We start from the raw sequence: 72,089 nt of genomic DNA on the forward strand, positions 1-72,089 counted from the left end.
GAAATCTGTAGGATGTTAAAATTTCGAACTGTAATTCATTTACATACTAGTTCTCAAAAATGTGTAACCCATACAAATTATGAAAATGGATGTACATATAAAGGGCTCATTTCAAAAGTGGTACAAGTCCATTTTTGTTCATTGTGAGGTACAGATTCCTAAAGTTAAATGTGCACTGAAAAATCTGCAGTTGAGATATCTGAAATATTCGAACATATGGCTACTTGCTAGAGATGAATCTTTCTGTTTCTTTAGATCATTAATTGCAGGAGCATTATAGGCAGAAAAGTGGAGGTAAAGGACTTGTACCACTTTTGAAATAAGCCCTTCATATGTATGTATTCTCCACATGTCCTCCTAAACCACTGGACTGAGATCAACCAAACTTGGTACACTTATCACTTACTTCATGGAAAGAATCACTGTGGGGTAAGAACCATCCTCCTACAAAAGGGTGGAGTGAGATTGAGAAAGCGGTGTAGCTCATGACGCGAAACTATCCTACTTAAGTTATCCAATATTTGAGAATGAGAGCATTTAGACTTAAAGATTCGTAACATAATTTACAAATAATTTCAGACCTGTATGAAACTTTTTCTCGTTGACAGCCTCTAAAAAATTAAGAAAGGAGAAAATGTTGTCGCTTACTAGATTTTCGCTGTTCACGCAGTAAATGGCTACATGAAGCATGACTATGTCATTGATTAATTCTTTATAGTAAGTGTATTCGTGACGCTTTTGCAGACAGTATTCACGTATATCACTGAATGTACCAGAAAATTACATCAATGTATGACACTTAGTTCAGGAGATACAACGTCATAAACACTGAATGTGTGAAAACTATGCATCACTCAAGACGTTTATACTTACTACTTTGTTCCTACTAATTCTATTCATAACACGTTTGGTAGGCGGCAGACACATATACTACTGGATGTACCCGCAACATTATATCATTGTGCTACAAGTAATTTAGGAGACAGGACGTCATAAACATAAAGCTGCGCCAATGTCAAACTGCAGGGAGAATTCCGCGAGACATACAGATGAAATACGTGTACAAATACGAGTGAAATATGTTAAATATATGAGAAATGTATTAGAAATATGATTGTGGCAGGAAAGCCACGAGTAAAAAGCTCCTCCTAAACGTCTGGAACAAATTCAGTCAAATTTGGTACACATATTAGTTACAATCTCGAAACAAATACCGTAGAGGTAAAAACTACCAGCCTCATATTGGGGTGAGTATGATAACGTGGAGAGAGAAATGATAACGAGGAGATGGATAGCGTGGGGGAAGGAGGAGATAGGCACAGATAGAAGGAGGACGAGGCGCACAGAGAGGGGAGGTAAAATGCACATAGAGAGGGGAAAAGAGATGGAAAGAGTAGGGAAAGAGGAAAAGATGCATGGAAACAGGGAGAAGAATAGGAAGGTGGAGAGATGGGGGAGAAGAAGATGAAGAGTCAGAGAGAGAGAAGAAAATTGACAGAGAAAGTGAAGAGGACGAGATGAGCAGAGAGAGGAGGAGGGGGAGGAGGAGGAGTAGGAAGAGGTGGACACAGAAAGGAAAGGGGAGGAAATGAACAGGGAGTGGTGGAGAAGGAGATGGTCAGAGGGGGGGGAGGAGGAGGAGGAGGAGGAGGAGGAGGAGAAGATGGACAGAGAGAGGGGAGAGGAGGAGACTGAAAAAGGTAGGGGGTGGAGAAGACGTAATTAGAGGGGGAGGAGGAGATAGACAGAGACAGTGACAGAAGGAGATGGACGGAGAGTGGGGGATGGAGAAAATGTACAGAGAAAGGGAATGGTGGAGACGGACAGAGAGACAAAGTAGTGGAGGGGATGGACAGGGACAAGTGGAATGAATAGAGAGAGAAGGAGAGGTGAGTAACAAGGGAGGGGATGAGACAGAGGGAGGAGGAGGAGGAGGAGGAGGAGGAGGGTGGATAGAGAAAGGGAGAAGGAGTAGATGGACTAATAGAAGTTTGGAATAAATAAATACCTGAGCAACGCTGGATTTCTCAGCAAGTAATGTCATAAACAAATTTGGAAATACAGCTTTCTTTTATAAGGACCATGAATTTCGTACTGTACGATCGAAATCAGAAAAACGTTGTCAAAAACGAGACGGAACAGCCAGTTTCGCTTAATTCTGGATGGAATCGACAATTTCGATTGATTCAGAAACCCCGTAATCTTGCTTTCTTATTACAGATAAAGGACTGAACGTCAAAGACACCTAACCACTTACTCTAGAAGGCACAGAGTCATTTGTATGAAAAACGTGGAGTCTAATAGCTTTCTCTGACAGTCATTATCACGCTCGTGAAGCGCAGTAAGCGGACAGTGCAGCGTTGTGCGGTCCCACGGCGACATGCCGACGTGACCTGCTGTTGCCCGGTCGGCGGCACAGGCGCGACGGGTGGCTGTGCGGCTAAAGACATGCGTGCAACGCGAGCCGAGCGCCGGGAGTCAAGTGGTGGCCACAAAGCGGCGCCCGGCGTCGCGTCTTGTGACAGCGGCCGCAGCCACTGCAGCGCCAGCGCGCCACTGCCAATAATACAATTATCGGGTGCCGCGCTCTGACCAACCCGAGTGTCGGGCTGATTACAAGGGGCACAAAGCGGCCCGCACTCGTTACCCGGAGACCCGCACGGCCAGCCGAGCACCCGGTCACCGAACACGCCAAAGCCCCGGTCTGCCGGCAGCTCCAGCCAGTCGCGGCTGCGGTGGGGCCGCCACGTGCCCCTCTGGCGCACAGTGTTGCAAAGGGCAACCACTTTCTCTGCACTGGTCCACGTTCGGAGCACGCAATTACTAAAATACCTCTTGTACTGTGTATCGTAAGTAATGGCGAAAGCTGACACGTGTCAAAGTATTAACAGCATTCAAGCTGAAATCTCCCTGTTTGGCTTTCAAACTGACCTTCTCCACCTTTCCTACTTATTTGGAAATTTGTTGCTCTACTCGGTCCTTTAATCAAGGCATTGTGGCCCTTCGTCTTCAGCTCCAGTGGAGCTGCAAACCGTAAACCGTTAGGTATTATCACGAAAAAGGCTAAAGAGTGTTACAGATGCACACTGAGGCGACGAAAGCCATATGATAGAAAAAAAAGGAACAAAAAAATGGAAATTTGTGGTAAGGTCTTATGGGACCAAACTGCTGAGGGCACGATTCCTAAGCTTACGCACTACTTAATCGAACTTAAACTCACTTACGGTAAGGACAACACACGCTCCCATGCCCGAGGGAGGACTCGAACCTTCAACGGGGGGAGCCACGCGGACCGTTACAAGACGCCCCAGACAGAACGGTTACCCCACGCGGTGTGGAGCAGACACGACGGACGGGGGGATTATCCTGGCGAAGATATAGGCTGCAAATGGAAAAATCCATTGAAGTAAGCGACCTAGACTAAGGTTCAAATGGTTCTGAGCACTATGGAACTTAACATCTGAGGTCATCAGTCCCCTAGAACTTAGAACTACTTAAACCTAACTAACCTAAGAACATCACACACATCCATGGCCGAGGCAGGATTCGAACCTGCAACCATAGCAGTCACGCGGTTCCGAACTGAAGCGCCTAGAACCGCTCGGCCACCGCGGCCGGCTTCGACTAAGGGCAGATCATTATTAAGCAGAGCCAGTGAACGAGTACCTCGAAAACAGCGTAGCTGGTCGAATGTTCACGGACTACTGTCGTGAGCATTTACGGTAAGAGGTAGAAGGACAGTGAAACTACCACTAGGCGCTAAATGGTGAAACGTACCCTCAGAAAAAATTTATGATTGACTGTGCTGATAAACCTCTTACGTTATTAGCTTATCAAACAGCTGAGCAAAACTGAACGTACTCAGACATTACTCTCTTTACTTATTTTGATCAACACTAAACTGACACACAATATTTTTAGCGCAACGCAATCTGACTTTTAATAATCCCTACAAAAGAATGGCCCTGACTAACAATAACCTATACCTTTCATTAATCACTTACCTCACAAAAATCTTCGTTACTCAAACTACTGCAATACAGCGAGCGCCAATACTGCCAGCTAAATAAAAGAGTCTAACTACTGAATTGACTAACTACCGATAGGCATAGTTATCAAATGAAAGATTTTAATAGAGAACAAACAATGTATTTACCAAATAGTGTTCAAAATTCGTAATATATATATATGTATCAGTTCATGACATCCAGTCTTACAAATTTACTGTCCCTGATGGATACACGTCCAGATCATCCGCTCTCAAAACTCCATCTCTCTCTCCACATCCACCACTGTTTGCGGCTCACCTCCAACTGCGCAACGCTACGCGCTGTTAACATCCAACTGCCAAACACTACAATAGCAAACAACAATGCAAACCAACCACAGCCTTCACACAGCACTGTGATTTTCATATAGAGTGCTACGTGGCGTTACCAACATAAAAACCTAAACAACCTACTTACAATGGTTGCACGTCCACGCCTCACAGAACGTGGGTTTCGGAGGCTTCTCTGCCTTGTAAAGTAGGATAAATGGTGATCTGTAGCATTTCTGCAGAAAGAGCACACTGCTGGTGCACGCACAGTAGTTTCGGATCACACCGTTCATCGGACATTGTTGAAAATGGAGCTTCGCAGCAGACCACCCCGAAGTGTTCACGTGTTGACCCAACGATATCGCCAATTACGATTGCAGTGGGCACGGGATCATCGGGATTCGATCGTCAATTAATGGAAACTTGTCGGCTCTTCGGGTGAATTGCTTTTCTGTTACACTAGGTCGATGGTCGTCTCCACAAATGGCGTCATCGAGATAAACGGCGCCTCGCCAGGGACTCAGGCTGGTGAGAACAGTATCATGCTATGGGGAACATTTCTCTGCCCTTTCATGAGACTTACGGTTGTAATCGAAGACATACTGGCAGCTGCGAACGAGCGAACCACCTGCGTCCCTTCGTGCATGATGTGTTCTCCAACGACGATGTCATCTGTTATAATTGTCCGTGTCTCGCAGCCAGAACTATGTACGGTGGTTTGAGGAGCGTTATAGTGAACTCACATTGATGTCTGGGCAACCAAATTTACCTGATATTGAACCTATGGAACCCATATGGCGGCTATCGGACGCCATCACCGAGTACGCAAATCACCGAGTCCTTTATTTACGCGAAATACATGACCTGTGAATAGACATCTAATGCCACATACCTTCACAAACCTACCAACAAACTGTCGGATCCCCGACACACAGAAGCAGTTATGTATTTCGTACCAAAGACGGGCAAAGATACCGAGCGAGGTGGCGCAGTGGTTAGCAGACTGGCCTTGCATTCGGGAGGACGACGGCTCAATCCCGCCTCAGGCCATCATGATTTAGATTTTCCGTAATTTCCCTAAAACGCTTAAGGCAAATGCTGGGATGGTTCCTTTGAAAGGGCACGGCCGACTTTCTTCCCCACCCTTCCCTAAAGCGACGAGACCGATGACCTCGCTGTTTGGTCTCTTCCACCAAATCAACCCAACGCACAAAGAGGCTATTAAGGAGGTGCCCATAATGTTTCGGCTCATTAGTGTGTGTTGAACGTTTCGCAATCTGCGGACAGTTTTGCCATGAGAAAAGGAAGGGGATAAAATGGCATAGCATTACATGAATTGAAAGATCTCTACGTGAGTAGTTTCATAATGTTTTACTCAATTTAACTCCTCACACTTTAGGTGCGTTTTGTAAATTACGCAGAGATCAAGAATGAGCAGCTGAGTGTGTCCATAGTAGCCACACTTTCACACATTTTCTGCAGCTTTATGTGTTTTATAACTGGTTTACACGTATATGCGTAGATTCATTACGTATCTGTGTTTCCGTTGCCTTCCACAACCCTGTTTATGATGTTTTAATGTTGTATTCTTATGTTTCTTTACCATTCCTCCCCTGTTTGAATGACAGAATGAATGGATGTGTCCGTATATTGCGTTTTTAGAGTGTTTAGTTGTGGGTGTAGTTTCCGCCTGCTGTTGTGACACTTTTAAACAACACTTTGTAGATTTAGGGTGAGGCAAAGAGCTTTGACCCCATATGATCAAAGTATTATTGTGTTTAAGTTGGCACGGAGCGAAACGGGCTTCTATGGCCACTTTCGCTATCCGTGTAGAGCCCGATTTTGTTAGGATGCTACGCACTCGTCCCTATGATCTTAGCGAGTTACGAGCTGAAGTATTAATCTATTTTTTTACACTCTTATATCTTTGTAATCATGTGGTGGAGTTTATTCAACATAGGGAGTGTCAGGAATTTTACTTTAATTCGATTTAAATGCTTCGTTCAGCCAACTTAGGAATGTGGAACCGTGGCTGACGAACTGTGCTAGGTTGTGACTAGTACTCTTGTTTTCTCAATGTGGAAGTGAATTTGTTTATGTTTCTCGCATATAATTTTTCCTTTTTTCAATTGTTTCATTAGATTCTGCAATTTCTGTTTGTTGCTTATGTGCGCCTTTGTTGCAAATTCCAAGAGTTCGTGTGTGGTTTAGAGAATTATTGTAGAATTACGTGAGACATAGGTTAGTTCGAAAAGTTTCGGTCCCTTACAAGACTATATTTTCGTAAGGTACAGGTAAGAGTGTTTTGGGTAGCTAATTTATTTCGTAGCAAACCTGCATTTGTGGTTCATAATTCTGCCAAAGAATAAATCACTCCTGAACTTGATTTATATCAGTTCAAATAAACGTCGGTTTTCGAGAATTTTCGGAAGTTCCCATGGTCCTATGCATAATATACGAACAATTTGTACCAAATTGAAGTCTGTGATTTAGTTACTCTAGCAGATTTTATAACTAACGCATTGTGTTGCACCTAGTTTCCCTGTAAAGGAGAGTAGCCTTAAATATTATCTGCATTCATCGTAAATTAACTCAGTTCTCGAGGTTGCTAACATCTATAATTAAAATCAAAACCTTTTGGGAAAGCAGTAATTTTTTTAAAAAGTTTTTGTGTTGCCTTAATAGATATCTCGTTTTTTGTATTTGCTTCAATTCTTATAAGAAATTAGCAACATTTTAGGTTAATAAATTAAAGGATGATCGGCGCGTTCAGTTTAAAACTACACTACTGGCCATTAAAATTGCTACACCAAGAAGACGACGTGCAACATTCGCGAAATGTAACCGACAGGAAGAAGATGCTGTGATATGCAAATGATTAGCTTTTCAGAACATTCACACAAGGTTGGAGCCGGTGGCGACACCTACAAAGTGCTCACATGAGGAAAGTTTCCAACCGATTTCTCATACACAGACAGCAGTTGACCGGCGCTGCCCGGTGAAGCGTTGTTGTGATGCCTCATATAAGGAAGAGAAATGGGTACCATCACGTTTCCGACTTTGATAAAGGTCGGATTGTAGCCCATCGCGATTGCGGTTTATCGTAACGCGACGTTACTGCTCGCGTTGGTCGACATCCAGTGACTGTTAGCAGAATATGGAATCGGTGGGTTCAGGAGGGTAATACAGAATGCCGTGCTGGATCCCAACGGCCTCGTATCACTAGCAGTCGAGATGACAGGCATCTTATCCGCATGGCTGTAACAGATTGTGCAGCCACGTCTCGATCCCTGAGTCAACAGATGGGGACGTTTGTAAGACAACAACCATCTGCACGAACAGTTCGACGACGTTTGCAGCAGCATGGACTATCAGCTCGGAGACCATGGCTGCGGTTTCACTTGACGCTGCATCACAGACAGGAGTGCCTGCGATGGTGTACTCAACGACGAACCTGGGTGCACGAATGGCAAAACGTCATTTTTTCGGATGAATCCAGGTTCTGTTTACAGCATCATGATGGTCGCATCCGTGTTTGGCGACATCGCGGTGGATACACATTGGAAGCGTGTATTCGTCATCGCCATACTGGCGTATCACTCGGCGTGATGGTATGGCGTGCCATTGGTTACACGTCTCGGCCACCTCTTGTTCGCACTGACGGCACTTTGAACAGTGGACGTTACATTTCAGACGTGTTACGACCCGTGGCTCTGCCCTTCATTCGATCCCTGCGAAACCCTTCATTTCAGCAGGACAATGCACGACCGCATGTTGCAGGTCCTGTACGGGCCTTTCTGGATACAGAAAATGTTCGACTGCTGCCCTGGCCAGCACATTCTCCAGTTCTCTGACCAATTGAAAACGTCTGGTCAATGGTGGCCGAGCAACTGGCTCGTCACAATACGTCAGTCACTATTCTTGATGAACCTTGGTATCGTGTTGAAGCTGCATGGGCAGCTGAATCCTGTACACGCCATCCAAGTTCTGTTCGACTCAATGCCCAGACGTAACAAGGCCGTTATTACGGCCAGAGATGGTTGTTCTGGGTACTGATTTCTCAGGATCTGTGCATCCAAATTGCGTGAATATGTAATCACATGTCAGTTCTAGTATAATATATTTGTCCAATGAATACCCGTTTATCATTTGCATTTCTTCTTTGTGTAGCAATTTTAATGACCAGTAGTGTATTTATTCACTGCCTTGTAACACATTGCACCAGCCAACATGCGGCCCCATTGTGAATGCTGTTGTCGAACACGGGGTCAGTTGGTGGCGTTCGTAAGCAGCTGGAAATCGCCCTGACTGCTGCCAAACGATTGGCAGCTGCTGCGATTCGGAGTGCCGGAAGAGCTCCCGAGTGTCGCGTACCTGTCATACCTGTACCAGAGGTACCTCAACAACTATCCTATCGTGTGAATCCTGTCTCCTCTGGAGAAAGTACAGGAACTGTCATTACTCCTCATTACTCGTCCACTTGACTGCGAATGGCGTGTCTGTGGTAGATCTATGTGTCCTGCAAAAAATCAAGTGATCGTGTTGCAATGACTGTCGGGAGGCTCCAACGATTTGTGCAGAGCATAATATCGCGACGAATTTGTATCTTAACTACAGATTAGTCCGTATTATATACATATTTTTTCCTACAGTAAGTCGTACAGAGCTGCGAAAAATCCTCTATATCTCACTGTGACTGTTCAGACATTAGTCCATCTCCAGCTGAATCTTCTAGATGAGAACTCGAATATAGTAGATTTTCACAGTGAGGAAATCATAGCACATCTTCATCTGATGCAAAACTATGGGTATTAAGTGCAAATACGGCTTACCGAACCACCAGAAGAGCACGCTACAGCGCAAGCAGGACGTGATAACACACAAGAATTACGAGTATCTTAAATCCATTGGATTGAAGCCTCGCAGTGAGGCCACTCGAAGTAAGGACTCCATTTCAACACGGTGACCAGATCATTAGCCAGGAATATAATTCCCACAAACCATTTGCTTCAGCAATGTTTAATGATAACGATGAAGTATGAATTATTATTCAACATCAAGAAACTCTAGATCATCCTCCGTACAGCCCCAATCTTGCGCCCAGTGACTGCACTTGAAGAAACACCTGGGCGGTCAGCGTCTTCAAGACGATGACGAAATCAAAACAGTGGTGATGCGGTGGTTAACAAGTCAGGCGGCATGCTTCTGTGAAGAGGGTATTCAAAAACTGGTACAACGTTATGACAAGTGCCTCAATATTGACGGAAATTATGTAGAAAAGTAGATTAAGGTACAGGCTTTCATGTAAAAATAAAATTATTGAGATACCTTAGCACGTCTTTCTTAATTTACTTAAAAAACACGCCTCGTAGATTCCTGCAGGACATGAAACGATTTTGTCCATTCGCAATGAAGGTGGTAGATTCATTGCCCAGCGAAACGAATCAGTTATGTGAATGCGTGGTGGGAGTTCTTTCGGACAAGTCTTTCGCTGCAACTTGCCTGAATAAAATCGTCTTGCTTTTCAAGCCGCGCCATTTCGAATAAAATCCTCCAGATTTCGATAGCTGTATCTCTCTCCGTCGGTTCCCCCATCCCCTTTCGTTTTTCCTCTCCCCCTACCTTCACCCTCCCCCCTCCCCCCCCCCCCCCCCCCCCAGCAGTATTTCCAGTGATTGTTAAGTATTGTGCGTCTTTTCCGAAGTGTTGCGAACGGACATCAAACTGTCGCTGGGTGTGATTTTTATATCTCTTACGAACAGAAACCAGACTGTCGCCGTGTTTTTTAATTGTCTGTCTACTATTTTACCTGTCTGCTCCGGCCGGTGTGGCCGTGCGGTTCTAGGCGCTTCAGTCTGGAACCGAGCGATCGCTACGGTCGCAGGTTCGAATCCTGCCTCGGGCATGGATGTGTCTGATGTCCTTAGGTTAGTTAGGTTTAAGTACTTCTACGTTCTAGGGGACTGATGACCTCAGATGTTAAGTCCCATAGAGCTCAGAGCCATTTGAACCATTTGAACCTGTCTGCTTCCTGTGTATTATATTAGCATCACCGACCCTTTGTTTTATGTTTTAACTTTCCACAATATTCCGCCGTTTTACAATTTACGTCACCGTTTCATCGCGTGCTTTTATTGTTTCTTATCTTCTTAAGCTTTAAAAATTCTGTAGGCTGAAGAGCAGCGTACTAAGTTGCTGCCAGCCCGCCCCCTTTGGGGGGAATCGAAATTTAATAAATGAAAAAAAAGATAACTGTATTCTCAACATCATCAGGAGTGACACTACCACAGCAGTACCACGCGATTTCGACTAAAATCCTCGAGCTTTTATCTGCCGTCTTCGCCAACAAGATAGACTGACACGTTCAAGCAAGAAATTCCTGTATTTTGAGGGGGTATTTACACCTAAGAATGCTGTGGCACAATCACTGTCTCATTTTGTGATGGTACCTAATGATAACTTCAGAGTGTAGCTGCTCTTCCAAACCGCATCCATAAGTGAGCAAACCAGGTGTGGTCTTCAAAAAAATGGTTCAAATGGCTCTGAGCACTATGGGACTTAACACCTGTGGTCATCAGTCTCCTAGAACTGAGAACTACTTAAACCTAACCAACCTAAGGACATCACACACATCCATGCCCGAGGCAGGATTCGAACCTGCGACCGTAGGGTGTGGTCTTCGCCTGCGGTTTCTTGTACTGAAGTACTTGGGCTGTGCATAGCTATGTTTAAAAAGAGTAACTCGACTTAGTCATAGGGTCGAGCAGCACACGTCCGCTTCCATGCCCCGCAGCTAATTAGCTGCAAATAATAACCCATAGCTGTGTTCGAGAAAGAACATCTCAAATTAAGAGGAAGTGGTCCTACGATATTCAGTTAAAAGTACAGCCAGAAAAGATCCTTTATCAAATGCAATAAAGTTACGTTGAAAGCGTTACGACAATGATGGCAAAATCCTCAAACTAAGTATCAAAGATACGCGAGAACTAAGTCTAGTTCGTGAACAGAAAACAGGCAATGTTCATCGGCCCCAAACAGTTCAGAGCTCAACCCGACGACTTATAAATTATCACACATGATGCAAACAATAGTAACTCATACTCTGTCTATCCTCAGTTATGCGATACGAGCGGATAAGTTAGTGTCCTGTTCTGGAGCACACCCAGTCCTCTCGAAATAAAAACTCTCTTCAGAAGTTAAGATATAGCAGTGGCCGTTGACCGCCCAGGCTCGGACACCTATACGACAAAATGAACAAAATGACGCACATTACCTCAGACAGGTCTGCCTTCTTCAGGAACTCGACATAAAGTGCCCAGAATCGTATGATTTGACTCAAGTTGACCATCTCCAGGAATAAACAAATGTGTTACAACAATATTTATATTAAGAAATGTCATAAATAGTTACATTCAGATCATTTACAATAAATGTAAGTAATAGTTAGTTCATAAATTAATTCTTGCACAAGTGTGCTCACGATAAATGACAATAGAATGTCCTTAAGTATTGTTTAAACTATTATTTGTGCCATCTTATCACAAGTGTTGTTTGGTTCTTTTTTTAGTTATGGCTCCCGGTAATACATGCGACTGATCAGTTCTAAATTAGCGCACTTTTTTAATAGCACTTGCAATCACCATCTAAATAAAGTTACTAGCAAAATAGCAAAACAGTAAGCTGCTCATTAAATAAATACACAAGAGCGATAAAATATGAGGCATTCATGCTGTATTCATTGGCTGTGTAATTGTGATGGATACGAGGTTCTGACAAACAAAAAGCGTATTTAAAGAAGATATAAATCAAGAAATCAAATAGATACAGATGAAGATATGTAGCTTTCACAGGTGGCAACTATCGTGCAATGCTGTGTTCTGAGACATCATTTGATAAAATCCCATAACGCAATTAAAAGTTGTTAATTCAGAGGTTCATCGTGAAATTCTTTATCGCTGTGAAATACACTACTGGCCATTAAAATTGCTACACCAACAAGAAATGCAGATGATAAACAGATATTCATTGGACAAATATATTATACTAGAACTGACATGTGATTACATTTTCACGCAATTTGGGTGCATAGATCCTGAGAAATCAGTACCCAGAATAACCACTTCTGGCCGTAATAACGGCCTTGATACGCCTGGGCATTGAGTCAAACAGAGCTCGGATGGCGTGTACAGGTACAGCTGCCCACGCAGCTTCAACACGATACCACAGTTCATCAAGAGTAGTGACTGGCGTATTGTGACGAGCCAGTTGCTCGGCCACCATTGACCAGACGTTTTCAGTTGGTGAGAGATCTGCACGATGTGCTGACCAGGGCACCAGTCGAACAATTCCTGTATCCAGAAAGGCCCGTACAGGACCTGCAACATGCGGTCGTGCATTGTCCTGCTGAAATGAAGGGTTTCGCAGGGATCGAATGAGGGGTTGAGCCACGGGTCGTAACACATCTGAAATGTAACATCCACTGTTCAAAGTGCCGTCAATGCGAACAAGAGGTGGCCGAGACGTGTAACCAATGGCACCCCATACCATCACGCAGGGTGATACGCCAGTATGGCGATGATGAATACACACTTCCAATGTTCGTTCACTGCGATGTCGCCAAACACGGATGCGACCATCATGATGCAGTAAACAGAACCTGGATTCATCCGAAAAAATGACGTTTTGCCATTCGTGCACCCAGGTTCGTCGTTGAGTACACCGTCGCAGGCGCTCCTGTCTGTGATGCAGCGTCATGGGTAACCGCAGCCATGGTCTCCGAGCTGATAGTCCATGCTGCTGCAAACGTCGTCGAACTGTTCGGGAAGATGGTTGTTGTCTTGCAAACGTCCCCATCTGTTGACTCAGGGATCGAGACGTGGCTGCACGATCCGTTACAGCCGTGCGGACAAGATGCCCGTCATCTCGACTGCTAGTGATACGAGGCCGTTGGGATCCAGCACGGCATTCTGTATTACCCTCCTGAACCCACCGATTCCATATTCTGCTAACAGTCACTGGATGTCGACCAACGCGAGCTGCAATGTTGCGATAGGATAAACCGCAATCGCGATGGGCTACAATCCGACCTTTATCAAAGTCGGAAACGTGATGGTACCCATTTCTCCTCCTTACACGAGGCATCACAACAACGTTTCACTAGGCAACGCCGGTCAAGTGCTGTTTGTGTATGACAAATCGGTTGGAAACTTTCCTCTGGTCAGCACGTTGTAGGTGTCACCACAGGCGCCAACCTTGTGTGAATGCTCTTAAAAACTAATCATTTGCATATCGCAGCATCTTCATCCTGACGGTTAAATTTCGCGTCTGTAGCGCGTCATCTTCGTGGTGTAGCAATTTTAATGTCTAGTAGTGTATTAATTTCTGTAGTTTTAAAGATATTAAAATATTATTGTGTCACTGGATGTACTTCATTTATCTGAGATCGCTGATGTATTCAGATTTGATTTAGTACTTGATGTGAATTATTATAGACCCGCACAGAGCTATAAGAAGCTACCTTTCAGCTTGTATAACTTTCTTCCATGTCTTGGAATACTATTTCCTGCCCAAAGGCCATATGAGCAACAGCCGTCAAAATTCTCCATACTGGGATTTTCCATATTTCCGGCGGCACAGCTTGCCTTTGTAACTGGATCCACTTGAACAAACACCTAGCCAGAAGCCAGAATTGCCGCGGCGCGCCCTGAGACCTGGACTCGCTAGCGTTCCGCCCTACAACGAATTCATTTTACCTCGTAGCAATTCTAGACTGACAATTAATTCTCTTACATACTCAATACTTTTATGTCTTCACGTAATGCACTCACCTTCTTGTTTCAAGAAGTAAGATACGAAGTGAACGGAGTTGAAATCGAACAAACCAGAAACGTTGGACTCATATCTACAATCAAGACACACTGAAGAGCCAATGAAACTGGTACACCTGCGTAATATCGTGTAGGGCCCCCGCGAGCATGCAGAAGTGCCGCAACACGATGTGACAAGGACCCGATTAATATCTGAAGTAGTGCTGGAGGGAATTGACACGAAGAATCCTGTAGAGCAGTCCATATATCCGTAAGAGTACGACGGGTTGGAGAACTCTTCTGAACAGCACGTTGCTAGGCACCCCTCAATAATTTTCATGTCTGGCGAGTTTGGTGCCCAGCGCAAGCTTTTAAACTAAGTAGAGTGTTCCTGCAGCCACTCTGCAGAAATTCTGGACGTGTGGGATGTCGCATTGTCCTGCTGGTATTGCTCAAGTCTGTCGGAATGCATAATGGACATGAATGGATGCAGGTGATCAGACAGGAGGCTTATGTACGTGTCACCCTTCAGAGTCGTATCTAGACGTATCAGAAGTGAAAAAAACGTTCAAATGTGCGTGAAATCTTATGGGACTTAACTGTTAAGCTTACACACTACTTAGCCTAAATTATCCTAAGGACAAACACAAACACCCATGCCCGAGGGAGGACTCGAACCTCCGGCGGGACCAGCCGCACAGTCAATGACTACAGCGCCTGACACCGCTCGGCTAATCCCGCGCGGCTATCAGGAGTCCCATATCACCCCAATTGCAAACGCCTCACACCATAATAGAGCCTCCACCGCCTTGAACATTCCCCTGTTGACATGCAGGATCCATGGATTCATCAGGTTTTCTCTATACCCGTACCCTTCAGTCCAATGTCGGTGTTCACGGGCCCAGGAGAGGAATAAAGCTTTGTGTCGTGCAATCATCATGGATACACCAGTGGACTTTTGGTTCCGAAGCCCATATCGATGATGTTTCGTTGAATGGTTCGCACGCTGACACTTGTTGATGGCTCAGCATTGGAATCTGCCGCAATCTGCGGAAGGGTTAAACTTCTGTCACGTTAAACGATTCGCTTCAGTCGTCATTGGTCCCGTTCTAGCAGGGTCTTTTTCCGGCAGCAGCGATGTCGGAGATATGATGTTTCACTAATTCCTGATATTCACGCTACACTCGTGAAAAGGTTGTACGAAAGAATCCCCACTTCATCGCTACCTCGGAGATGCTGTGTCCCATCGGTCGTGTGCCGAGTATAAAACCACGTTCAAACTCAGTTAAATCTTGATAATCTGTCATTGTAGCAGCAGTAACCGATCTAACAACTGCACCGGACACTTGTCTTATATAGGCGTTGCCGACGGCAGTGCCGTATTCTGTTTGTTTACGTGTCTCTGTATTTGAATACGTATGCCAACAACAGTATCTCTGGCGCTTCAGAGTGTGTCTCTGAATGAGCATCGGATCTGAATGTCTACAGAGTGCAAACAGATCTGCAGATACCTCCTTCAGTGCATGGATTCCACTCAGAATGTTAAAGGGCTTATTTGAAGATAGTAATCATATTGTGCTGAATGCTAAGGAGGAGCTAATTATAGTTCATAGTGGTACAGATAACAACTACTACATTCAAGGACAAGAAGAAGGTTAGCATAAAATTGTGCTGGATAAATTGGTATGGAAAGTACCACACCTGTCGCAGTCTGACGAAGAAAATCAGAAACTTTTACGTGTTCTGAAGTCAGGGGAGCAACTGCCCTTAACTTTCCGTTAATGCGAGATGTTTGAATATACGATCCTTCCAAAGTCATCTTGCAAAGTGTGGACTCTTGAGACTTCTTTCCAGCTAGAAACGCCTCGCTTTGTTATTCTCGCTCTACAAGCAGCCGACATGGGAGTCTTGAAAAGGATTCAACTGTATTTGTCAACTGTAATCTAACCAGTATAAGAGTTTGCCTAATCTCCCTGTTTCTTTCGTGCAATAATTTACAGTTCGACTGGAACAGGAAAACATATGGACTACTGTATGACATGTATGCAAGATCGTACGCGTCATATTACGAGACTGGTGGTTTTGGATGCATACATGGGCCACACAAATTTAAGGGATTATAACCCGTAGTGGTGACAGACTATGCAAAGTGACATGAGATGGTGAAGACTGGAACTCTCAACGAACATATTGTATCCGAATCACTGAAACACTTCCCTGTGGGCACTGCAACATATGCATTAATACTACATAACTGTCTTGTAAACTACTCCTCAGTGAGAGGGATCCTACATCATGTGGTATAAATGTAGAGGCATTACGCAATATACGATGCATTATACAAAGATGCCCCAAAGAGCAAAGATAGTAGCAAAAATACAGGGCTTTTACAAGTGTGGACGATTTATGTTTAGAGATGTGGCATTCGTTGCATCCTCCAACTTCGGAATAAGATCGAACGAGGTATTAAACAATTGTTGGTTCACCCAAACCATTTAACTCAGTGAAGTGTGCTAAAACTCTAAAGATTGCGGCTTGGTTGACTCGATTTTACCACACAAATTGCTGCGATGATGAAAGTATGGCGTCTGGAAAGACGGTGTCATCGCTGCAAGCATATGATCTTAGAGACAGCATAGTTTACATTAAATTCTGTGAGAAGATTTCATGGTTTAAGGAAATTTGTAGATGCGCGTCTATCTAGAATCTGGAAACAGAAAGATGCGCCGCGCGGTCTGGGGCGTCTTGACACGGTCCGCTTGGCTCCCCCCGTCGGAGGTTCGAGTCGACCCTCGGGCCTGGGTGTCTGTGTAGTCCTTAGCGTAAGTTGGTATAAGTTAGATTAAATTGTGTGTAAGCTTAGGAACCGATGACCTCAACAGTTTTGTCCCATAAGACCTTACCACCAGAAAGATGTCCTGCCCTCAAGCAGTTAAAAAGAGATATGGATAATATGGGTTTATGAACGCTTCAGAAAAAGTACAACTACTACTCAAATGGCTTACTAGTAAATAAATTGTTCCTTTACAAAAATCTTCGTACTTTTTTTCACTTCTCATTTTGGATCTCCCCACGTACAGGTTTTAGGAGAATATTCCACTTATGCTTTCCACCACACTTTTCGTCAAGAAGAAGTGCCAGGGGCCCTTGTGAACAGATGCATCATTAAGCAGCCGACGTCATAGTGGCAGGAGGCAGGTCAAATGGCGACGGTAGTTAGATTACACCGACTCGCCTGGGACATTATCGCGGTACCACGTATGTGCCACATGCAGAAGCATAGGATTCCAATTAGCGCCATTACCCGTATGCATATAGTACCAGTCAGCAGTGTCGGCTTTCACTGAATCACTTACATAGGTGTGTGAACTACAGCTACCTCCCGCTCTCAGAAAAAGCCCGAACGTAGTGGAATGTGTAGATGAGAGCTATAAGAGCAGATTTTTCTACTGTAAGTGAAAAGATCGATTTTGATGTACCACGACTAACACCTATAGCGTCACTTTTCTCCCAGAGCTCACGGAGTGGCGATCTGATTGTGGATGATCTACCACAAACAACATCACCATTTTTTTCTAGTCAGAACTCATGGTGGATGACACCAGTTATTGTGAGGCAAATACGAGCGTATTAGTATTACTACTTCTTTTATCAACAGTAATAATTTTCACAGTTATATACAGTTTTTTTTCTAGACACACTTGACGATAGAATTGCAAAGGAGTGGAAACGAATTAAACAAAAAAATATTAGAATATAGCACACCTAATACCATGATTCATAATGAGGATGATGACTGGCTGAAAGCTCGTATTGTCGGTTAACCTTGGGGTAAGCATCGGAATTTAACTACACTACTGGCCATTAACATTGCTACACCACGAACATGACGTGCTACAGACGCGAAATTTAACCGACAGGAAGAAGATGCTGTGATATCCAAATGATTAGCTTTTCAGAACATTCATACACGTTTGGCGCCAGTGGCGACACCTACAACGTGCTGACATGAGGAACGTTTCCAACCGATTTCTCATTCACAAACAGCAGTTGACCGGCGTTGCCTGATGAAACGTTGTTGTGATGCCTCGTGTAAGGAGGAGAAATGCGTACCATCACGTTTCTGACTTTGATAAAGGACGGATTGTAGCTTATCGCGATTGTGGTTTATCGTATCGCGACATTGCTGCTCGCTCTGGTCGAGGTCCAATGACTGTTAGCTGAATATGGCATCGGTGGGTTCAGGTGGGTAATACGGAACGCCGTGCTGGATCCCAACGGCCTCGTATCACTAGCACTCGAGATGACAGGCATCTTATCCGTAAGGCTATAACAGATCGTGCAGCCACGTCTCGATCCCTAAGCCAACAGATGGGGACGTTTGCAAGACAACAACCATCTGCACGAACAGTTCGACGACGTTTGCAGCAGCATGGACCATCAGCTCGGAGACCATGGCTGCGGTTACCCTTGACGCTGCATCACAGACAGGAGCGCCTGCGGTGGTGTACTCAACGACGAACCTTGGTCCACGAATGGCAAAACATCATTTTTTCGAAAGAATCCAGGTTCTGTTTACAGCATCATGATGGTCGCATCCGTGTTTGGCGACTTCGCTGTGAATACACATTGGAAGCGTGTATTCGTCATCTCCATACTGGGTATCACCCGGCTTGTTGGTATGGGGTGCCATTGGTTACACGTCTCGGCCACCTCTTGTTCGCACTGACGGCACTTTGAACAGTGGACGTTACATTTCAGACGTGTTACGACCCGTGGCTCTACCCTTCATTCGACCATGCAAAACCCTACATTTCAGCAGCATAATGCACGAACGTATGTTGCAGGCCCTGTACGGGCCTTTCTGGATACAGAAAATGTTCGACTGCTGCCCTGGCCAGCACACTCCCCAGATCTCTCACGAACTGAAAACGTCTGGTCAATGGTGGCCGAGCAACTGGCTCATCACAATATGCCAGTCACTACTCTTGATGAACTGTGGTATCACGTTGAAGCTGCATGGGGAGCTGTACCTGTACACGCCTTCCAAGCTCTGTTTGACTCAATGTTCAGGCGTATCAAGGCCGTTATTACGACTAGAGGTGGTTGTTCTGGGTACTGATTTCTCAGGATCTGTCCACCCAAACTGCGTGAAAATGTAATCACATGTCAGTTCTAGTACAATGAATACCCGTTTGTCAGCTGCATTTCTTCTTGGTGTAGAAATTTTAATGGCCAGTAGTGTATTATCGGTGGATGCACATGTCTACTGCCTGTGATACTGTGTGATACTAATCGATTTCGCTTCTTCTGTTACAGAATGAGTGTTGGAAGATTCCGCCATTAGAGTTTTCATTGATGTGGCCGCCGGCGTCTGCGTCACCTCAGCCTAGCAGTACCAGAGCAGTGCCGTCTACATCTGCGTCAACTCGACTAGGACCTTCAGGTTACTACTCCCGTCCTAGCAATAGCAGGGCTGTGTCTTCGACGTCTGTGTCACTTTGGCCTAGTGGTAGAAGAGCGGTGCCGTCGTCTTTGACTGGGACCATCAGGTTACCAGCATCGGTCTAGCAGTAGCAGGGAGATGCTAGCAATGTCTGTGTCCCTTTAGTCCAGCTGCAGTTTGGCGGTACCATCACCATCTGAATAATCTCATATGGGACCATCAGGCTACTGCCCCCAGCCCAACAGTAGCAGGACGGTACCATGAACGTCATAGCTGTCACCCTGTTGGATCTAGCAATAGCAGCCTCACAGCCCATCTTGTTCACCAACAACAGATAAACCACAGAGTCACATTAGACTACATTGTGGTGCTTTCAGGAGTAGGATATTTCTGCCTCGCACTGGTAATGTCAGTGCTGGATTTGTAGGTCCGGCTACCTTCCTTCGTGCATTTCAAACAGTGCTGGAAAGGGAGCTAACTGAAATCATATATTCCCATGTTATCCTGCCATCAGATGTAAGGAAGTTCTCTATGGTGAGCTGTTGCACCACCAGACACTTTTACCACAGATGCATCAACTCCACATGCAACAGTCACAACAAATTTTCGTTGCACGTTAAGGCTAAAACTGTGAGATGGTTGCTCTCTGAGCTTGAAAAACTTGTGGGGGATGTTGATGGCCTTCATAGCGAAACCATAACGACCATCACGCAGGAAAACAATGCCTTGTACAAGCAGGCAGTTAAATGTCATGTTTGTGACCTGTCTTAGGATAGGAAAGTGGTAATTCCACACAGAGATCACTGTCATCTCACTGTGTTTTTCTGTGATGCAGCTCACAGTGCATGCAACCTAAAGTACAAACCGCCACAATACATACAAATCTTTACTAATAATTTGTGGCGGCAATATGAACATTTTCTTGTTGAGCACGTGGGTTTTTTCGGGTTGGATAATGATAAGTTCAATATCATACCTGACAATGAAGAAAATGAAAAATACATTTCATTCTCCAAACGAGTGACGCCAAGAATGTTGCTCCAGTTCCTGGACTCATTGCAATTCATGCAGGCTTCTCTTCAGAAACTTGCTGAGACAGTGTGTCAAGAGGACATGCCTGTATCTCGATCTGTGTATCCTGACAATGCCAAGTTCCAGCTGGCAACGAAGAAAGGGATCTTGCCATATGAACACTTGGATTTGATGGAGAGACTCTGTGGAACAACATTGCACAGTATAACCGCATTCACCACTAAATTCACTGGCTCTGCCGTAGTGGTTGGCAGGAATTCAACATCTTTGATTTAATGGCTTATGCTAAATTGTGCATGGGGACAGATGTGCACTTGTTTTCAGACTTTTTTTGGAAATTCCGTCACGTGTGCCTGAGCACGTACATTTTGGATCCTGCCTTTTATTGCACTGTGTCAGGGCTCTCGTAGGACGCCATGTTAAAAAAGAACCGTCTCAACATCAAACCGTTGACTGATCTTGACATGTTGCTGTTTCTCGAATTTGGGGTTCATGGGAGACTTTGCCAGTGGGCCCACTGGTATTCCAATGCAAATAACCTGCGACAGGGTGACTGGAATACAGGCCATCTGACGATAGGTTACATGCTTTACTTGGATGTAGATAATCGCCGCGAGGGGAAGCCGCGCAGTCTTGGCCGCGTTGCCACGGTTCGCGCGGCTCCCCCTCAGAAGTTCAGTCGTCCCTCGGGCATGGGTGTATGTGTTGTCCTTAGCGTAAGTTAGTTAAAGTTCGATTAAGTAGTGTGTAAGCCTAGGGACTGATGTCCTCAGCAGTTTGGTCCCATAGGAACTTACCACAAATTTCCAAAAAATTGTAAATAATCTCTATGGACAGGTCATGTAACGAACCCTGTCATTTGGAGTGTTCTGATGGCTGTCCATAGATGGAGGGCAAGATCCTCAGTGTCACTATTGATGCTGGTGGGGGATATGTCCTGGAGGCAGACTTGGAATATCTCGACAATTTGCACAATACGCACAGTGACCTACCATTGTGTCTGAAGCCACTAGCCGTGCGAAATTGTTCCATCCCCAAGCCGATGACAACATAAGCAGAGATACATTCCACACTATAGAAACCTCCAGCAACGTCTCACGTTGCAGATGCGACGTTTGGGAATCACCTGCAACATATCCTTCAATCAGCATTCCTGGTTGAAGGAGTATATTGATTTAAACACCGAATAAAGGGTCTTCGCGATGTATGAGTTTGAAAAAGATTTTTATAAATTAATGAATAATTCACTTTTCATCAAAACTATGGAGAATGCTAGAAACCGTTGTGATATTCATTTAATTCATCATTGAGATGGGTGTTGTGGTGCAAGAGATTACGTCACCAGGCAAAATTAAGTAGGTCACAATGTTCAATAAAGGACTAGGCGCTCTGGAGATGAGACCTGTCTATATTGGTTGTGAGTTCTTGATCTCTCCATACTCCACATGTACCGTTTCCATCACAAATTTGCCAAACCAGAAGTTTACAACTTCGTTGATGTCAAGTTTCTTTCTATGAATACAGACAGATTCACTTATTTGGGCGAAAGCCTGTGATCCATATGAAGTAATTAGATGCAATCCCAACTAATTCGGCACCTCTGGACTTGCTGTTCATAGTCCTTATGGCAGAGCACCTGAGAACAAGGTTCTCGACCTAATAAAAGACGAGACGAATTTCTCGCAGACTGTGGATTTTCTGGGGCTCGGAACTAAGATGCATGCATATATATGTGTGTGTGTGTGTGTGTGTGTATGTGTACTCATGTGAATTTATATATTATTTTGTGTACCATGTGCACAACTACACAATGTGTGTGCTTGTAGAAACAAAGAAATGCATGCATATATTTTGTGAGTTTGTCTCTATGTGTGTGGTTCTTCACCTGCTGCTGCTTGTCCCTATACAGTGTAAATATTGTAAATAATTTAAAAAATCATTCTTCTTCTCTCTTTGTATGATGTCTCGGTTACTCTGAATATTATATAGTCGATTGGTTGCTGTTATGTAAATAAACTCATTCTGTATCTATGCTACCGCTTTTCTTCTTTGAAAAAATGTATTGTTTCTAAGAATAAACTGTAAGTAAATTTGCCACACTTGTGTTACTGTTATTATTTGATGCTTTCACCATTAAGGTTTTTATACGGTGGAAATAAATAAGAACTTGTTTTTATATGCTTTTAATTCAGTCTCAATCGTATTCAGGGCTGTAGGTGCAATTACATACATGGACACTCCTTCACTAAATTCAGTATTCCATATTTCAGTTAGTCATTATATTGTAATTGTTTTATGCGCAATAGAATTTCATCGCGTTTGCCACAATGGATAACAATACCAAAACAAGACAACAGAGAGTCTTGCAAAATGATGATTCATTACAGGATGAAACGAAACAATCTGAACAATTAGCACCAGCCAGTAGTTTACACGTGATCAGCAACAAAAGCGTAATATGAACACCGTGCATGAACAGCTATAACTCATATAAAGAAAGCTTTACAACAACGACGAAAATGACGAATTTGACCGTTCATGTCCACACTCCCACCAGAAAATTTCGAAGACAATACAAATTTATGGCGTTGAGGTTATTGTCGGCGACAAAAGTACCACACAGCCAGATATGGTAATGAACTGCCGACGTGAGACAATAGAGAACAGTCCGGCTCACATAAAAAATAGTAACTTAGAGTAGAAACACTTTTTCATAGCACGAAAATTTACAGCCAAATTGGCAATTAGAACACAAATTGGAATTTGTCTGCCGATGTTTAGAATGATCCTGCGGCAAGAGTACTCTCGATCGCGAGAGATTACCAAAGCCTAAGTGATTTTTATCGAGCATTTTTGTCTGCTAACTGGCCAAAAGCCACACAGGATCGCATAAAACACAGAATTGTCATCTTGAGAAACTTCGAACTACCAGAATTTTCAGTCCAGCAAAATATTTTGAGGACATGGTACGCAAAAATCAGTATTTAACAAACCTAAACAATCCGTCAGAGCCTAATCGTATTTGTTTAACAAAATCATCTACACGTTAGCGATACATACAACTGGTCCGCAAATGCAAACTTGAGTTAGAATCATTACAGACATTGCTTCAAGAACTGGAATTAGACACTGACGGCAGCTTAACAATGAAATACCACAACAGTTACAACAGAAATAATGATAGACGAAAGTGTTTTGCATCTCATGAAAAGAAAAACTGAATTCGCAAAACAAATATAATAACAGAACCACTTAAAGACGTGACTACCGACATCATCATACAAATACTTGCAGGTGAATAATGATTATCACGATAGAAGTAATTTCCGTAGCAATGACTATGTGTACGATTTAAGACATTATAGGAATCTCGTATCAAGGACAGACTACATTTAAACTTTAACTTAAAGAACGGAGATTGAAATGGTTGTTATTTCATTGCAACGGGCACAATTCAGATCGAGTCCGCAAAATACACGCCATGACAATAATAATGCAAAACAGGAATCAAAACCATCACACTCATAATAATCAAAATCCACTTTCACACTGGAAATGGTGTGTAAAGGCTAGCTCACAACAGCAGATACAAGTAATTGAAGTCGCATCATCAAATCCACGATATAATAACCTATAAGGAATGACTCGCAACTTCGAAAGCAAATAACATTGTAGATCATACGAAACATGCCGCTGCATAAAACTTAAAACATCTTATGTTTTGAAGAGATCGGAGACATTCTACTGGGAGAGACTGACGATATAAAAGTTCCATAATACATCCAATAATAATTAACACTGTTCTTTCCACTGTTCTTGATTCTGGTAGCTCTGCATCTGTGGTCAGCAATCGGAAAATGTATAAAAACAACAGCTTGCACGACTTTACCATCGCGAAAGGTCAAAATACAAGTTCCGATTTCTGGAAAATGTGTAGAAGCGAAGTAGCAGACCTAAGGCTGAAAGTTTTGCATGAATTTCTTGATCGTTCCTCTCTTATCCATAGAAATAGTATTAGGTGCTTTTTCTTTAAATGAAGCTATTTTGAATTGTAATGGCGCTGAAGTTTAATGGCGCTGAAGTAGGACTGGGAATTGAAGGCCAGTCTGTTTCTTTAATATTTCAAGACTGGATTTCGAGACAGGAAGAGGAAGTAAATTGTTAATGCTTTTTGACAGATCACGCATCGTATTTTTCATCAGAGTACTTTCGTAATGACACATCTTGTCCACATGTCTTTTACGATGATATTGATGAGGAAACTGACATATAAAGTTTGATTCACACAGACAAACAGAAAGGTTCTTTTCTGACATTGCTCACACATGCAGCCGTTTTTACACATCGTGCAGGGACTATAAAGACTTTCCAATACAAATTTCAGTTTAAATAGACCTATAAATTTTGTGTTAAACCGTACATCATTCCAGCTCGTTACAGAGAAAAAGTAAAATCAGAAATTCAGTCCATCATAGAACCTGCAGTCAGGTCGTGCAACAGCCCATTGCACATTGTGAAGAAAAAAGATGGTTCGATTAGATTAGTGCTGTCAATTTTCTACGAGACGTTGGTCACATTGATAAAGTCATTTCCAAGAACGGTCCACAATTTCGCTCAAATATTTGGTTATGCACATTACGACGTCCCAAAATGAAATTTGTGTTCATTTCACTTCATTGCCCACAATCAGATCCTTCGGAACACATTGATTGGTTGATTGATTGATTGATTTTAACAGGAGAGCTAAAACAGCTTAGGTCTAACCCGCCACTGCCCGCACCGAAACTAAGTTTATAGTGCGGTATCGCTCCCTGTATATCTAGTAAAGCCAACCAGTGCCCTTAAATAGTGCAAGGAGTCCCTCTACCAGTTTTTTGTTAGACACAATTTCTTCAGGTCTAGTTGTCCCGAAGATTCTGTATCTTTTACTCTCCAATTTCATGCATTTAAAGATTGGGTGTGATACAGTTTCTTCACCCTCATCACAGATCCTACATTTAGGGTCCTCTTCCATTATACCCATTGTGTGTAGGTGTTTTTTGAAGTTCCCATGGCCGGTCGTCAGTCCAGTAATGAGTTTGATCTCTTTCCTGTTCAATCCCAGGATTACAGAGCTTCTTTTAAAACAAGGCTTGGGCATCATCATCTTGCCATGTTTTTGTTTATGGACCTTGGTCCAATATCCTACGTGCTGTTTCCTAAGCCAGCTCCGTAGTTCTAATTTGATCATAGCCTTGGTGATTGTCAAGACAGGTTCCGGTCCAATAAATGGAGTTGTTGCCCCCATCCCAGCCAATCTACCGGCTTGTTCATTGTCACAGATCCCTGACTGGCCAGGGACCCACACCAGGTACACCCTATTGCTTCCCCCTAGCTCCACTAGAGCCCTGTGGCAATCTGCAACAATCTTGGATCTTGTTGCAGGAGCTGCCAATGATTTCAGGGCTGCCTGGCTGTCTGAATGGATGTAGATGCTACGGTCATTGTAGCACCTACTCATATTCTCCTCCACACATGCCCTGATTGCAGTAATTTCGGCTTGGAATACAGAGGCCAGTTTCCCTCCCCAGTCTTGGCTGAACCCCGTATAATACTGCCCCAACGCCTTGATCTGTTTTCGACCCAGCGGTGAACCAAACGATGTCCCCTGTACGGTGTCGAACTGTTTTTTCCCACTGCTCTCTACTTCCAATTATTATGTTGTAAGGCTTGTCGAAGCAGTTCAGAGTTATTATATAGTCAGCGGGCATTTCCCCAGCCATACCTATATTTACCTCACTCACTATGTTAGTGTGTGATTCTGGATATCCGAATGAGACCCAGTTTTGGCCAGTTTTAAGTTTGTATGCCCCAGCTGCTGCCTCCATCTTAATCCAAAGGTGAAGTGGAGGAAATCCAGCATGGCTTCCATTCCAGCGGTTGGTGTGCTGCTAATTCCGCCCGTTATGGCTAAGCAGGCCAATCTCTGCACCTTAGCAAGCTCTTTAGCAGCAGCCCGCTGTTCTACCTTTTTCCACCACACTACGGCCCCATAGGAAATCCTAGGTCTAACCACTGTGGTGTATATCCAGTGCATACCCCTGAGGCTTAGGCCTCTGTTTTTGTCACAAGCCCTCATAGTACTCACTAAAGTGCTTTTAGCCTTGGAGCAGATACTCTTAATATGAGGGGTCCTAGTTAGCTTCTCATCCAAGGTTAACCCTAGGTATTTCACTGTCCCCTTCACACGTAGGGTTTCATCGAAGAGCTTTAGATTCCAACTTTCATGCTGAATATGTCTCTTCGTAAATGGCACGTCAACAATCTTCTTAGGATTAACTTTCAGATCCTGTTTAATGTACCAGTTTTTCACAATGTCTAACCATCTTTGTGCCTTATTCCTGACTGTGTAAGTGAATTTGCCAAGTATTACTATGACAAGGTCATCTGCGTATCCTTGGCAGAAGCATTGTCTGGAATTTAGTTCCTCAATGAGTTCGTTCACCATTAGATTCCACAATAGAGGAGACAATACTCCTCCTTGTGGGCAGCCTCTAGTGGTCTTAATTACATCTTTTGATTCATCATAGTAGCCTCTAGCTTCCTTCCATAAAGCATGGCTCTGGTCCACCTACATATAGTGGTCCCCAGGTCATGTACCTCTGCTGCCCTTACCATGGAATCGAAGGTCGTGTTACTAAAGGCCCCATCGATATCCAGGAAGATGCAGAGGGCTATTTCTTGGAAGTGAAGTGCTTTATCCACCTTCCAGACGAGATGGTGGAGAGCTGTCTCACATGATTTACCTGGCTGGTATGCGTGTTGGTTCAGGTGTAGAGGGACCCTGCATAGTCTCCTCTCCCCAACGTATACATTAACCAGTTTTCCCAATGTTTTGAGATTGAAAGAGGACAGTCTGATTGGTCTCATATCCTTGGCCTTGGTATGATCAATTTCGGAACGCATACTGCAACAAATCAACAAGCTTTGCAGATCACATTGTCATAGTAAACACCAGACTGGGAACAAACATACTCAAATCTTTCAAGAGATTCTCAATGAGTTAGCACACGATTATACATCGGTATCTCCGTTACTAGTACTCAAGAAATAAAAACCACCTGATCGTATCAAAGACTTAATACCATATCCAGCTTCGCAAAAGTTACATCGTATCAAACTAGTAGAATTAGCACTAAATAACATCAAGAAAGGTGCAGGAAAAAAATAAATCCCAACGTGAAAAAATAAACACTAAAATGCGACATGACATACAGAAAATAGTAATAATATATCATCCATTATCTCGAGAAAACAACCATCTCAGTCCCAAATTCCTACTTGTGCGTATGTAATGGACCTTACAGAATTTGCACAATTCCTCACGACAATGCTGTAGAAACTGATACTAATTTGGACGTATAAAAGCAAAGGAATTCATTATATTACTCATATCAAACAATATGTAGAATGCTATTGCTAGCCTTTATTTGTATGCCACATATTTCCTTATGATTTGTTTTATGTAACGTTTTTGTCGCTACTTTCAGTACAAATGTTGACTTATGATTCGCCGATATATTATTCTACAGTCAACTGAACGTATTTTATGACTGATAAATTGTACTATCTCTGTCTTCAGATCATAATTTTAAACATGTGAGAAACTTTAAACTTCTTACTATGCCTCCGAGTACATATAGCCAGAGAACATGCACATATGGCACAATACTGAAAGAAGTGTTATGTATAGTTGAGATCATTAAGATATGAAATTGCCAAAACAGAATGAGAAGCGAGAATATATAGACACAGAGATATAACAACTACGTTTTCATCATTACTCATCTAGCAGGAACATTATACTTATAGACATTCGCCTGTAGAGGAAGCTTAAGTAACAAGTACTTTACTAATGATGACTTTTTTCCTTTTCAGTTTTATTATTTTGCCTTGGCATAGTATAAGATGCTTTTGCATGCATTTTCTACTAGCGTGTGTGACATTGCAGGCTGATTGTTTTTTATATTTACTGATAAACTAACATAGGCTAATAATATGTATGGCTTTATCTTCAGGAATTTTCGCGTTCTCTTGTCTGTTGTACTCATTTCATATCTTGGGTTTCTTTACTGTGTGTATTCTGGGTAAAAATTGTTACTTTAGGGTGCAGCGCCATTAGTATGATGATTATGGTAAGTGCGGTACTGTAGTGAGCTTTAATAAGTCACGAAAGATGTGTAAGGAGGAAACAAACGGAAAGAGGTGAGCATGAAGGTTGCAGAAGAGGTCGGTGCTTTAAAGAGAAAAGGTTTTAAAGAAATAACGTACAATGAAGTTTGTAAATAACTGTTGTTTGAAAATATTAGCAGCTACAGGTTAATAAAGGAAAGTGGAGAAATATTAAAATGTAATAAGAAGTTAAAGAAAATGTATGCAAAGATAATAGAAAGTAAGAAAAAGTAAATGTAAAGGATAAATTCTGAGAAAGAAAAGTATGAGAATGGAGAAAAGAAAGTAAGAAAAATACGCATCAGTTTATGTTCAAAGTTTAGCATTTGGACAGCCCAGACAAAAAACCGACTCTGTTGGTATTCTTAAGTTTTGTTTGCGTTCTCCTCATCTGTGTGTATTATTACCTTACCCTTATGTGCTCACTTCTGCCTCACTCCCTATACTTTTGTGTCTTAGCATTTTCTTATTTTTCAAATTTTTTAGTGGTCTTATTTTTCTGTAATTCATTATTGTAGAGCTATTATGTTCAGTGGAAGATCGACTTTTTATGATTTATAGACTCAAGACTCTGCAAAATCGTAATATTATCCTCTTAGATTTCTAGATTCACAGTTGTACAACTTTCACTGCTTGTCGCATCTGTATAATTACTAAATCGTTGATGTACTCGAGTGGCATCACTTTCCTGTACTGCATAACAAAAAATTTGGACTGGAATTGCCAGGGATATATAGCACAAGCACGCAGCGAACTGTAAAATTTAGAATTTCCACGTTGAACTGTTCAGAATGAAACGTCGACCCTCTTCAACCATCCAGTGATTTATAAACAATTTACTGACTCCGTTTGAGACTAGTGTGTTGTCGGTGAATGATCTCTTCCCTGAGTCTTCTCCTGGAAGTATGATCTACGGTGTAATTTGCTTAACATTTACTGCTAGTGGATGTAAGCTCGGCATGGACATTCTTTCGATGAGTCTCCCGCTATCTATGTTCTTATATGATACTTCAAATGATAAAAAATGCTTCAAATTTAGTGAAACCTGTTATTGGTTAGCAACGAAAACAGAAATTGAGAAACACTGCGAATACATTTTTGCGCTGTGTGGCTTCAAAAACAAAGATTTTTTTTTGCACTGTGGAAGTTAATTTATTGTCAGATGATTTCACTGTAAATAATTTATTCTATACTTCGTGTATATCTGTATAACATATCCTAAGTAACTGAGGACATCTTAAACTACGCCGAGGAGCCAAAGAAACTGGCACACCTGCCTAATATCGTGTAAGACCCCCGCTAGCACGCAGAAGTGCCGCGACACGACGTGGCATCGGCTCGACTAATGTCTGAAGTAGTGCTAGAGGGAATTGACACCATGGATCCTGTAGGGCTGTCCATAAATCCGTAAGAATACGGGGGGTGTAGACCTCTTCTGAAGAGCACGTTGCAAAGTATCCCAAATATGCTCAACAATGTTCATGTCTGGGGAGTCTGGTGGTCAGCCAAAGTGTTCAAACTAAGAAGATTGTTTCTGGAGCCACTCTGTAACAGTTCTGGACGTGTGGGTGTCGCATTGTCCTGCTAGAATTGTTCAAGTCTGTCGGAATGCACAATGGACATGAATGGATGCAGGTGATCAGACAAGATACGTATGAACGTGTGATCTGTCGGAGTCATTTCCCTAGACGTATCAGTGGTCCCATATCACACCAACTGTACAAACCCCTCACCGTTACTGAGCCTCCACCAGCTTGAACAGTCCCCTGGTGACATGCAGGGTCAATGGATTCATGAGGCTGTCTCCATAGCCGTACACGTCCATCTGCTCGATACAATTTGAAACGTGACTCGTCCGACCAGGCAACATGTTTCCGGTCATCAACAGTCCAATGACGGTGCTGACGGGTCCAGGCGAGGCGTAAAGCTTTGTGTCGTGCAGCCATCAAGGATACACGAGTGATCCTTCGGCTCCGGAAGCCCATATCGATGATGCTTCGTTGAATCGCTCGCATTGAAATCTGAAGCGATTTGCGGAAGGGTTGCACTTATATCGCGTTGAACGATTCTCTTCAGTCGTCGTTGGTCCCGTTCTTGCAGGATCTTTTTCTGGCCGCAGCGTTGTCGGAGATTTGATGTTTTACCGGATTCCTGATATTCACTGTATACTCGTGAAACGGTCGTACTACTTCGGAGATGCTCTATTCCATCGCTCGTGCGCCTACGGTAACACTACGTTCAAACTCACTTAAACCTTGATAGCTTGCCGTTGTAGCAGCAGTATCCGATCTAAACCTGTGCCAGACGCTTGTTGTCTTACATAGGGGTTGCTGATTACAGGGCCGTATTCTGCCTGTTTATATATCTCCGAATTTGAAGATTCATGCCTATACCAGCTTCTTTGGCGCTTCAGTGCATTTACTTTGGCTCATAATTGTCACTGAAGAAATATTTATGCTCTGTGAACATATATTTGCTATTAGGTTTGTGGTGTCACCGCCAGACATCACACTTGCTAGGTGGTAGCCTTTAAATCGGCCGCGGTCCGTTAGTATACGTCGGACCCGCGTGTCGCCACTATCAGTGATTGCAGACCGAGCGCCGCCACACGGCAGGTCTAGTCTAGAGAGACTCCCTATTACTCGTCCCCTTTGTACAGCCGACTTTGCTAGCGATGGTTCACTGACTAAATACGATCTCATTTGCAGAGACGACAGTGTAGCATAGCCTTCAGCTACGTCATTTGCTACGACCTAGCAAGGCGCCATATTCAGTTACTATGTCTTCTGAACATATAATATTGTGACTCATGTACCGTCAAGAGCGACGTTCATCATTAAAGTTAAGTATCAAACCAGCTACGTCCGCTTTCTGAATTTTAATGTCCTTGTCATGTTCCAGACCTCACATCAGTATAGTTCCTCCCTCCTCACGCCAGCCTGCGTGAGCTAAAACGCGTGCATTTCGGCCTCCTCTAGTAACACGGTGTTGGCTCTTCAGGCAACACAACAAGGTTAAATCTATTTTCAATGCCTCACTGTTGTAACATTTTTGAGCATCTGTTTACTTATCACTATTCGAATTTTGCACTCAATTCTTTACCACTTGTGTACTGTGGTTGTGGAATGGGGTGGATATGTGCGATATGTATATTACTTTCGTCACTCTGTAAATTCTGTTTCTTACTTAAAATCGATATGCAATGCTCACACAAAGGAAACTCATGTAGCTAAATAGTCTTCCACTATTGCTACAGTATCTTCGTGTTGCTACACCGCTTGCAAAGTTACTCGCATCCTAACTCCTCCAGCACACGCCATGAAGGCCCAAAGGTACCGACTGGTCGCTGTGTCATTGATCCCACAGGCGTCATGGGATGCGAATATGGAGGGGCATGTGGTAAGCACACCGCTCTCCTCGCCGTATGTGAGTTTACGAGACCGGAGCCGCTACTTCTCAATCAAGTAGCTCCTCAGTTTGTCTCACAAGGGCTGGGTGCACCCCGCTTGCCAAAAGCGCTCGGCAGACCGGATGGTCAACCATCCAAGTGCTAGCCCATTCAGACAGCGCTTAACTTCGGTGATCTGACGGGAACCGGTGTTACCACTGCGGCAAGGCCGTTGGCTTGGCCCACCTAGAAGTATGAAAAATTTACGTTTTATACCCGAAGTACCATGAAGATCATTTATGACCGATACGCAGTTTAACGCAATTTGTTATTAGTATTATCGGTTTTTATTTTTAGTTTCTGTACACTCCTCGACGTTATTCACGAGATGTTGGAGTATATTACAACAATTTACGACAAAAATAACGTGAAATACGAAGATATCAGAGGTCGGACGATGCTGTATATCAGTGCGGCTTTCGATTTCCCTAAGGACTGGCGATACGGAGCCATCTTAGGTTTGAGTCTATGTCATCAAGGGTACAGCTGAAGAAAACTGATTAATTTCGCCTCGCTTCAGAATTGGGAATCTATTTACTGTGCAGCTGAGTAGCTGTATACTTGCAATTGCAGTTGCCCGTTCATAGATTGCACGCCGGGCACACCTGGTGAGTACGGAATAAAATACTGACTTTTATGCGATGCTGACAAGCGCTACTTCTTGAACGGATTCTCTTATACTGGGTGTTACAAAAAGGTAAGGCCAAACTTCCAGGAAACATTCCTCACACACAAATAAAGGAAAGATGTTATGTGGACATGTGTCCGGAAACGCTTAATTTCCATGTTAGAGCTCATTTTAGTTTCGTCAGTGTGTACTGTACTTCCTCGATTCACCGCCAGTTGGCCCAATTGAAGGAAGGTAATGTTGACTTCGGTGCTTGTGTTGACATTCGACTCATTGCTCTACAGTACTAGCATCAAGCACATCAGTACGTAGCATCAACAGGTTAGTGTTCATCACGAACGTGGTTTGCAGTCAGTGCAATGTTTACAAATGCGGAGTTGGCAGATGCCCATTTGATGTATGGATTAGCACGGTGCAATACCCGTGGCGCGGTTCGTTTGTATCGAGACAGATTTCCAGAACGGAGGTGTCCCGTCAGGAAGACGTTCGAAGCAATTGATCGGCGTCTTAGGGAGCACGGAACATGAATCGCGACTGGGGAAGACCTAGAACGACGAGGACACCTGCTATGGACGAGGCAATTCTTCGTGCAGTTCACGATAACCCTAATGTCAGCGTCAGAGAAGTTGCTGCTGTACAAGGTAACGTTGACCACGTTACTGTATGGAGAGTGCCACGGGAGAACCAGTTGTTTCCGTACCATGTACAGCGTGTGCAGGCACTATCAGCTGCTGATTGGCCTTCATGGGTACACTTCTGCGAATGGTTCATCCAACGATGTGTCAGTCCTCATTTCAGTGCAAAAGTTCTCTTTACGGATGAGACTTCATTCCAACGTGATCAAATTGTAAATTTTCACAATCAACGTGTGTGGGCTGACGAGAATCCGCACGCAATTGTGCAATCACGTCATCAACACAGATTGGCAGGCATTGTTGGTGATGTCTTGATTGGGCCCCATGTTCTTCCACCTACGTTCAATGGAGCACGTTATCATGATTTCATACGGGATACTCTACCTGTACTGCTAGAACATGTGCCTTTACAAGTACGACACAACATGTGGTTCATGCACGATGCAGCTCCTGCACATTTCAGTCGAAGTGTTCGTACGGTTCTCAACAACAGATTCGGTGACTGATGGATTGGTAGAGGCGGACCAATTACATGGCCTCCACGCTCTCCTGACCTCAACCCTCTTGACTTTCATTTATGGGGGCATTTGAAAGCTCTTGTCTACGCAACCCCGGTACCAAATGTAAAGACTCTTCGTGCTCGTATTGTGGACGGCTGTGATACAATACGCCATTCTCCAGGGCTGCATCAGCGCATCAGGGATTCCATGCGACGGAGGGTGGATGCACGTATCCTCGCTAACGGAGGACATTTTGAACATTTCCTGTAACAAAGTGTTTGAAGTCACGCTGGTACGTTCTGTTGCTGTGTGTTTCCATTCCATGATTAATGTGATTTGCAGAGAAGTAATAAAATGAGCTCTAACATGGAAAGTAAACGTTTCCGGACACATGTCCACATATTTTCTTTCTTTGTGTGTGAGGAATGTTTCCTGAAAGTTTGGCCGTACCTTTTTGTAACACCCTGTATGAGTTAAATATGAAACTCGTGGTCCGAGGGAGCATCTTGATTACCACGTCGCTGTCAAGTTGGCACAGCCATTCCTCAGCTGTGGCGTACCATCACGAATGACAACTTCTTCACCTCTGTAAAACTGGTGGATGAGCCGAAACAAAAATGAAATAGTTTAGTTGGAATCTTCGGAGATTCCTCAGAGAGGTCCCTCTGTGACGTGAAGTGGAGACGACACGTTGAATGCAATGAACTTGCTCAAGTCGAGCAGCTGTCTTCTCACAGTACACCAAAGGAAAAAGAAAAGCAATGTTCTTATTCTGAGTAACATGTATGCTGGATGTCAGATCAGTAAAAATACTGAGAAGAAACTTGCAGAAACTGGTAAGTTTTAAAATGGCACAAACGGTGGAGTCGATTTAGTTCACCAAATGACTGGAGTGTGCAGCGTTCGAACTGGCACCCACCGGCGGCCTGTGCTTGTTCTTTACAACATTCGTGACCTTGCCATGATCAGTGTTCACACGACTTTTACGTAACTTACCACAAAGACGGTTTCGTGGCGACTTTATCCGCAGAGTGGCAGATAAGCGTCCTGACCCATACATAGCGTAGAGAGAAGGCAATCTCCACTTGCAGGCGCTCGGTACCGGCGCTGACCAACCTGGAAATAGAAAACATTGCCATATTCAGGTTCCCCGCAAAGAACAAAAGGGGAATAAAACATCAGGTTTGAAGTGCAACAGGTATGCCGGCAGTAGTGGCCGAGTGGTTCCAGGTGCTTCAGTCTGGAACCGCGCGACCGCTATAGTCGCAGGTTCGGATCCTGCCTCGGGCATGGATGTGTGTGACGTCCTTAGGTTACTTTAGTTTAAGTAGTTCTAAGTTATAGGGGACTGATGGCCTCAGATGTTAAGTCCGATAGTGCTCAGAGTCATTTGAACCATTTTTGCAACAGGTAGGTGTGCGAAAGCTGCCAAGGCAAAACTCTTGTCAAATATCTGAAGTTTGAGCTCATCCCAGCTTAGACAATACTGTCCACACCTATGTTCCTAAATATTTCCTAATGTTAATAATTCTAGAGCGGAATTGTTTATTCTTGTGTTATTGTCCCTTGATTGCAATAAGTAAGAAAACACGCAAGGCATTTTATTCACAAGCTGCATTTTAGAATCTTTTACAAATACTTCGTACTTACGTTATTTGTCTCTAAAAGTAACAATATTATTAGTACTCAGATAAACAGTATTTTTTGACTCTCTTTCAATCTTTTTGTAAAGAAAAACCGTGTAACATTGTTTTACTTACGAGAGTAATCCCAAAAGTTCGGTCTCCTACTTTTTTATAAGTACACAGACCTGTTTATTTCTGCAACGGTTTACATCAGTTTACAGCTTGAACATTTAGCTATTTTTCGACATAATTGCCATTTCTGTCGATGCATTTTTGTAGGCGCTGTGGCAGTTTTTGTATGCTCATATCATACCAGCTCGCCGCAATGCTGTTTAGGAAGTTATGAACCTCTTCTCTCACCTCGCCGCCGGAGCTAAATCGCTGGGGGCATAATTAACGCTGGAAGATGCTGTAAGAGTCTGAAAAAACTCAGGCAATTCAGAACCGGAGAAGAGGACCGTTGAGCAAGGGCGTACCACATCCTCCATGACAACGCTCGCCCACACATCGCTCGGCCAACCGTTGCTCTCCTGCAACAGTTTGAGTGGAAATTAATCACCCACCCACCCTATAATCTTGATTTGGCTCCCAGTGACTATCATCTGTTCCCTAGGTTAAAAGAACATTTGGCCGGAAAGCGATTCAGCTCCGACGACGAGGTGAAAGAACAGGTTCATAATTTTCTGAACAGCATGGCGGCGAGCTGGTATGACATGGGCATACAAAAACTGCCACAGCGTCTACAAAAATGCATCGACAGAAATGGTGATTATGTCGAAAAATAGCTAGATGTTCAAGCTGTAAACTGATGTAAGCCATTGTAGAAATAAACAGGTCTATGTACTTATAAAAAACAGGAGACCTTACTTTTGGGATTCCCTAGTACTTGTTTTACTGGTGTTTGATGAAATGGCTCTGAGCACTATGCGACTTAACTTCTGAGCTCATCAGTCGCCTAGAACTTAGAACTAATTAAACCTAACTAACCTAAGGACATCACACACATCCATGCCCGAGGCAGGATTCTAACCTGCGACCGTAGCGGTCGCGCGGTTCCAGACTGAAGCCCCCAGAACCGCTCGGCCACTATGGCCGGCAGAATAAAAGAAATATCTTTCTGAAAATTTACTTTTGACAGTATACTATCCGTTTTAGAGACCAAATTATCCCTTAGTTACACTTTAGAGTCTTCCTAAGCGTACTGTTAACATAGCAACATCCAAAACATCAGCCAAATACCAATCAAACGGTGGTTTCCTACTGTGGGACAGGAATGACCCCTGTGGCACATCAAGCGGTACTGCCAAGTCCGTAACTTCTACTGCTCACTGCGTCCCCCTGACACGCTTTATCTACCCTCTACTGATAGTGCTGCCACTTGTCCCCTGTGAGTGGTTATTGCACGTTAATGTCGAACACAGGCGGTGCCCGCGTTAATGAGACTGGACTGTGTATAATTTGTGTCGAAATTCTCAACTCACTGCGGAAGTATCGGTGGTACGTTATTAATGTCCATCTGGCTGCTTCACTATTCTCCATAGCATTAATTATTCACTTCAAGCACTGAGTGTTCCCACAAGCGAAGTTGTTTCCGGTACACACCATGGAAGGTCTCTGTTGGATTCCTTTCACGTTAATTTCTTAAAATGTTGTCATTTACGGCATACATTCCACTTTTAAATTTACTGTGGTGTTTCTGACTATCTGGGAGCAGACTGAGCAGTGGAACATGTTACTTTTACACACAATCAAGAACTAATACACTTTAAAACACAGTTTATATGTAATTTATGTCACACAGTCTCATACGGAACCTACATCTGCTTTCTTTTATATACTGTATATGATAAGATACTGTCATTCCCCTTCCCTTCTGTGTGAAAGGATGAATGAGCAAATGTATTTCTAGTTGCATGCTTGACGGTAGCAGACAAGCCTGTCTGCTAAAGAACAGTAGGACCAACGTCGGAACAGCTAGCTACGCTTTATAAAAGCAAAGAGGTTTCTATTCTTAGTATGGTGCTGTCCGTCCCTTGTCATGTTGGTATAGGAAGCTGCCTCTCTGGTCACTTCCGTTTGTATCTGTGAAGCACCCTCGGTAGGGGCCCAGGCCAGTCTGTCCGCAGCGAGTGTCTGAAGTGGTAAGATCTCCGGCAAAGCGCGTCTCTGCCAAGTGCGTAGGACAATGGATTTCTTAAGTTCAGCCTAACTGAAAATTTAATCACCTTTTGCTTCAGGTTTTGATCTAAAATATCTTATGTTATCTTAAATTGCAACGCAGCGTAACTGGAGTGTGAAGTTCAGAATATCTTCCAGTAGTTGCTTTATCACTACTTTGTGAGTAAAGTGGAACGACGTGTTGATGATACGTAACACTAACTAAGATCATCAATCTTAAATGCGAATGTGCGTGAGATTATAACATCTCCTCTTGACTATATTTTTTAATATAGCAACTTTACTTTATGTTCTACCCACGTGGGGTGTACTTTGTGAGACCAGTACCACGTGCTTATACAATTGTTTGACCCATCAGGTTAATAGTAAGACGATAGTAACCACTTCGAGGTTTTTCTTTTGTAAATTGCGTTTCGATGTAATTTATTTTAATTATCAAAATTATTGTGGAGTTACACTCTTTGTGTAAACCAAGTTGACCACGTGAAGCATGTGGTGTAAGCATCAAAGTAGCCCTCAGATATTCTTTTTGGGAAAATTTCACAGAGAGTTAATATGAATTTCGTATAGCAGTGTGTGGTAATTTCATGACGGACAGGATTGCGCGACGAACTTCTTTGGGTGAAAATTGAATCGGTTGGTTGTGGTTAATTTCCTCTTGGATATGTTGCAACGTTCTTCGTGTGTTATTTTATGAATGCAGTGTTGCATGCAGTCTCCCAATCTTTGCTCCATATTTGATGTGTTCCGTAAGATCACAATCTTAAATAAGGCACCAGTTTAGTTATGAGTCAAGTTTAATATGCTGAAATTTTAACCTAACAATGAACAATGTTAAAATAAATGTCCAACTGGAAACTGATTTATTTCTTTTTATTTAAATTGTCTTTATATATATATATATTAACGGTTGTCGCAAGATGACTATTAAAAGATTATAATTAATGTTAGTCTGGTTGGGAATTTGGTAAACTAGACTGAATACCTGGTGAAACATTTGCTCAGTAATGCAAGTTTGACTTCCCCAGATAGCTCACAGCTTTTAACCCGCTTTTATTCTCTTGAATATCAGCACCGCTTTCAGAACAACTTAATGCATCAACATTACAACCAGTTGTAGAGGACGTGCTGGACGCTGGCACATTTAGGGTGACACTTCGTGTTTGTAATGAGTAGTGATTACTCTGAAGCCAAAAGGCAATAAAAGTGGGTGCAGTGTTTAGCAGACGTACCGCTGCGACGTGGTCGCTCGTCGCGCCGGCAGGCGCCGCGGCGGCGTTATCGCGTCGGATATGGGTAGCGGGTGTGCGGCGCCGCGGCCTGTCGCTGACATCTGGAAGCACTCGAGACGGCGCGGCCGTGAGATAACTTACTGCGGCTGCCGGCTTTCTCACCGCCGCCGGCGACAGCGCGTCGCCCACTCCTGCTGCTGCCGCTGCTACCGCTGTTGCTTGTGATGGTGCTGCTGCTGATGTCCTGAGGAATGCACTGCTGCTTTTTATTTCAGGCTCTACCTCGCTCAGCAGCAAGGTGCTACATCTGTCGTGATGTACTGTAACTTAACTGTCGTCTGCTTCTCTCTCCATAATTGGATCAAAAACATTCATACTCCAATACCATCAGTCTCATATCACAGTTATAAAGAAGATTTTCTGACCGTCCTTCAAAACACGTCAGCTACTACACCGCTCAACGTAGAATGCGAGTAACTTTGCAAGCTCTCTCAGGCAGAAGTGATGAAGCAACACGAAGACACTGTAGCAATAGTCAAAGACAATTAAGCTACATGAGTTTCCTTTGTGTGAGTATTGCATATCGATTTTAAGTAAGAAACAGAATTTACAGAGTGACGAAAATAATATACACTACTGGCCATTAAAATTGCTACACCACGAAGATGACGTGTTACAGACTTGAAATTTAACCGACAGGAAGAAGATGCTCTGATATGCAAATGATTAACTTTCCAGAGCATTCACACAAGGCTGGCGCCGGTGGCGACACGTACAACGTGCTGACATGATGAAAGTTTCCAACCGATTTCTCATACACAAACAGCAGTTCACCGGCGTTGCCTGGTGTAACGTTGTTGTGATGCCTTGTGTAAGAAGGAGAAATGCGTACCATCACGTCCGACTTTGATAAAGGTCGGATTGTAGCCTATCGCGATTGCGGTTCATCATATCGCGACATTGCTGCTCGTGTTGGTCGAGATCCAATGACTGTTAGGAGAATATGGAATAGGTGGGTTCAGGAGGGTAAGACGGAACGCCGAACTGGATCCCAGCGGCCTCGTATCACTAGCAGTCGAGATGACAGGCATGTTATCCGCATGGCTGTAACGGATCGTGCAGCCACGTCTCGATCCCCGAGTCAACAGATGGGGCGGTTTGCAAGACTCCAACCAACTGCACGAACAGTTCGATGACGTTCGCAGCAGCATGGACTATCAGCTCGGAGACCATGGCTGCGGTTACCCTTGACGCTGCATCACAGACAGGAGCGCCTGCGATGGTGTACTCAACGATGAACCTGGGTGCACGAATGGCAAAAGGTCATTTTCTCGGATGAATCCAGGTTCTGTTTACAGTCGCATCCGTGTTTGGCGACATCGCGGTGAACGCACGTTGGAAGCGTGTATTCGTCATCGCCATACTGGCGTATCACCCGGCGTGATGGTATGGGGTGTCATTGGTTACACGTCTCGGTCACCTCTTGTTCGCATTGACGGCACTTTGAACAATGGACGTTACGTTTAGGATGTGTTACGACCCGTGGCTCTACTCTTCATTCGATCCCTGCGAAACCCTACATTTCAGCAGGGTAATGCACGACCGCATGTTGCAGGTCCTGTACGGGCCTTTATGGATGCAGAAAATGTTCGACTGCTGCCCTGGCCAGCACATTCTCCTGATCTCTCACCAATTGAGAAAGTGTAGTCAATGGTGGCCGAGCAACTGGCTCGTCACAATACGCCAGTCACTACTCTTGATGAACTGTGGTATCGTGTTGAATCTGCATGACCAGCTGTACCTGTATACGCCATCCAAGCTCTGTTTGACTCAATGCCCAGGCATATCAAGGTCGTCATTACGGCCAGGGGTGGTTGTTCTGGGTACTGATTTCTCAGGATCTATAGACCCAAATGGGGTGAAAATGTAATCACATGTCAGTTCTAGTATAATATATTTGTCCAATGAATACCCGTTTATCATCTGCATTTCTTCTTGGTGTAGCAATTTTAATGGCCAGTAGTGTACTTCGTGGCATGAACGGACGCTGCATCGCCTCCATCCCCTCCCTACGTGACCGAACACGGGGCTCAGTTATAACAATACTGAGCAAATCGATTATAAATACTGGTCGCTCAGCTCTAGTAGTATCTTGTCTTCGACCGCTGCCGACACAGAGACGTACTTCACACCAGCCTACAGTCCCATGAGGGGCCAATCAGCTTCATCACACCTAGCTACTGGCTACTGGTCTGTGGCCCGCTGCTACGCCCAGATTAGAACTAGCGCCATCCAGCTTGGGTGGTCACCAGGCTGCCTCTGTCCAGCCTCTGCACGTCGCCTAGGGCTCTCGTGTTCGAAGCCTGTGCACCACTGCGCTACGCACTTAACTCACTGACGTGGCAGCTGGATATGCCTACAAAAGCCGGCAGGCTGCTGACGAATGACGTCAGCACAGCGTCTGTCTGGGCCCACGTCTGCAGGGTCGCATGCTGACGCTGAACTCAGCTGAGCTGGCCCCCGTATCCTACGCCCACGCGCAGCTGCGGCCACGTGTGTCGCCTTGGACCTTGCGGAGGTAGCCACTGCTGCCTCGAGGTCAACTCAAGCCTTCCAGTCTCAAACAGCCACTCTACTTCTCATTCAATAAATAACGTATTTGCTAATGAAGCATTTCTGATTCTAAAAACGCTGAGGGACTGGTAGTTCACATCATCCATCTTCCACGCCATCTTGAGTCAAACACCCTGGCATATAATAGTGACCTCACCATGGACGCTATTACTTTGGTATCAGAAGTAGAGAGTGACAGCATGCGATATTGTGGGTCAGACTGCAGCATCATCGTGTCAACTTGGTGAGTGAGTACAAACTATTTTTAACTGTTTTCCATTCGAGTGATTGACAATGGTGGAACAATTAAATTGGAGAGTTGGTGTGAAAGTTTGATTCGTTAAAATGGACTGAGTCACAGAGCTGAGTGAATTTAGGGCGACTGTAGAGAAACACACGCTGGGTTACGTCCAGTTAGGTGTGTGCAGTGTAATGTGCTGGGATATGGTGCCCCGTGCACTGAACCTTCAGCACTGTTCTGTTTTAAATGTAAAAGCCCTGGATATTACACTGAAAAATGCAGGGTGTGTGGGCGGATAGGGCACAGGAGTAAGGAGTGTTTGTAGGCAAGAGTGTGATCTGATATTAGTATTAAGTTTTTTGTTCTATTAACCTTATTGTATTTTGATCTGCTGTTGTAGACACAGAGTTTATAATGAGCAAACCAGTGGATAAGGGCTTATCAATGCAGAGGCGGTTCAGTCTTTGCTAGATCAAGGCCTTCAAATTATGGCAGATAACGTACACTAGAATAGGTTGTTAGATGCAGTAATAGAGGAGTTCATCATAACGCATCCTAGTTCCTAGTGTTCTCCCCGTAGCTTCGTCTTTTTCCGACTAACCGGGAGAGGATATGTTAGATGTTAGCATTTGTGGATAACCTGATGACAGCCGCAAAACTGAGTTGTTGGTCAGAGCGACAGTTAATACATACGACTAAGTTAGTGTAGTTGGAGAAGCGAAAACGTTTGTAATACAGGGTGTTACAAAAAGGTACGGCCAAACTTTCAGAAAACATTCCTCACACACAAAGAAAGAAAATATGTTATGTGGACATGTGTCCGGAAACGCTTACTTTCCATGTTAGAGCTCATTTTATTACTTCTCTTCAAATCACTTTAATCATGGAATGGAAACACACAGCAACAGAACGTACCAGCGTGACTTCAAACACTTTGTTACAGGAAATGTTCAAAATGTCCTCCGTTAGCGAGGATACATGCATCCACCCTCCGTCGCCTGAAATCCCTGATGCGCTGATGCAGCCCTGGAGAATGACGTATTGTATCACAGCCGTCCACAATACGAGCACGAAGAGTCTTACATTTGGTACCGGGGTTGCGTAGACAACAGCTTTCAAATGCCCCCATAAATGAAAGTCAAGGGGGTTGAGGTCAGGAGAGCGTGGAGGCCATGGAATTGGTCCCCATCTTCCAATCCATCAGTCACCGAATCTGTTGTTGAGAAGCGTACGAACACTTCGACTGAAATGTGCAGGAGCTCCATCGCGCATGAACCACATGTTGTGTCGAACTTGTAAAGACACATGTTCTAGCAGCACAGGTGCAGTATCCCGTATGAAATCATGATAACGTGCTCCACTGAGCGTAGGTGGACGAAACTAAAATGAGCTCTAACATGGAAATTAAGCGTTTCCGGACACATGTCCACATAACATCTTTTCTTTATTTGTGCGTGAGGAATGTTTCCTGAAAGTTTGGCCGTACCTTTTTGTAACACCCTGTATATCATGAGGAATTAAGAAACGCCCAGACATTTGAAGGAAAGTTTCGTTGCACCGTTATATGAGAATGAATAGTTGTAGATGTTATTAGGGGCACTTAAGCAGTGTGTCACCTAGACGGAGTGAATCCATCGAAAGCTTTATAGATAAAATAAGGAAATTTAATGTCAGCACGTATGAGTTACCGGTAAGTGATGCAAGAATAATGTACTTCTGGAGGAAACAGAACACAGGATGTTAGATGCATCTTGCGGAGATTTCGACCTGTTGCACTGTACGGGGAGACTTCCTGAAAGACTTCGCAGATACAGCAAGAGCATTGCGGGAAATAAACACAGTGATACGAGTCCGTGAAAAAAGAGGGATATTATCGCGAAACGTGACACGTTGCCGTTATTGGCGATCAGGCCACTTACAGTTTGGTTCTCATCAAACACTGTGTAGAACGTGTGAAGCAATAGGGCATCGGGTACGGAACTTTACAGCATGATGAGAAAGTATGGAATGGGGGTAACCAACTGTTAAACAACAGTGGGGGGTTCCAGGGCCGTCGAGCGGCGCTCCCTATAAATTTTAGCGAAATGAACCGTGTGCTCAGCTGGCTTAGTGGATGAAAAGGAATACAAGTTTTTATTGGACACAGATGCGTACGTGTCTGTGGCAAGTTTGGCTCTCAAGCGAATGCGACGGTTACGCCAGCCACGATGTAAGTGATATGGTGGGGATGATAGTGACGTGGACTCGGTGGGGTACGTGATATTTAGTTTTTAGGTGGACGATGTTACGAAAGTTTTGTCTCGGATAAGCAATGGTTACCGCACAGTCTTAGGGTTAGTTTTACTATATAAGCATCACGCTCGATGAGACATCGTTTCATCTGCAAGGTTCGTCTCTCGCGAAACATGAACGAATTAAACTGCGTGCAAGGCCACTAGCGTTTTATTCGCGCGATGAACTACTGATCGTGGGATCAATTCTGTGGGTGAGCGTAGGAAGTGAGTTCCCAGTAAACGTATTACGTCTGGTTTAACCGGAAACAAGGGTTTGTCAAAAGGGTTGTTGGTCGCCAGTTCGGTGATTTTGGAAGAAACCAAACTTTGAACAAATGAGCATCTCTCGATGAGTGTGGCGAAATAAGAGTTCTCTCGGATCCAGTTTCTATGTAAAAATTGTGTGTGAACGGGTGAGGGTGAAAAATAAAACGGTGCTGAAAACATTGTACATAAATACAAAAGAAAGAGAAAACACACCAAAGATGTACATCAGGACGAAAACAGTAAGTACTGCACATACACAACCACTACTCTCGAAAAAGTGTTTCAGAATTAATAATTAATGAAATTCTTCCGAATACTTTGCAGATGTGATGATGTCAGACGATAAAAAGGAATAAAAAGAAGCTAACTTCTAAAAATCCAATTTCACAATGTATTTAGTTTTAGTTTAGCAATTGAGAAAACATACAAAATGCATGTGTCATAGCTTTCAGCCTAAATTTGAAAAAAAAACACCACCACGATTGTATACTATTTTTATAGAAATAAACAGAAGACGATAAAATATACGCGCCGAAACATCTTTAGGCACATCGAAAAAGAAAATACATTCGGCTTTGCAGAAGGAAGATTGAAAACCCAAAGTTAATTTACAAACACGGGAAATGCGTCAACAGAGCTTCTAACCCGAGCAAGATGATTATCAATGAGAAACGTAATATTAAAATTGAGGACTACGAAGTAAACAAAATGAAGGAATTCTGCTTCCTTGAAAGCAAAATAAGACATGACGGATAAAGTAAGGAAGACATAAATATCAGACTAGCACGGGCAAAGAGGGCAGTCCTGCACCACAAGATGTGTAGTGGTATGAAACGTTGGCCTCAGTGTGACCAAGAAATTGGATGGAAATGAATCATGTGCTGCGGGGAAATCGGAAAGAGAACGTAATCGTAGCGTTTCAGATGTGGTGGTATAGAGTGATGTTGAAAATCGAATGGACTGATAAGAAATGAGGAAGTTCTCCGCAGAATCGGCGAAGAGAGGAATATGTGGAAAACACTGACAAGAAGAATGAACATGCATCGAGGAAAAGCTTTCGTGGCACTAGAGGGCGCTGCAGAGGGTGAAAACTGTAGGGCAGGACAGAGATTCGAATACATTCAACAAACAACTGAGGACATTGAGTGTGGAACTACCCTGATATGAAGAAGTTGGTTCAGGAGAGCGAGTCGCGGCACGCCACATCAAACCAATCACCGACTACATATTTTCCTGTACAGTTGAAAGATCATCATATATTTCACGTTGGGCCATAAAAAATCCTTCATATGCCATCGCCAATTAGCTTTGTCTCTCAGGTGTGTCTTTAAGCATTTAATAAGGCGCGGTTTGATTTGTTGAAGCCACCAGTTTAGTGTCTTGCTGCATTTCCCAGGTATGTCTTTTTAATTTGTGTCACATCTCCGTAACTGATTTGTTCAGGCACATTTATCTTTACTTGTCATATTCTATTACGGACGTGAATTAGCACAACTGGCACCATACAAATTCCAGCCTTCGTCGCTGATGAATAGCATTCATGTTGGTTACATGAAAAAGGCGCCTGTTGCAGAGGCCCATACGCACCAACTTTCACTAAACGATGGTTGGGGAGACTTTTGTTCGTAGCCCCTCTGTTCAATTTGGCGGTCAATTGCTCAACAGTTGGACCTCTCCGCAGCTGTCGTTTACGTCGTCATGTATGGGCCGTGGTGCATCAAAGTTGCTTCGGCGCCGGTTTTAGATAGCGCCATTTCGCCATGCACGGTATAATCACGGCGGCACGCTACAGTTTAAAAACTTAGCCGTTTCGGGAATGCTAGCACACTTGGCCTGAAAACCAGTGATCGTGACCATTTGGACGTCACGTAAATCGTTCTGTTTCCGCATTACGACGACTGCGCTGTTCACTGCGCTGTACAATGTGGGTCATTTCTGACCCATGATGGTTTGTGGAGGGTCCTGCTCTCCTCAATAATCATGACAGGACCAAACGCTCCGCTGAGTTTTAATCATTCATGGAGTTGTACAACTCAACAAAATTTCATCACCTCTGGCCGTAATAACGGCCTTGATGCTCCAGGGCATTGAGTCAAACAGAGCTTGGATGGCGTATACAGGTACAGCTGCCCATGCAGTTTCAACACGATACCACAGTTCGTCAAGAGTAGTGACTGGCGTATTGTGACGAGCCAGTTGCTCGGCCACCATTGACCAGACGTTTTCAATTGGTGAGAGATCTGGAGAATGTGCTGGCCAGGGCAGCAGTCGAGCATTTTCTGCATCCATAAAGGCCCGTACTGGACCTGCAACATGTGGTCGTGCATTATCCTGCTGAAATGAGGGGTTTCGCAGGGATCGAATGAAGGGTAGAGCCACGGGTCGTAACACATCTCAAATGTAACGTCCACTGTTCAAAGTGCCGTCAATGCGAACAAGAGGTGACCGAGACGTGTAACCAATGGCACCTCAAAACATCACGCCGAGTGATACGCCAGTATGGCGATGACGAATACACGCTTCCAATGTGTGTTCACCACGATGTTGCCAAACACGTATGTGACCATCGTGATGCTGTAAACAGAACCTGGATTCATCCGAAAAAATGAAGTTTTGCCATTCGTGCACCCAGGTTCGTCAGTGAGTACATTATCGCAGGCACTCCTGTCTGTGACGCAGCGTCAAGGGTAACCGCAGCCATGGTCTCCGAGCTGATAGTCCATGCTGCTGCAAACGTCGTCGAACTGTTCGTGCAGATGGTTGTTGTCTTGCAAACGTCCCCATCTGTTGACTCAGGGATCGAGACGTGGCTGCACGATCCGTTACAGCCATGCGGATAAGATGCCTGTCATCTCGACTGCTATTGATACGATGCCGTTGGGGTCCAGCACGGCGTTCCTTATTAACCTCCTGAACCCACCGATTCCATATTCTGGTAGCAGTCATTGGAACTCGACCAATGCGAGCAGCAATGTCGCGGTACGATAAACAGCAAAAGCGGTAGGCTACAATCCGACCTCTATCAAAGTCGGAATCGTGATGGTACGCACTTCTCCTCGTTACACGAGGCATCACAACAACGTTTCACCAGGCAACGCCGGGCAACTGCTGTTTGTGTATGAGAAATCGGTTGGAAACTTTCCTCATGTCAGCACATTGTAGGTGTCACCACCGGCGCCAACCTTGTGTGAATGCTCTAAAAAGCTAATCATTTGCATATCGCAGCATCTTCTCCCTGTCGGTTGAATTTCACGTCTCTAGCACGTTATCTTCGTGGTGTAGCAATTTTAATGGCCAGTAGTGTAATTCAACTTGACACTGCGAATGACTGGTGTCTTGAACCATGCCACCTCAGCAATATTCTAGCCTTGGCAGCAGGATTTCACAGCAGTATTTGCCCGCCTCGTCACGGGTTATGAAGTACGCACGGAGTGCTCCCACAACAGGGTGGTGACATCCCTCTATGAGATGAACTGCAAAAGTGAAGTGAGTACTGTCACTCTGAATGGCCTTGAAGTGCTCAGGAATCCTAGTTTTAAAATTCCTGCATCTTTGGCCTTTAGACAGCTTGAAGTGAACTACAAATTAACTGCTCCATTCCAGCCTAGGTAAATTTGTCTGCGGAGATGCTCTTAAAGCTTATTTATTTCTATATTCTTCTTCAGTGCGAATGCACAAACAGTGCCCGAACTCTTACGGGAATCGGCAACGCGCCGCGAGTAATGAGTATAATGGGCAGGGGCACTGCGAATGTAGTGCGGGACAATACGTTGAGAATGTGGGTTTCGCGGGAGGCGTGCCAGAGATAAATCCCTGCAGTCGCGCTATCCTCTGTCTCCTCGGTGGCTCAGATGGATAGAGCGTCTGCAATGTAAGCAGGAGGTCCCGGGTTCGAGTCCAGATCGGGGCACACATTCTCATCTGTCCCCGTTGGCGTATGCCAACGCCTGTAAGCAGCTAAGGGTGTTCATTTCATTGTAATTCCATATTGTGTTGTTTGTGACGTATGATATTATTAGTCCTTGTTTTTTCATAATGTTCTCGTTCTGTGACCGCTTTTATTGTTATATGTTAGACAGTGTTTCTTGTAAGGTGTTCCCCTTTCCCTTTGTTGTCTGTGTTTCTCAGGTGTTGGTGTTACTTGATGTACGTTACACACTGTTGCTTGTAAGGTATTCCACATCCCGTGTGTTCTCGGTGTTTCCCAGATGTTGATGTTACTTGATATATGTTACATAGTGTTCCTTGTAAGGTGTTCCTCTTCCCCTGTGTTCTCTGTGTTTCTTAGCTGTTGGTGTTACTGGCTCTTTCATGTAGCTGGTAATTTGTCTGTGGTTTGTTCTTCTTGATATGCTTTTTTACTTATTTGTTTAGTTTGTTTATTATTTGTGTGTCGTGCCCATTCTCTCCATCTGGTGTACATAAAGTAAGTCTTGTGTTTAGTTCAGTTTGTCCAGTGGAGCTCTGTTAAGTCAGTGTTGTATGTATGTGAATTTTGAATATTTGTCTATCATAGGGTCATTGGACTGGTTGTGAATGGTTGTACTTCTGTTTATGGGTATCCAGTATGATCCAAAACTATGTTCATTGTTGATTCTGTGTATGGTGATGTCTACGAAAACAGTGTCTGTTACTACAACAGATAAAGAAAATGCTTTAGAGATGCCCAACTGCCCGAAAACTACTACTATGGGAAAAGTAATAACTATTTAAGCAAATTCTTCCGATTACTCTGCAGATGAAATACCGTCCACAAGAACAAGCCAATCTGTAAAAATACACTTTCTCAACTAATGTAGTTTCAGGTGAGCAATCTAAACGAAAGAAAAATGCACATGTTATAGTTTTTAGGCCGAAAATAAAATAACAATGCTGAAATTTGTATGATATTTTTACAGAAATAAATGGAGACCAACAATGATGACACATATGGGTGGAAACATGTTTGGGTAAATAGAAAAGTAATCCATTGTGGTTTGCAGAAGAAGAAATTTAAAATCCAAATTGTCTCACTACCCTTATATCAGCTACCACTCATTACTTTCTTCTTTCTTCAGTTTACTCTCACTCAGTATTCTGTGCTCTGTGGACTGTTCAAATGGTTCAAATGGCTCTGAGCACTATGGGACTCAACTGCTGAGGTCATTAGTCCCCTAGAACTTAGAACTAGTTAAACCTAACTAACCTAAGGACATCACAAACATCCATGCCCGAGGCAGGATTCGAACCTGCGACCGTAGCGGTCGCGCGGTTCCAGACTGAAGCCCCCAGAACCGCTCGGCCACTATGGCCGGCAGAATAAAAGAAATATCTTTCTGAAAATTTACTTTTGACAGTATACTATCCGTTTTAGAGACCAAATTATCCCTTAGTTACACTTTAGAGTCTTCCTAAGCGTACTGTTAACATAGCAACATCCAAAACATCAGCCAAATACCAATCAAACGGTGGTTTCCTACTGTGGGACAGGAATGACCCCTGTGGCACATCAAGCGGTACTGCCAAGTCCGTAACTTCTACTGCTCACTGCGTCCCCCTGACACGTTTTATCTACCCTCTTGCGCTTCCAGACTGCAGCGCCTTTAACCGCACGGCCACTTCGGCCGGCTTCTGTGGACTGTTCACTCCAGTAGTCCTTTAAGTCTTACTCCCTTTCATTGAGGATGGCAGTGTGAAAAGCGAATTGATTTTCTTTCACCGTGAATTTTAATCCCACTCGTGAGCTTATCTTTACTTCCGACATTGTCTTTTTGATGTATAGACTGAACTGCAGGGGCTAAAGACTGCGTTTCTGTTTACACCCTTTTTAATCCGAGCACTTCGTTCTTGGTCTTCCACTCTCCTTGTTCCTTCTACGTTCTTGTACATATTGTATGATACTCACTGACTCCTATAGGTTACAGCTATTTTTCTGAGAATTTCGTACATTTTGCATCATTTTATTTTGTCGAAGGCTTTTTCTTGGTCAAAAAATACTATGAACGTTTCCTGATTTTCCTTAAGACTTGGTGGCTTCTATTACCAATCACGTCAGAATTGCCTCTTCGGTGCCTTTACTTTCCCTAAAGCAAAACTGTTAGTCACCTAAGCGATTCTCAGTTTTCTTTTCAACTCTTCTGCATTCTTGTCGTTAACCAGGATGCGTGAGCTGTTAAGCTGACTGTCCAATAATTATCTCGTTTAAATGCCCTTGCTATTTCGGCATTACGTAGATGATGGTTTTCCGAAAGACTGACGACATGTTTCAGTCTCATATACTCTAGACGCCAATTTGAGTACTCGTTTGGGTGTCATTTCCCCAAAGACTTTATAAATTCCAAATTAATTTTATCCACATTTTCGCCTTATTAGGTTGTAGGACCTCCAAAGCTCTGTCGAACACTAACCGCAATACGTGGTCCGCCATGTTTCCAAATCAAATTCTTCCCCTACCACGTAGACAGTTCTTCGCAGTAATAGAAATCTTCACTGGATTCTTTCCACCTGTCCGCTCTCTACGTGAAACAGCTTACAAATGCGATTACATTAGACGCAGACAAATGGGGTACACAAATTCCGTCCCGCGGCATCAGAGTGGCGCGGGCGGGGGATAGGGTTGGAGTGATGACGGGAATGGCAACTCGCAACCCTCTACCAGTAACATCGCCAAAACCGAAAAATTAGTGAGCCAACGTCGTGAAAATATAGACTCAGAAAATATTAGATACAGGCTCCCAGGTAGATGCTATTTTTCTTGACTTCCGGAAGGCGTTCGATACAGTTCCGCACTGTTGCCTGATAAACAAAGTAAGAGCCTACGGAATATCAGACCAGCTGTGTGGCTGGATTGAAGAGTTTTTAGCAAACAGAACACAGGATGTTGTTCTCAATGGAGAGACGTCTACAGACGTTAAAGTAACCTCTGGCGTGCCACAGGGGAGTGTTATGGGACCATTGCTTTTCATAATATATATAAGTGACCTAGTAGATAGTGTCGGAAGTTCCATGCGGCTTTTCGCGGATGATGCTGTAGTATACACAGAAGTTGCAGCATTAGAAAATTGCAGCGAAATGCAGGAAGATCTGCAGCGGATAGGCACTTGGCGCAGGGAGTGGCAACTGACCCTTAACATAGACAAATGTAATGTACTGCGAATACATAGAAAGAAGGACCCTTTGTTGTATGATTACATAATAGCGGAACAAACACTGGTAACAGTTACCTCTGTAAAATATCTGGGAGTATGCGTACGGAACGATTTGAAGTGGAATGATCATATAAAATTAATTGTTGGTAAGCCACGAACCTACTACGGTGTCGTAGCAGGCGGAGAGGTGATACTCCGACGTGGCGCGTCCCAGGTGGCGGATAGGGGGGTCCTCACCGGCTTGCCGGCGGACTTGAGCGAAATAAAATAGCTCTCGCGGACCAAACACACAACATCGAGAAATCCATTAGTGTCTGTTCTGGTATCCAGCGACTAGTGGTCTGCGTCTGTTTACCTAGTTGGTGCGGCAGTGAAATATGGCTTGATCTCAACAATCAAGTCTGCAATTACCGTGATCTTGTTAAAGGTCACCACAACCAACTTCAACTTGAAGTAATCATGATGGAACAAATGGAAAGAAATCCGCTGCCCCAGGCCCCAGTCAACGGACTGGACTTTCCTGGTCATCGGATTCTGGGGGACCAGGAACATCATGAGGAGAAGAGTCGGAGCTTCTCAAAACCTCTTCGCAAGCACTACCTTGGCACTCTCAATGCAAACACTCTGTTCAAACTTGGAAAACTAAAACAACTGACAGACATGCTAGATAAATTTCACATCAAAATTCTTGCCATTCAAGAGACGCGCTTCGTAGATGAAAACCATTTCGACACAGAACATTACAGGATTTACAAAGGTAAACCTGCTGTCAGAAGAGGAACACCATTATTGTTTGGTACAGGGTTTGCAGTACACAAATCAGTCATGGATAACATCATAGACTTCAATTCAATATCAGAACGTATCTCGACACTGTCCTTCAAATCAGGTAATAAAGCATACACAATTATCAACGCACATGCACCTACAAATGACCATAATAGAAAGAAGCCACAAGAAATTGAAGACTTCTGGGAAGACATGGAGGAAGTAACTAACAAAGTACCAGAAAGACATGTGAAAATTCTAATGGGTGATTTCAATGCGCAGCTTGGTAAGGAGAGAAAATTCAGAGAAATAACAGGCCCATACTCAGCACATATTCGCACGAACAGAAATGGGGAACACCTCATAAAATATTGTCAAAACTTTAACCTCAAAATCATGTCAACACAATTTCAAAAACCAAGACGAAAACTTACAACATGGAAAGCACCCAACACAGTGTGGGGAGAATTTCAGACTGATCATGTGGCCATATCCAAGAAAAATTCGCGGGAAATTCTAAATGTCAGAACACGTAAAGGAGTCTTCGAGTCTGATCATTATTTGCTACAAGTTAAGATTAGGCCAATCCCAAGACTGAAACAGACAGCGCAAAACAAAATAGTCAAACCTGATCCGGAATACTTGAAGATAAACAGGAATAAAATCGTTGAAGAAATTAATAGGCATTCAATAGACACATGGACAGATCTGGCGAAGGCAGTTCAGAAGACTATGTGCTGGGGACAACCACCTAGAAAACGCAAACATAGGTGGTGGAACGCAAATTGTGATGAAGCCATTGAGAGAAGAAAGCAAGCATGGGACAAGTTCAGTAGCTACAGAAATTTAGAAACATGGAAAGAATTTCACGAAGTTCAGAAACTAGCATCGAAGGAAATCAGAAGGGAAAAACGAGCATATGACAATAACAGACTAAAAGAAATTGAGGAAGATTTCAAAAGAAATAACACAAGAAATTTTTACAGAACTTTCAAAGAAAATATTAAGGGCTATCAACCCCCTAGCCTCTGCTTCCGAAGAACAGATGGATCCCTGGAAACAAACACAAAAGAAAACTGTAAAATTCTCAAACATTACTTTGATAAACTTCTTAATTGCAAAAAACCTACAGGAAAATTAACATTCCAAAAGACCACACCTAATGCCGATTCTGATCCACCCACAATAGAAGAGGTAGAGGAAATCATAAAACAAATGAAAAATAACAGAGCTGCCGGAGAAGATGGTATTATCGCCGAGATCTGGAAACTCCAAGATGAAAACATCACCAAAAAAATCCATAAGATTATCTCCGAAATTTGGATCACAGAGAAAGTGCCAGAGGAATGGAAATGTGCATTGATCCATCCATTACATAAAAAGGGTGATAAGTCAGATCCAAACAATTACAGAGGCATTTCGCTAGTACCAGTTACATACAAAATTTTCTCTAAGGTGCTATTAAACAGACTAGAACCACAAGCAGATCTGCAAATTGGGGAATACCAGGCAGGCTTCAGAAAAGGGAGATCATGCATCGAACAGATCTGGAACTTGAGAACACTTTTGAAAGTCAGACAGACAAGAAACACTGTAGTTACCTTTGTGGACTTTAAAAAAGCATATGATTCCATAGACAGACAGACACTCTTTGACGTACTGGAAGAATATGGTATCGACAGAAAAACCAGGGCACTTATACAACAGACGCTTACAGACACTACCTCCAAGATTAAGTTCATGGGAGAAATTTCGGAACCCTTCCATATACACACAGGTGTCCGACAAGGAGACCGGCTCTCACCAATCCTGTTCAACATGGTGTTAGACAAAATTATCAAGCAGTGGGAAGAACAAGTTAAAGGAATAAAGCTGGGAAGAACACGTGAAACCAAAACAATCATAAAATGTCTGGCATTTGCAGATGATATAGCCATACTCAGCAATAATACACAGGAGGCAAAGGAAGCACTGGAATGCTTGCATGAAATAGCTGCCAAAACAGGTCTGCAGGTAACTTACGAGAAGACACAATATATGGAACGACAGACCAACAATGTACGCACCATGCATACTGTATATGGATCCGTAGAAAGAGTCGAAAAATTTAAGTATTTAGGGGAGTACATACAAATGGGAGGATCAAACAAGGCGGCTAACATGGAACGAACGAAGAAACTCCAGAAGGCATACAAACTCACATGGTCACATTATAATAAGAAAAGCATATCGAGGCAGGCCAAACTTAGGCACTACAAAACAGTTGTATTACCAGAAGCATTGTACGCGTCAGAAACAACCACAATTGGGGCATTAGGCATCATAGACACAGAAAAAATAGAACGCAAAATTCTCAGAAAAATATTTGGACCAATTCACAGAGATGGCATATGGATGAAGCGACCTACCAAAGAGCTGTACCAGCACACTGACAGACTAACAGACGCGATCAGAAAACGCAGATTAACTTTCTATGGGCACATACAGAGAATGGACAACAACCGACTTACAAAGAAAATTTTTGATGTAGTAAACAGCTCAAGCAAGAAAACAAATTGGTATCATGAAATAGACGAAGACTTAAGGCAGATAGGGATCAACAGGCAAATGATAGGAGACAGGAAATACTTCAGAAACAAAGTTAGGAGTGCAAAATTTATTGTAAAGGAGAGAAAGAAGACAGGAACATTATGGACAGAGCAAAGGAAACAGGAGCACAGCCAAAGGATGAAGAGATTTTGGGAAGAGAAGAGGAAGAAAGGAAAGAAGTGAAAATTGTGTCATCATGTGATTTTCGAGTTCAAACACTGTCCATAAGGGCAACAATGAAATGAATGAATGAATGAATAATTGTTGGTAAGGCGGGTGCCAGGTTGAGATTCATTGGGAGAGTCCTTAGAAAATGTAGTCCATCAACAAGGAGGTGGCTCACAAAATACTCGTTCGACCTGTAGTTGAGTATTGCCCATCAGCGTGGGATCCGTACCAGGTCGGGTAGACAGAGGAGATAGAGAAGATCCAAAGAAGATCGGCGCGTTTCGTCACAGGGTTATTTGGTAACCGTGATAGCGTTACGGAGATGTTTAACAAACTCAAGTGGCAGACTCTGCGAGAGAGGCGCTCTGCATCGCGGTGTAGCTTGCTGTCCTGGTTTCAAGAGGTTGCGTTTCTGGATGAGGTATCGAATATATTGCTTTCCCCTACCTATACCTCCTGAGGAGATTACGAATGTAAAATTAGAGAGATTCGAGTGCGCCCAGAGGTTTTCCGGCAATCGTTCTTCCCGCGAACCATACGCGACTGGAACAGGAAAGGGAGGTAACGACAGTGGCACGTAAAGTGCCCTCCGCCACACACCGTTGGGTGGCTTGCGGAGTATAAATGTAGATGTAGATAAAGGCAGAAAAAAGAAGAAGCCACACTATTTTGAATCTAGTTACATTGAGCTCGTAATCGCTGAATAGCCAACGGCCAAAACATGTTTTGTCTTTTTACGGAAATCCGCGTGGCATCCTATGTTTACAAAATGCCCAGATAAAAATTGGGGCAGAATGGGGAAGAATATCTCGTAAAATTTGCCCAAAAATGTCAAAACTATCAGGCGTAACTTAGTCAAGGAAACCTTCCGGGAAAAATATAATTTTAACCCCAACCTCACCTGTTCAAATGGTTCAAATGGCTCTGAGCACTATGGGACTTAACATCTATGGTCATCAGTCCCCTAGAACTTAGAACTACTTAAACTTAACTAACCTAAGGACATCACACAACACCCAGTCATCACGAGGCAGAGAAAATCCCTGACCCCACCGGGAATCGAACCCAGTAACCCGGGCGTGGGAAGCGAGAACGCTACCGCACCCCACCTGTCACAAGTGTAACGTGGTGGTCAATGTGACCCACATCTACTAATTCTTTATGATCTGGAAATGGATACGAGAAAAGCTAAGTATAATCATATGGACCACTCTTCACATAATAGTGATCATAAGTATCATAAAACCGGACTAGTAATTTTTCCCCTTGGAAAGCAGAATGCTTACGGTTGGATAGTGTGACACATTACGCATTACATGATCAAACATGAGAACTTGGAAGCGCAAAACTTCTTCAAATACTTGTATGAGCAACACTCTCTCTCTTTCCAAGCTTTAATCCTGACTGGTGGAGTCTGCTGGTTAATCAGAATAATTTTTAAGGGGTGGCCAGAGGCCCTTCCTGTCGCCACTCCGTACCCCCTGGGAAGGAATCATTGTACCCCAACTGTCTGCATCTAGTGTAATCCATGGAATAGTGTAAATGTGTTCAGATGTCTGCGTGCCGTGTAACTGGGGCAGAACGTGAGGACCTCCCGGTATCCAGTATTCACCTAGCGGGATGTGGAAAACCACCTAAAAACCACATCCAGGCTGGTTGGCACACCGGCCCTCGTCGTTAATCCGCCAGGCGGATTCGATCTGGGGCCGGCGCATCTACCCGAGTCCAGGAAGCAGTGCGTCAGCACTCTCGGCTACCCTGGCGGGTTATATGAGCAGCACAGAGATCTTCAAAAATATGGGAGACAAAATTCGACACCTCTTCCACAACTATTTAAATATGGTGGTGGAACGGTAGACACTAATGATAGATAAGTAGTTCATGCAATCCGCTTTGGAAGTTGACAAGCAGGCAAAAACAGATTCAAATAGGGGACTTCGTTAAAGAAAAAATGATAACGTCACGCTCAAGGCTAAACAAGAACCAAATACAACAAAGGTTCATATCAGACTTCAGATACAAGCAGACATGAACAGGGAGCACCACCTTCAAGTAGAACAATTCCCTGGAAAGTTACAAAATTATAATAAATGAATTATTAAAAAGTAAGTTCTGTATGCAATCAACACTTCAGAAAGGAGGAATTCATTTTATTTTACACATACCTTTTATCATCTTCTTTTCCTTCTTTTCTTTATAATGTAGAATAGTCGTGAGACATTATTTTACTTGTTTTCCCAAAAACAAGGAATCCCTCGACACAAGGAAGAAAAAATTCTCCCTAAGCGACTCTGCTTGAAAAGTTTGAAGCACGCACTGGGTGCCGGAGACGGCGATATTGGCAAGTGAAAGGCAGGGCTTCTCCTCCAACTGAAGTAATTTACTGTCTCTAATGACTCCCCGCCGATGATCGTACAAGCATATTCAGTAAACTTAGTGTGATGTGTGTATGCCTTCAACTAGCAAGTAATCCTACCTGTATGAAAAGTTAAAGAGAAGTTAGTACGTAATTTAGCTAGTTACGTCATCTTCCAAGGATTACTGCCACGATTTCTACTGTAATTATGTAGAATTAGCCAGTTCGCAGGTTATTTGTTTGTGTTGATCATTATGAATCGGCGATTTGTCGGTTATTAAATACAACAGAAGATCAAACTTGCTAATAAAGAAAATATTACTCTGTGACATTATTAATGAAGTATGTTGATATTTATGAATCACGGTAAATATGTCCACTACGATTCTACGAGACATCAAGGGGTCACCAATTTAGTATTGGAGGGAAGCGTGGAGGGTAAAAATCGTAGAGGGAGACCAAGAGATGAATACACTAAACAGATTCAGAGGGATGTAGGTTTCAGTAGGTACTGGGAGATGAAGAGCTGCATCAAACCAGTCTCTGGACTGAAGACCACAACAACAAACGATAATATATAACTAACAGTACATACTTTCATCAATACACAGATGAGCAAAACTTAAACACGAAAGTAACTTTCGCATGATGTGTCATTGCGAAGTACATAGCTCGATGAAACTTGGACCAGACATAGGAAGAAAGAGAACGTAACTGAAGGAAATATTCAAAGACACGAACATGTGTGACACTTTTATTCAGAGACAGTAATTAACTGAAGTCCCCATGATTCGTGATGGTCTCCTGGGACATGGTTCTCAATAGGGTGTGTAATCACCGCGTACAACAGCGGATAATTTGCGACGTGCTCCCATACTGGCCACAATGTTGATAAGGAATTCTTGTGGTTGGGCGTTCCATTCCTCCAGCAGAGAGGTTGACAACTGCTGGAAGGTCGTTGCTGAATGTGGAGGTGCTGCAGCGCATCTCTCAAATATATACCACACTTGCTCGATGGGATTTAAAACGGTGGAAAGGACAGGTGACTTAATTCGCCGAATATCATCTCGTTACAACACCTCCTTCGCCTGCACAGTTCGATGCGATCGGACATCTTCATCCATAAAAGTGAAGTCACGGCCGAACGCATCCCTGAGAAGATGCAAGTAGGGAAGTAGTATAGTGTCACAGTAATGTTGATCGGTGAGTTCAAGGATTTGAAGGTCAGTACGCCAATGCAGCAGCATGTCTTCTATAAATGGGCATTCCGCTCATGAACTGATTCAAAGAACCAGATCCTTCTTAGGAGTAGGTGACGGCTGATTCAGAAAAAATGAACGGTAGCTCATCTGATTTCGCAATGCGTCTCTGGCGACTGTAGTGAGCTGAATGAAAATTCTCCGGTAGGGTGCTGCAACAGCGTCCACGCCACATCCCTAAGAAAACGTTTCCCACGCTACAAAAAAAGTTATAGGCTATTTGCACATATGGATTTGCATACCATGTTAGTATGTGAAGCTTTGTCATCCATAAAACCAGCAGAAAATAAAGAAAGCTCCTTTTTTTATTTTATTGGCTGTAGGCCGTACCCATTCACAATCTCAATAGTAATGTCAATTCTGATGTTACTAAAGTTAACACAACACAATATCCAGTCTGCGAATATCAAAAATCTTCGACCTGGCCGAGAACCGCATCCAAGTCCCTTCACTATTGTCTTTCCACACCATAAGCCATGGACCACAAAAGCAACCATGTTCGACAGTGTACCTGGGTGATTTAAGTGCCCAACTTTGGTCATATGATGGTTTCGACAAACCATCAAATTCATTTTTTCTGAATCAGCCGTCACCTACTCCATAGAAGGATCTGGTTCTTTGAATCAGTTCAGGAGCGGAATGCCCATTTCTAGAAGACATGCTGCTGCATTGGCGTACTGACCTCCAAATCTCTGAACTCGCCGAGCAACATTACCGTGACACTATACTCCTTCCCTACTTGCATCTTTTCAGTGATGCGTTCGGCTGTGTCTTCACTTTTATGGATGACAATGTGCGATCGCATCGAACTGTGCAGGTGAAGGAGGTCGTGTAACGAGAGGATATTCGGAGAATGAAGTCACCTGTCCAATGCCATACATCCAGAAAGTTGGAACATTCTATTCTACTCATTTTTATGTGCTACATTAATTGTTTGTGTTATTCGACTTGTTGTACAGAACTGAATATACGTGTTTCGGAGTTAAGGGAAAGTCATTTGCCCAGAACTTCTTATTAAATCCTTGAAAACTACAGTTAGAGCTATGTATTTCCTTGCTGTCTCCAACGTCAGCCGGCCGGGGTGGCCCAGCGGTTCTAGGCGTTACAGTCCGGAGCCGCGCGACCGCTACGGTCGCAGATTCGAATCCTGCCTCGGGAATGGATGTGTGTGATGTCCTTAGGTTAGTTAGGTTTAAGTAGTTCTACGTTCTAGGGGACTGATGACCTTAGACGTTAAGTCCCATAGTGCTCAGAGCCATTTGAACCATCCACCGTCAGACTGATAATGTTAGTTCAGATTCTTCCATTACTTTGACAACCGTGGGCACAAACGCAGCAGAAAGAGTACTCCACCAATGAAACAGAAGCCATTTCGTGAACGCTTAATGATTTCAGAAAAATGCCAGTAGAGGAAAGACTGGTGTAATGTAGTCGTTCAGAGTAACGTAGACTGAGAGACATGCAAGTGAACAAGCTCCAGGCAGTATTGATGTGTCGCATTTACGTCAGTTGGTCACACACAACACACGAGCAGTTGAAACACGAGCTCACACGATGCTCCACATTGACAGACAAAGAGTTTAAAGAACTTTTTCTTTAATCTTACTCTGAGACTACTAAGCAATGGGCGATGAAAATAAAACATCGCTGAATCATGCATAGGCGAGCGTCCATTACGTGCGGAACCCAAAACAGCGAGTGGTGTCAAAGAAAAGAAAAGCGTGAGCAATCGCATTCTGAAGACTAAAGTATTCGCACGTAACTAAGTCACAGGGGTATAGTGGAGCCAGGTGCTATCCTTAACGGTTGTATAACATCTGCAAATATGCAAAATCACAACTTCAAAAATAGTATTTCCTTCCAAAGTCTTCGAAAAGAGTGAGATTATTTCTTGTTTTCATGAAGACATACACGAAGCCGCTAGGTATGAGTTGGATTACACTTTTTTCAGTAAGACGAAGGGAGTAAATTGATTGTTTCTTTACGTGTACCAGAATGCATATTCGTCGTCGACAGTGGCTGCAGAACGAGATGGCGTAATACTGCTTTCACATAGCGCCCAATCCTACTGGCTTAGCACGAGTGATACTTCTGTAAGAATCCTATCTTCCTCGTGCTTACAATTATGGCAAAAGACGGGAGCGAAGTCGCTAACTGGAATCAGTGGAGCGCGCGGCGGGCTGTTTGGAGGAGGGTAGCTGCTGAACACTCCATTGAGCACGGAGCCTTGGCGAGGTCATGGGGCGCGAGTAATGCATGATGTTTATCTGAGCTGAGATGCTACCTACCCCAGAAAATTTCACGCGTACTCGGTTCACACTTAAATGTATTACGTACTGCAGTTGCATCAGTCGGGATAATGCAGTGCAAGGATCCAGAGCCAGTAACTAGGAAACGTACGACGATAATAGTAGAATTTTAATTTATAAGGAATTTAGTTCAGTAGTCAACTTACGTTAAGGAAATAAATAAATAAAACCGATCAACAACTTACAGAGATGTGGACACTTTGGGAGTGTCGATTCGGTAATAATTCGGAGTGTCCTTAAATACATAATGTACCAGAATAATATTTAGCTTCTTTTTCTCCTGTAAGTGGTTGAATCTGAAGAAATGACAACAACGAAGGTGTACCTTGTTCGTGTTTTGTGAATTACACTCCTGGAAATTGAAATAAGAACACCGTGAATTCATTGTCCCAGGAAGGGGAAACTTTATTGACACATTCCTGGGGTCAGATACATCACATGATCACACTGACAGAACCACAGACACATAGACACAAGCAACAGAGCATGCACAATGTCGGCACTAGTACAGTGTATATCCACCTTTCGCAGCAATGCAGGCTGCTATTCTCCCATGGAGACGATCGTAGAGATGCTGGATGTAGTCCTGTGGAACGGCTTGCCATGCCATTTCCACCTGGTGCCTCAGTTGGACCAGCGTTCGTGCTGGACGTGCAGACCGCGTGAGACGACGCTTCATCCAGTCCCAAACATGCTCAATGGGGGACAGATCCGGAGATCTTGCTGGCCAGGGTAGTTGACTTACACCTTCTAGAGCACGTTGGGTGGCACGGGATACATGAGGACGTGCATTGTCCTGTTGGAACAGCAAGTTCCCTTGCCGGTCTAGGAATGGTAGAACGATGGGTTCGATGACGGTTTGGATGTACCGTGCACTATTCAGTGTCCCCTCGACGATCACCAGTGGTGTACGGCCAGTGTAGGAGATCGCTCCCCACACCATGATGCCGGGTGTTGGCCCTGTGTGCCTCGGTCGTATGCAGTCCTGATTGTGGCGCTCACCTGCACGGCGCCAAACACGCATACGACCATCATTGGCACCAAGGCAGAAGCGACTCTCATCGCTGAAGACGACACGTCTCCATTCGTCCCTCCATTCACGCCTGTCGCGACACCACTGGAGGCGGGCTGCACGATGTTGGGGCATGAGCGGAAGACGGCCTAACGGTGTGCGGGACCGTAGCCCAGCTTCATGGAGACGGTTGTGAATGGTCCTCGCCGATACCCCAGGAGCAACAGTGTCCCTAATTTGCTGCGAAGTGGCGGTGCGGTCCCCTATGGCACTGCGTAGGATCCTACGGTCTTGGCGTGCATCCGTGCGTCGCTGCGGTCCAGTCCCAGGTCGACGGGCACGTGCACCTTCCGCCGACCACTGGCGACAACATCGATGTACTGTGGAGACCTCACGCCCCACGTGTTGAGCAATTCGGCGGTACGTCCACCCGGCCTCCCGCATGCCCACTATACGCCCTCGCTCAAAGTCCGTCAACTGCATATACGGTTCACGTCCACGCTGTCGCGGCATGCTACCAGTGTTAAAGACTGCGATGGAGCTCCGTATGCCACGGCAAACTGGCTGACACTGACGGCGGCGGTGCACAAATGCTGCGCAGCTAGCGCCATTCGACGGCCAACACCGCGGTTCCTGGTGTGTCCGCTGTGCCGTGCGTGTGATCATTGCTTGTACAGCCCTCTCGCAGTGTCCGGAGCAAGTGTGGTGGGTCTGACACACCGGTGTCAATGTGTTCTTTTTTCCATTTCCAGGAGTGTATTTGGCTACTAATGGCGGTAAAGTAAAATTGTTGACAGAATGACTATCGTGAACAACTCTTCGCTCGAGAACAGTAAACCGATGCTTAAGTTGTGTCTGAAGTGGGAGAGTGTGACTGGAGCGGGAATATTTTCAAATGTAAATAACAACGACGTGGAGCCATCGCGAGTAGTAATTACAAAAAAAAAAAAAAAAAAAAGAGTGACAGGTTTGGGAGCGAGTAAGCTTATTGTGTCTGATGACATGTGAAGACGGGTGAAAGAGAGCCAAAACGGAAGATGAAAATGTGGAGGAAGTGCGACAACTTTTCACATATGTGAAATCCATATTGCAGTTTCTCTGACCAATAATTCAAGTATTCATTGCTTTTTAAAGGAAACCACTGTATGTTCTGACTGAAAGCGATCCAGAGAAGCATGTACACTGCTCGACGTGAAGGCTTCTAAATTACTTGGCACCATAATATTCACAAACGTGGACATAGAGGGAACGAAAATTCAAATGTTGCGATAGAGCAGAGGATGTCCTTGGGCTAATCTTGTGGTTCACTATATGTACTACAGTGAGAACTCTTCTTCTTAAAAGTAATGTCAAATGTCAACAGCTCGGTACACTGCAAGAAAATAATTGTGCCAGCCATTCCCCTGTGTTAGCCAGGCTACTTCCCTCGATTAATATACCCATGACAATGGTGGCTCTGTCCACCCGGCGGACATGTGCCGAGGTCAGTCTGTGGATGGTTTCTAGGCGGTTTTCCATCTGCCTCGGCGAATGCGGGCGGGTTCCTTCAATTCCGCCTCAGCTACACTATGTCGGCGACTGCTGCGCAAACAAGTTCTCCACATACGCGTACACCACCGTTACTGTACCACGCAAACATAGGGGCTACACTCGTCTGGTGTGAGACGTTCCCTGGGGGATCCACCGGGGACCGAACCGCACAATAACCTGGGTTCTGTGTGGGGCGGCGGAGGGATGAAGTGGACTGCGGTGGTCGTCGTAGGGTTGTGGACCACAGCGGCTGCGGCGGGGACGGAGCCTCTCCGTCTTTTCTAGGTCCCCGGTTCACATACAATACATTACTATATAACGGTGGCTCTACTCTGTGGATGGAAGTGCTTGAAGAAAAATACAAATGGTTCAAATGGCTCTGAGCACTATGGGACTTAACATCTTAGGTCATCAGGTCCCTAGAACTTAGAACTACTTTAACCTAACTAACCTAAGGACATCACACACATCCATGCCCGAGGCAGGATTCGAACCTGCGACCGTAGCAGTCCCGCGGTTCCGGACTGCAGCGTCTAGAACCGCATGGCCACCGCGGCCGGCAGAAAAATACAGCAGCGTGACTTTTCTTATTGCCTTATTTATGTCAAGACGCATTTAGGGGCTTTCATTCCTCTTTATTCGGCGAAATACGCCTATTAGTGGACGTTAATATGGTGTCTATCCACCCTTCGTCTTTATGACGGCTGAACTCTGCTGGGTATAATTGCAAGGAGATGTCTCAATGTCTGTGGAAGAATGGCAGCTCATTCTTTTTGAAAAGCCGAAATCAGGGAATTTGGTGATGTTGGACGCTGGAGTCTGGAGCGAAGCTGACGTTATAACTCATCCCGAAAGATGCCACATTTGGTTCAGGTCGGGATACTGTACTGGTCAACACATTTCTCGAATGTTATTGTCTACAGACCATTGCCAAAGAAATGCTGCTTTATGATACGCTGAATTGTGATGCTGATAGGAACAGTCACCGTCTCCGAATTGTTCCTCTACTGTACACAGTAGACAATGTCGTAATATCTGTTCATATGCTCCCACATTAGCGTTTTCTGAAGCGCAATAAGACGATCACCACACAGCTACGAGAAACATCCCTTTACTGTAAGACCACCTCCTCTGTGCTTCACTGTTGGCACTACACATGATGGCAGGTCACTTTCTCCAGGAATTCGCCGAATCCAAACACTTTCATTGGACAGTTTCAGGATATGGCGTGATTCATCCCTCCAAATCACTCGTTTCCAGTCATCCACTGTCCAGTGCCATTACTCTTAACACCACCTCAAGCGTTGCTTTGCATTGGCTACAGAAATGTGTGGCTTATGAGGAGCCACCCCCCCATGAACCATGGACCTTGCCATTGGTGGGGAGGCTTGCGTGCCTCAGCAATACAGATAGCTGTACCGTAGGTGCAACCACAATGGAGGGGTATCTGTTGAGAGGCCAGACATACGTGTGGTTCCTGAAGAGGGGCAGCAGCCTTTTCAGTAGTTGCAGGGGCAACAGTCTGGATGATTGACTGACCTGGCTTTGTAACACTAACCAAAACGGCCTTGCTGTGCTGGTATTGCGAACGGCTGAAAGCAGGGGAAACTACAGCCGTAACAGCTTTATGCTTATCCATTACGGATATTTTAGAACCGTGACTGTATATTGAATGTAAATAAGTTATACACAACTGCAACCAGTCATTTTTTTTAATAATAATGCTTTATTACATGAACTATATTAGTTTACACTTTGACAGTGACAGTTCGTGTGAAAGTGTTCTGGACATCAAAATGGAGGCAGACAGATACGAAAAAAGCCGCCTATACTGTCGCAAACCAGCACTCAGCATTATGCTACTACCAGTAATGATGTAACTTCCCGGATCCTCCCGAAATCATCTGAAGATGAACCTGAAAGGGTTCTAAAACCGGTTCATGTAATAAAGCATTATTATTGAGAAAAGTGACTGGTTGCAGTTGTGTATAACTTATTTACATACGTAACAGCTTTACTGTATGGAGTAGCAAGGAGAGCTGCATCAAACCAGTCTCTGGACTGAAGACCACAACAACGAGAACATGAGGAGCAATTTCTATTTAACTCTCTACACACAATCATTGTGTTAACTGGACTGCTGGTACCACTTTGGAACTCACGAACAAATTTCTTCTGACCACTTCATCCTATTTCTTCAACCATCGTCCGCAGTGTTCGGCGGTCGCTGTGTCAGTTCATGAGGTCTGTCTGGTCTTGGTTCAGCTGTGGTTATTCATTACCAATATTAGAATTGAGCAGCTTCAGGTGGGTTGAAATGGAAATGAGCGTTTGGCGTCATTGGCCGGGAGGCACCCTGTGGGGCAGGTCCGGCCGCCTTGGTGCAGGTCTTATTACATTCGACGCCACATTGGGCGACCTGCGCGCCGGATGGGGATGAAACAATGATGAAGACAACGCAACGCCCAGTCCCTGAGTGGAGAAAATCGGCAATCCGTCACGCTGACCACTCAGCTATCGGGGTGGACTTCAGGAGAGTTGAAATGTCCCTGACAGACATTCAGTGACTACTCCACTTTCGAAATCAAGAATGATATTTTCACTCTGCAGCGGAGTGTGCGCTGATATGAAACTTCCTGGCAGATTAAAACAGTGTGCCGGACCGAGACTCGAACTCGGGAACTTTGCCTTTCGGGGGCAAGTGCTCTACCACCTGAGCTACCCCAGCACGACTCACGACCTGTCCTCACAGCTTCAATTCTGCCAGTACCTCGAGGTACTGTCGAAGAATAGGGGTTACAGATGAGAGAATGGAGCATAATGAGGAAATAGTGGTAAATGTGCGAAAGTCAATAGGGGAGTCAGTAGCTGAAAATTTTAGATAGTAAATTGGCCGGCGGTGAGCATATGTAGACATTCGATCATGGGGTCAGGAGTGATGGTACGTAAGGCTTGGGTGCAGGCATGAGGAGATGTCGCAGAGCATTAATAGAAAGTGGTGGCTTGTGTATCTGTAAGGAAGCGGGGAGCGTCTGTCGACATAAAGAAGAACTGGTTCTGAAGGATTTGAATGTCCTTGACGTTGGCATATGCAACTAAAGCCTAAAATTCTAAACTGTATGCCCTGACTAGGAGCAGGAGTGTGTTGAGTATTCGGAGGTTTATCGTGATTGATATGTCATTTGCCTCAAGGAGCTGATACATATGACGAAGTAGTCCTTAAGATTTGTTGCAGATGGACTCAACATGTGTATGAACGTTAGATGAGAGTCAAGGATAATGCTGAGTACTTGACCGCGGCTTTCAAGGTATGTCAATTCCGTTCACTGACAGTCTGACATATTAGGTATCTGCTTGTAAATGAAGAGAACAGCCGCGTTTTGGCTGCATACAACGTTATTTTCTAAAGAAGAGCCCAGTGGTGCATGATGTCCAGACAGTCCCGTACTTTACGCGTGACGTACTGTAAGTTGGAGCTGCTCGGACAGACAGCAATGTCGTCAGCAGACAGACAATTGACTGATGAGGAATGTCGATGGGTATACGGAATAAAGCAATGAATCCAGAATGGATCCTTGAGGGAAGCCTGCATCTATGTTAGGCAGTTGACTACTGAAGCGCTGTATGGTGACAAAGAAGTGCCTTCTGCTGATGAAAGAAAAGATAATTTTGGGAATAACAAGTGCCCAGTCATGAAAAAAAAAATTATGGGTAAGCCCAAAACGGCAAACTTTATCAAACACTTTTTCAATATTCAAGAATGCAGCACTAGTACTGTGAGGGATTTGAGCTGCAGTACAGATGTGTTCTGCCAGGTGCACTTTATGATGTACCACATACAGTGGTTAGCGTGAAATCGAACTGCTGGAGGATGATGATGTTTCTGGCTGTACGAGAGTCGCGAAGAACCTGCAGAATGACCCACGAAGACTTTACCGGGGCAAAGAGAAAGAAAACAGGTCCGTACTTTTACGGAAAGTCCCTGCCTGGCTTAGGCAAGCTGATCTACTTTGCTGACATCTAGGGGTTATCACAATAAAGCAGGGAAAGATAGACATTAAATATGCTTTTGAGGTAAGCTAGACCAGTAATCAGTAGATGCTAGAGTAGGAGATGTGTAATTGCATCTGTTACTGGAACTCGTTCGGGATGGAGGTACCTGATGTGACTCCACGCTATTTCGGGAGTGTTGGGAGGAAAAGAAGTTGTAACAGGGGAACACAGTTTGCGTGCCACCTGTCTGCTGATCATTTCTTCACGATCGTCACTATCCTGGTCGTCAGAAGTACAAGTGGTGAACTGCAGTTCAAAAGTGTCAGTCATGGCTTCTGCCTTCTGTTGGGGGTCATAGGCCAGCCCAGTCGAACCATGTAATGGTGTGACTGGAATGGCATGATGTTTCCGCGATCTGACGATCCTCCAGAATTTAACCAGATCTTGCTCATACTCCTAAAGGGACGCTTCCCAGCACTGAGATCTGTGCTGTTGAAGCAGTTCCTTGATTTGACGACAGAGATAGTGCGTGTGACGGTGGTCTGCTGGATTACGAAAAATCTACCACCTTCTGAGGAACACTCGTTTCTCGGGCAGGAGTTACAGGATGCGTTATGGAAGTGATCATCTCTTGGTATGACATGTGATGGTAGTGCTTGTTCGTTTGCGGCCGTCAATGATGGTATTGGTGAAGGATGTGATGGTTGGAAGTTACGGTGGTTAGCCTCCAAATGTGAGTGGAGGTTAAGATGTTACATGAATCTCGGTTGGTACGAGAAGAATAGACGGTATGTCCCATGTCGAGGTGGCAGAAATTACAAGGATTACAGGGCTATGATCCGAGACCAGTTCGTTAATGGTAGTCAAGCTGTGCTACCATGGGATTTTGTTGAGAAGAAGGATGTTCAGAAATGTGTGTGAATTCCTAAGGGAAAAAACTGCTCAGATAATCGGTCCCTAGACTTACACACTACTTAAACTGACGTAAACTAACTTACGATAAGGACACCCATGCCCAAGGGAGGAGTCGAACCTCCGGTGGGGGAGAAGCACGAACCGAGGCAGGGTGCCTCAGACCGTTCGGCTACCCCGCACGGCAAAGAAGTATGTCCAACACATCATGGTGCAAGAGATGTTTGTAGTGGAAATGGATGGGTGCATCTGGAGCAGCAACTGTGACATTTCGTGTCACCTGAAGAAAGACATGAAGGATCAGTCGATTTATATTTGTTGTATGACAGTGCCAGGAAGTGTGTTTTGAACTGAGGTAGCCATCAAGAGTACGATTTTGCTGAGAGCGAGAAGGGCTTGCAGGTCACCTTGGAGAAAATGAGGTCCTACCAGAGGATTGCAAGCAATTATAAGAGACACTGGTTTGTCATGCAGTTATAATTCATTCACTGTGGCATCCATTCGAGTTGAGCTAGGGAGAAGGAGTTCTCTGTCAGCATTTGGTAGAAAATCCGAAGAAATTCTGGTCGTACGTAAAGTACACAAGCGGCAAGACGCAGTCAATACCTTTGCTGCGCAGTGCCGATGATACTGTTACCGACGACTGTGCCGCTAAAGCGGAGTTATTGAACGCCGTTTTCTGAAATTCCTTCACCAGGGAAGACGAATGGAATATTCCAGAATTGGAAACACGAACAGCTGCTAGCATGAGTTCCTTAGAAGTAGATACCTTAGGGGTTGCGAAACAACTCAAATCGCTTGATACAGGTCCAGATTGTATACCGATTAGGTTTCTTTCAGATTACGCTGATACAATAGCTCCCTACTGAGCAATCATATACAACCGCTCGCTCACCGATAGATTTGTACCCACAGATTGGAAAATTGCACAGGTCGCACTAGTGTTTAAGAAGGGTAGTAGGAGTAATCCATCGAACTACAGACCTATATCATTGATGTCGGTTTGCAGTAGGGTTTTGGAGCATATACTGTATTCAAACATTATGAATCAACTCGAAGGGAACGATCTATTGATACGTACTCAGCATGGTTTCAGAAAACATCGTTCTTGTGCAACGCAGCTAGCTCTTTATTCGCACGAAGTAATGGCCGCTATCGACAGGGGATGTCAAGTTGATTCCGTATTTCTAGATTTCCGGAAAGCTTTTGACACTGTTCCTCATAAGCGACTTCTAATCAAGCTGCGGGCCTATGGGGTATCGTCTCAGGAAGGTCGCAGTTCGTAGTGATAGACGGCAAATCATCGAGTAAAACTGAAGTGATATCAGGTGTTCCCCAGGGAAGCGTCTTGGGACCTCTGCAGTTCCTGATCTATATAAAAGACCTGGGTGACAATCTGAGCAGTTCTCTTAGGTTATTCGCAGATGATGCTGTAATTTACCGTCTAGTAAGGTCATCCGAAGACCAGTATCAGTTGCAAAGCGATTTAGAAAAGATTGCTGTATGGTGTGGCAGGTGGCAGTTGACACTAAATCCGTTGGAATTTGATTACTCGATAAATAGTAAAATTCTCAAGGCCGTCAATTCAACTAAGTACCTGGGTGTTAAAATTACGAACAACTTCAGTTGGAAAGACCACACAGATAATGTTGTGGGGAAGGCGAGCCAAAGGTTGCGTTTCATTGGCAGGACACTTAGAAGATGCAGCAAGTCCCTAAGCTTACACACTACTTAACCTAAATCATCCTAAGGACAAACACACACACACCCATGTCCGAGGGAGGACTCGAACCTCCGCCGGGACCAGCCGCACAGTCCATGACTGCAGCGCCTTAGAGCGTGTTCGTCTCGGCGCGCTTACAAACGCGCGCACGTTGTCTTCTGCTGTTCACTGTAATGGAGATGGTTTTATTTTCGTCGCTGGCAGACATCGTTGGCGCATTTAGCCGTTACTCCTCACCTTTTTTTATACCAGCGGGTACCCCTCTCATGTCTTTTAGTGATCGGTTCTGCATTACATAGGGGTGCCCGGATGTATTTCATCAGATAGTACATGTCTTCATCATTACTACATCGTTATCCACCTTTAGAGCAGGGTGGTGTTCCACCACATCATCATAAATAAGTACGGTCACTCCCAGACGAAACATTTACTGGGGTATTAACCTATCAGCCGGCCGCGGTGGTCTCGCGGTTAAGGCGCTCAGTCCGGAAGCGCGCGACTGCTACGGTCGCAGGTTCGAATCCTGCCTCGGGCATGGATGAGTGTGATGTCCTTAGGTTAGTTAGGTTTAAGTAGTTCTAAGTTCTAGGCGACTGATGACCACAGAAGTTAAGTCGCATAGTGCTCAGAGCCATATTAACCTATCGACAAGAATGTATTGAATATCCATTGATGCAAAATGTACACTGTCGCTAATGGCGACTGTTTTGTCAGTGCATTTGTAAATTTTTTTTCTCACCCTCAAATACATTCAAAGAAGGTTGAGATTAATTTGGCTCATGCGGGACTGGTACACGTACAGCTTTGAAAACAATCACGAACTGTTAAAACATACATACTTCATGTTCTTATTTTCAAAATTAAATGTCGCGTGAACCTCTAAAAAGGAAGAAAAAAGTACATGTTGCCACGATGTAGCATGGATAGGCTGATAAAGGAAGCATTGAATAACCATAGAAGCAATTACTCGCGTTGTCGTTAATGGTGACGGTTTTGTTTTTGCAACTATAACAACTGTTTACACACGAATTTGTTTCAACAACAGTTACACTTGTTAGAGAAATGTTTGTCTAACATACCCTTAGATTAACATTTGTAAGAGCTCTTTGTCTATCTCTTTTACGAATTTTTGATCAGTAGCATGCAGAACATAAATAATATTTGAAACTGATGACTTCAGAAAGATCATTCGTTGTGATATACTTCATATGGCGTAGGGTCTTTTCGTATTTCCATTACGGATGTTCTTTTATACAGCGTGGTCCACTGATAGTGACCGAGTCAAATATCTCACGAAATAAGCATCAAACGAAAAAACTTCAAACAACGAAACTCGTCTAGCTTGAAGGGGGAAACCAGATGGCGCTATGGTTGGTCCGATAGATGGCGCTGCCATAGGCCAAACGGATATCAATTGCGTTTTTTTTTTTAAATAGGAACCCCCATTTTTATTACATATTCGTACAGTGCGTAAAGAAATAGGAATGTTTTAGTTGGACCACTTTTCCGCTTTGTGATAGATGGCGCTGTAATAGTCACAAACGTGTAAGTACGTGGTATCACGTAACATTCCGCCAATGCGGACGGTGTTTGCTTCGTGATACATTCCCCGTGTTAAAAGGGACCTTTTACCAACTGCGGAAAAGGTCGATATCGTGTTGATGTATGGCTATTGTGATCTAAATGCCCAACGGGCGTGTGCTGTGTATGATGCTGGATATCGTGGACGACATCATACAAGTGTCCGGACCGTTCGCTGGATAGTTAAACGTTATTTAAGGAAACAGGAAGTGTTCAGCCACATGTGAAACGTCAACCACGACCTGCAACAAATGATAATGCCGAAGTAGCTGTTTTAGCTGCTGTCGCGGCTAATCCGCACACTAGCAG

This window comes from Schistocerca piceifrons, chromosome 1 (genome assembly GCF_021461385.2).
Source record: "Schistocerca piceifrons isolate TAMUIC-IGC-003096 chromosome 1, iqSchPice1.1, whole genome shotgun sequence".
Taxonomy (NCBI): Eukaryota; Metazoa; Arthropoda; class Insecta; order Orthoptera; family Acrididae; genus Schistocerca; species Schistocerca piceifrons.